This window comes from Pyxicephalus adspersus, chromosome 11, assembly GCF_032062135.1.
Source record: "Pyxicephalus adspersus chromosome 11, UCB_Pads_2.0, whole genome shotgun sequence".
Lineage (NCBI taxonomy): Eukaryota > Metazoa > Chordata > Amphibia > Anura > Pyxicephalidae > Pyxicephalus > Pyxicephalus adspersus.
The window spans coordinates 45922460-45994548 of record NC_092868.1 but is presented as its reverse complement, the minus strand read 5'-3'; the positions used below and the strand labels follow the sequence as shown (position 1 = coordinate 45994548).

The window sequence follows — 72089 nt, the reverse complement described above, 5'->3', positions numbered from 1 at the left end:
AGGGGCCAGCCAGGCAATTTGAATTTTCATTTTTTCAGGCATTTGTGCTTTATGAGCTGTAGACATGGAGTCATGGTGGTGACCACTGATGCCTTGCACACATGCTGGAATTCAGACAAATGTGATATATGGAGTCCCTTGGATGTAGGGTATAAGTACCCAGGTTGTGCGAAAACTCAAAGTGTTAGTGACTACTCAATTCTCCATCATCAAAGGTGGGAAATGTCACAAACTCCAATGGGAAATCCGCCCCACAAACCCAACCATCGGAAGAAAAGAACCAATGCAAGATCAGATGATCTATTTTCAAAGATGGCAGCTTGGATTATTCAGAAGTCATGGCAAAGAGGTAATGGGTTGGTGCTAATGAAGATGAGATATCTGTAGGAGTATTGATGATGATGATGATGTGGTCTCTGTAATAGGAATGTTGCAGATAAGGATTATAATAATAATAGTAATCTCTGTAAAAGAGATGGTGATAGGGATGATGATGATGAAAGGTAGGATAATGATATTGATGGGGTCTTTTTAGTAGGGATGTAGTGATACTGGTGCTGAGGATGATCATGGGATACTTATACTAATATTGGTACGGATGATGGGCTCTGTGATTTGATGGGAATGATGATGATGAAATATGTAGAGAAGTAGTAGTGGTGCTGATGATGGGGGCTTCATAGTAGGGATGAGACTGATGATGGTGATGAGATATTTATGCTGTTTTTGGTGTTGATCCTGTGCTCTGTGTTGTTAAAATATGGTATCTGTAGTAGGAATGAAGACATGTATAGTGGTGCTGATTCTGTGCTCTCTGTATTGTGGTGATGATGAGGATGGTGAGATATGTACTGTATAGTAGTAGTGGTGTGGATGATGATGTGGTGTCTGTAGTGGAGATTACATTGATTATGATGATTTGTATAGCAGTGCTCTCTGTATTGTGATGATGATTTGTATGGCAGTATTGGTGCTATGTTGTGCTCTCTGTATTGTGTGATGATGGTGAGATATCTATAGTAGTAGTGGTGTGGATGATGAGGATGAGATATGTATAATATTGGTCCTGATGCTGTGCGCTCTCTATTGTGATAATGCTGATGAGGTCTGTGTATTAGGGATGAGGATATGTATATTAGTATTTGTGCTGTCTCTGTATTGTGGTATCTGTAGTAGGGATGATGATATGTATAGAGTGATCATAGTAGGATATGTACTGTATAGAAGTAGTGGAGTGGATGATGATGGTGTGGATGATAATGATGATTTGTATAGCAGTATTGGTGCTGATGCTGTGCCCTCTGTATTGTGACGATGTCTGTGTATTAGGGATGGGGGTGATGATAAGGATGATATGTATATTAGTATTTGTGCTGTCTCTGTATTGTGGTATCTGTAGTAGGGATGATGATATGTATAGAGTGATCATAGTAGGATATGTACTGTATAGAAGTAGTGGTGTGGATGATAATGATGATTTGTATAGCAGTATTGGTGCTGATGCTATGCCCTCTGTATTGTGATGATGTCTGTGTATTAGGGATGAGGATGATGGGGGTGATGATGGGGGTGATGATGAGGATGATGTTTGTGTAGTGCAGTCAGTGGTGCTGCTTCCAGCAATGCTGCGATCTCCCCCCATACTGACCCCCCCTTCTCGTGCGGTGGTCCAGCCCCCAGCTCTCCTCCAATCCGGGCGCTCCTTACATCTTGCCGGGACCGGTGAGGTCACGTGACGGGTGCCGGGGATGTGAGCGCGACAGGTGTCAGCCGGGGGACGGAGACGATGGCGGGGGACGAGTTGGCATCCAGGCTGAACCGGCGGCTGCGGATGGGAGACGCGGAGGACGCGGAGAGGGAGCAGCCCAGCATGAGGGTCTTCAATCCGTACACCGAGTTCAAGGAGTTCAGCAGGAAACAGATCAAGGACATGGAGGGGATGTTCAGACAGTGAGTGCCCCGAGACCGCCTGCTTCACCCTCCATCCCACAGCCATCCCGGGGCTCCATACTGCAGCAGGGAACGAGCCCTCCCCATCATCATCATCATCATCACACCACTGGTGGACCACTCCATCCCTGCACCCCATAATGCTGCCTCCACCTGTGTGTCCCCTGCACCCCATAATGCAGCCTCCACCTGTGTGTCCCCTGCACCCCATAATGCTGCCTGTGTCCCCTGCACCCCATAATGCTGCCTCCACCTGTGTGTCCCCTGCACCCCATAATGCAGCCTCCACCTGTGTGTCCCCTGCACCCCATAATGCAGCCTTCCCTTGTGTCCCCTGCACCCCATAATGCAGCCTTCCCTCGTGTCTCCTGCACCCCATAACAGAATGCGCTCTCATCGTCACCTGTCCATTCTGTGCATGTTCCCTCCATAATGTATCTCTTTATCATTCCATTCCTGCAACCATAATTCAGCCTGCATTGCCAGTCCATCCCCTGTGTGACCCCTGCACCCCATATCACAGTCTATGGTGTCTGTTCAATGCATCTCCCCTGTACCCTAAAATGTCCCCTGCAGTGCCTTGCAGTTCCATGTACCTAATGCCGCAACCTAGAGGGCCTGGACACCCAATGTTTGTTCCCTTTACACCATGCTTCTACCTGCCTCAAACCTTTCCATATAATTTCTTCTTTTTCACTACGCTGTTGCCAGTCCACTCCATATCTGCAACCCCTAGTATTACACTAAGCTAATACTGCAGTCCTATATAAGTCTTCCCTACCTTATTTTTTTCATGTGTAACCCTTTCCCTCTATACTGATTCCCAACACCAATACCCATTCTTTCCACCCCTGGACCCCATAATGAAGCCCAACACAAGCCTCCGCCATCCTCACATCAGTACATCTCCACTCCATGTTAGTACTTCATATTGCAGCATGACACAAGCATTCTCCATTATTACACCAGTGCTCAGCCAAACCATGTAGGACCCCTATATCATTTTTGTAGCCCAGCTCTGGCCCACCAGTCAGCTATTCAAGAACCAGTGCCAGTCTGATACATTCATCCCGAATCTTTCCTGCACTGATAACACTGCATCATATCAGTAGTTCTGCATTTCAGCTAAAGCGTTGCAACAGTTATGGTCTTTAACCTGTTACAGTGTAAAACCCCTGCCTTGATCACATTATTTGCCCACTACTGAGACCCAACTAACGATGGAGCAACTTGTCCTTGGCCCATGAAGTTTGAAGGACCATCCATAGCCACTGCTTGTGCTTATACTGTACAGGACACAGGCTCCATTGTCTCATTGAATTATCTGCTGTCTTAGTTTCCAATTTCTAAAGGGTCAGGTCACCAAAGACTGATGTTTTATTGGTTGGTAGATGTTGGTGTTGGCAGAGGCAATACGTTTATGCCAACGGTTTCTTATCTCTCTCCAGTTCTTTATTGCTGAGATCCATACACTGAATTCCCAGCTCTGGAGATCTGTTGTGGCCAATGTTAGGGGGTTATATCCTCCCAGCCTAATTTTTTAAAATCATTATTTTACTATAGTAAATGGGAGGAATTGGGTAGGGATCTCTACTCCTAGGTGCCGAGAAACAAAGTCACAGATTATGGCTAGGACAACTTATGGTTGGAGAACATATAGGAGGCCATGGACTGACCCAGCCCAGCAGGTATCTCCAAAGAATAAACACGCACACTTGGGTGGACTGACCCTTTAAAGTTTCTAAAACAAACACTTTACATGTTTATTATGGACTCTTAGCAGCCTTGTGGTGAATTCGGACCAACGGAATTTTGCACACATTTGCTATACCATTTCATGGTCCTGAAGCCCATCTCTTTTTATATCTTGTTTGTAGTAAATCTGTCATAAGACCAATATGAAGGCTGTCATTACCCCGTCTCAAAATGCTAGTGGACTGGTTGTCCTGCTGGCCAACTAGTCGTCGGCCTGGTTCGGGTATGTAGATCACTCCGATCTACATGTCCTCTGCGTACTTGTTCCTGGTCAGTGATGTAAAGTGTTGAGATTGCAGCCAGGCCCCGAGTAGATTTAAACGGAGACTTCAGGAATGGCAGCTGGTATTGTTTTTGTCATATCTCCTATAAACCACATGGGTGCCCAACCAACCACACTGCTCCCAGCCTACAAACTTTGTTGTTGCACTAGCTACAACCCCCTGTCCTAACATTACGTAGCTGTGTCAGTCCTACTTTGCAGCATTAACCAACCCTATATTGCTGCATTGAAAGCAGCATTGGCATTTACTAGTTCTGCCCATGCTCACATTACATTGGCATCGACTGTCTTTACTATACTATACTATAAATTGCTGTAACCATCCTTTACCAAAGCCACCAATCCTCGCCAACCTCAAATTACCTTATTTCCAAACCTAACCCCTTTCATTGATCTCCTAGCCGTTATATTGCTCTTGCACCAATCTATTGCACCTTCCAGTGCTGCCCTTGTTCCTTTTTCTCAATGCTACACACCTAATGAATTATTCATAATGGTCAGCTATCCCATACACAATCTCTTCTCCATTGTATAACTAATTCTACATGGTCTTTTTCCTTTTCACCCATGCCTGCTCCAGCTTTGTTTTTAAGGACACCAATGCTCACGTTTTATCTGCATCCTCTTAACTTTAGCTATTAATCCATTCACAGCACCCTGCAGACTTCTCATCACTCGTCTTCTTGCTAGATGGGGATTGACATCTCCCATGACCAGTAGTTGCCATCCCATTCCATTAAGCAAAGACATTTTTTTTATGTAGGGAGGTCCTCCCACACACTAATGGAGTCTAATACTTAATTAAATGGTGATACTATGAATAGCATCCCCCTACTGTAGGGAACTGCAGGAGGCACATAAAGTCTATTAGCCTCCCCTTAGAAGTAATATGGATGTAATCTTCAAGTGTCAGTGAATGGGTTAATACCATTATGTTCTTAAAACCAGAGTGGGGGATGTGTGTAGAAAATGGCTATGCCACTCAACGCTATGCTGTAGCAGCTGCTGTCACAAGGTTGGACGGCTGCAGGAGTTCAATCAGTCATGTATAGCTATAGGCATATCTGGCAAAAAAATATTTGGCCAATGATGGTGAGACCCAAGGGATTCTTTGGACAGGGTTCTCCATAGCAATTCTGCATAATCTGTCAGCGTGATGCTACCATTCACCTTCAAGCAGCACTGTAGTAAACAGCTATATTTCTGCATTAAATGTCTTAGCCGCAACAAGGTTTTCATAATGCTTTCTGGCAGTGAATCAAATGCATTTCAGCAACAGGTCTCGTATTAAAGGACCCTGCCTACTGTCTATATGCGGCCGAGAGATATCCTCGATGACTGCCAGAAAAAAAAAACAGATACGTATCGTAAAACAATTTTTGATAATGTGTTATAGAACAAGAATCTTTTACTATTTCCTGACGTCTGCGGGCTATTTTCAGTCCATTTTGCAGAGTTTGTGATGTAAAATGGATCATTTTTTATTAGAGAAATCATTTTTGTAAGGAGTGCACAGGCAATAATTAAAATCGACATGGTTTGGTGTGTGGATGTTTGTAGATCATTTGTCATGTGTGTGGTGCTTGTCGTAGTACATGAGAGCTGCAGTAATGTATTACACGGACGTGTGCGGCTATGGAATGGGGTGATTGAGGAGGTATCAGGATGGGATCTGTTTGCAATGTAAATGTGTTCTTCTAGCTCATAGCTGAAATGTGCTGCCTGATAGTGTTAACATGAGAATAAATTGTACAAGTGTAGGCAGAGACTCTGCCTTAGGTCTTGTTATATATATAGGGCATTTTTTCAACAGCAAATTCATTTAATTTCCATCTTAAAGTAGAACAAAATTTTAGATTTGGCATTTAGACTTTGGGGGGCATTCCAGTAACACGTTAGGGTAAAATATCATTTAATTTGAATGAGATGATGAATAAGGTGGTAACATTTCCATATATTTTACTACACCAGCAGTCTTCAGTCGCCTTCGTTGTCCAATGCTTTGGAATATGGGTGAGCCCACAGTGTTCTCCTGTACAATGCAGGACTGCTGGTCCTGCATTGGCAGGGATGATATCAGAGAGCTGAAGTTGGTTGGGTAGAGAAAGGAAAAGCTTTCAGGAACCTGTGAGAGCAAGGCCAAGGAAAGTAGCAGATTTATTGTAATATTGCCTTCTTCATCATCCTCTAAATCAGGGGTGTCAAACTCTGGCGTGTGGGCCAAATCTGGCCCGCAACATCCTTTCTTTTGGCCCCCAAAGGAATCCTAAATATGAAGTGCAGCTGGCCCGTCGCTGCATTGAAGTAGCTCTGCTACTACAATTCCCGGCATCACTCGCGTCTATACACCAGCGGGCCCTCTGCCTATGCGTGGCCCCATATTGGACTGTTTTATAGACGCAAATAATGCCGGGAATTTTGGTAGCGGCGCTATTTCAATGAAGAGGAAGTTTTAGCGTCAGGCCACTAATAAGATCCAGCTCGGCATTGGCCACATCTGGCATTTCCAGCACTCCCCCTCAGCTGTACTTTTCTTTGCTACTCCAAGGCATGGACTTGAATGGTTGGATTTTCATAGAAGAATATTGTTATTATAATTGTTAGCCTGTGGGAAAAGGTTACCATTGAAATTTAACTCAGAAGGCTACAAATAGAGAAAGACGCATAAGATTTTTTCTTAAATAAAATTAAAAAAATTCCTATGCCTCTTTCTCTATTATAAGCTTGTTCTAGATTGAATGTGAAGCAAAACCTCTTTGTTTCCATATGAATAGGTTTTATATCTAAAGAGAAGGAAAACCTTTTCAATAAATTTCAAGGTTGGCCCCAAGTTTTTAATTTTGTATTTGAGTTTGACACCCCTGGGGTAAATGGTTTTAGTTCCCCTGATTTTGGCTTTCACATATCCAAAAAATTGGACAGATTTTTATTATATGTTATGTATAAGGCTTGATATATGTCACATATATTGGATTTGTGTTGGTTTAGGCAAACAATGTCAGTTCTCTTCCATAACGGCTTGCTCTGTGTATTCAGGATCTCTTCTATTAGTTCCCATATCCAGCAGCTGAGTGCATTCAAGCAAAATGCTAATTATACATAATGTTGACCTCGTTTGCATGGATCAAGGCTGAACTTTACTGCACTCCCTACCCCCCTTTTCCCCTTGGAGGGGTAAAGGCCAAATCCTTCTGCTCTGTTACACAATGAAGTAACTGCTTTAGTGAAAAACTGGCAGGACATCTTAGAAAAAAATCTGTGCTGTTGTATATCTGCATGCTCCCCTCCCTTGCATTATACAGGCCAGGGGTACTGTGCAAGCGCAATACTAAAAAAAAAAACAAAAGATAAAAAAAACGCTATTGGATCATAGAACCTTTTTTTCTTTTCTTGCCTCAGGCATACTTAGCTTCTCAGATGAGTGTGCAATGTAAAGAAAATTTGGGTTAGTTACATATTGCAATTCAACATTTCAATGAAAGCACTTTTTGGAGACAACCTTTTTTTTCAATGTTTGCCTAAAGAGCGTCTTTAAAGAAGAAATCTATTTAGTCCAATTTGTATAAAGTATAGTTTTTCAGATAACAGTAGTATATAATTGTAGATTAAAATACATCTGAGTTTAGGCCTATGCACCACAGCACCCAAGCTGAGAGTTTAGGAACAGTTCTGTGAGCCAGATAAGAAATGAAATGCTTTGTTGTACAAGGCTATGTACATGTTACAATAATGTCGCTGGAAACAATGTTTCCTGATCTTTTCCAGCACTACAATGAAGGAGCACTGTGCACACAATTCTGTTCAGTTCCCTAAAGAAGGGGGTACAAGCGGGAGGCACCCTGTTACATTCTTTTCTTTTCATTTTAGGAAATGACAGTGGTCATTGCCACTTTGTTGCTTGGGATGGGGGTCATTGCCTAACCTCTAATATTTAAAAGAAAAAATAAAGTCATGTAAAAGTGTGAGGATACCTGTTCACCTTTCTGCACCCTGTGTCTGTGACATGTAGCTTCTCCTGAAAGCAGCACCATAAAGAATGAAAGTACCAGTACCACTCATTGTCGCCAGCGTCAAATGTACAAGTGACCGAGCTGCTGGCAAGCTGCACCAGAGCTGTGCAGGGTCACTTAATACCAAAGCAGGTCTGATCCTGCCTTCATTGCTTTCCCTGCTCATACAACATTAAAGGATGTGTGAGCTTGTTGAGGTATTCAACCCTCTAGAATACCTCTAGAAAGCAGTAAGGCATCAGTGCCATCCATGTGGGCTCATTTACATGTGTGCATGTGCATTACATGTGCATCTAGGGCCGTGAGTGTACTCTCCTTGCTTTAAGGCCCACCATTTATAGGCATGCATGGCAGGAACATGCATGATAATGTGCAGCACATTCTAACATGCATTGTGCTATATAGTGCTATCCATTCTTAACAGCATCACAATGCACCTTCTGCTGAAAATAGTGCGGGTCCCATTTTGGACCACCATGGTGTGTCGGGCAGCCTATTCAAATAAACTGGCCGTCTTAAAGCACCACATGGCCCCAGTACATGAGAACACTAAGGGTTCCTGCCGATTATATAAGTGAATGGGCTCCTTGTAAGAACATTTGTGAAATGAGGATAATCTGACCAAAAAGCACTGCTGATGTCAGCTGCTGAACCAGTTGTGGCAGCGAGAACATTTAGCTCTAGATAATCAGAATAATTATAGAGTGCAGATATTCATCAGTGCAGTTACAAATAGAATAGCTGTTTGGATTCTGTATGCTGGGTGATGATAAATGTAAAGATAGCACAAAAATAAACCAAACCCGGTCATCATTCATTTTTTATTTCCTTAATGCACTTCAGCGTGTGTTATCTTCTCAGGAAGCCGGTAAGATTATTACTGCCTGCATCCTAGTGCTGCCAGCGAGTGGAAAATGGAGTGGTTTGTGTGGTTTATTTACAAGGACTATAAATTACAGGGGGCAGAAATGTTTCTTGGGGGTCATTCTCACCTATGCAATTTAGGGCACATTACACGTACTGTACATAAAATAGCTGTTGTTTTATACAATGTTATGCATTGTGTGTTTACTGATACATCAGCATGCATTATAGGACCATGACAAGTGATAAAAGTGCATAACTTGATAATAAATGTAAAAAACACCTAAATCACAAATGGAAAAGTATGAATGCAACCTAAGGGATTGTGGTCCATCAAAACTTATCTCACAAATGTAAATTTGTCTTCCACAAAGTCTTGCTGCAAACCTGAAGGTCTTTTGTTTTAACACTGTTTTATGCGCAGTCTGCAGAATACAATATATATATATATATATAAGAGATGCTGAAAAATATTCCCTAGTCATGTATTGTCTCCTGATCTTGGCCATGTCTTTTGCTTTATATACTATAAGTTGATTGTTGTTTGACTATTTGCCTTAACAAATAGTTGAATTCAATAAAATGACATGGCCATGGGATTATAGTTATTCGCTCCAAATCAGGGATTTTATAGAATATTCTTACTTCCATTTGCTTTCCATTTTACTTTCCATCATGTGCATGACTGGCTCCGAAGATTTCAACAAGGGGCTGAGAGGCCTCCTTCATGGCCAATATTTCGCTGGATCAGAGATTGGTGAGCCTAAAGGCCGTTCAGATCCATGGTGAGCTATAGTGTGCTGCTGTGAGCTCCCAATGGTTGTGAAACATTTTTTGCACATGGCAGATTGGGGCACGGTTTTTCAAAGAAGAAATATGTTTTTGTTTGTTGGAAGATTTGCACCATGCACATCTGGTTACCTGCAGTGTGTTTTCCTCCTCCCAGCAGCAATTTGCTGCGTACAAAGGTGCAGCCAACCATGTGGTTTTCCATCCTGCATATAAAATGGCCATAAGAATGGTTGGAGAGGGTTGATGCTTGGGGCTGGGCCAACGGGAGCTTAGGTATAAGTCTAAGTACACTTTAGGAAAAAAAAATGATACTTTCCTTTGGATATACTGTACAAATGGCGGGTTCACTTTAACATTGGTAATTTACCCACATGAGAATTCTACATTTTTTGCAGACTTTTCCATCCATTTATGCTTTTCAACTGTTGCGATTTCAGCATTGCTTTTAATGAATCAGCCAACGCATAGGTTTGCACAGTGAGATGAGTTAGTAAAGAACAAAGTAAAAAATAATCCATGCATGCAGCAACCAAACATAGCGGCTTTTCATTAACACATGCTTTTACTATAATAGTATATTAACTTGGTCTTTAATATATGTTTTTCTAAAAGAATAATGTAATAACTTGAATCTATAATAAATATAAAAATATATACTTTTTGGCTTTTTATGGCTCAACAATTATGGGACAGCTCCTCTCCTTATTGTATGCCAGGTTATACTTATAAAAGTACTCCTAATTCTTGAATATCTAGCACTTTCCTCATATAGTTCTTTTAACCCTGCATATATTATGAGTGACTCTGTTTAACAAAATTCATCCCATATAAAACAATACAGAACATTTATTTACAGTCTCACTGCAGTGGTAAGAACATCAGATGTGTTTGGTTCCAGGTACGATGCCGGTAAGGACGGCTTTATAGACCTGATGGAGCTGAAGCTGATGATGGAGAAGCTTGGAGCACCGCAAACCCACCTGGGCCTTAAGGACATGATTAAAGAAGTGGATGAAGACTTTGATGGAAAACTGAGCTTCAGGGAGGTGAGTCAGAAGCCTTGATTCATCGTATTTATTAGACAAGAATAAAGAGCAGGTTTTACTACTTAAATGTCACATCACGAATCACTGGGATTATTAATGTTGAGGAACGTTGCTGTGAATCAAACCTCCTGGGAGATATGTTTTATGGAAGGCTGATGACATCAATTCCACCATCTAACTTGTAGATCAACCATAACATAAAAACTACTGACAAATGAATGGAACAACATTGATTATCTCAATATAATTACACCTGCCACCTGCTGGGATATATTACGCAGGAGTTAAGAGTCATTTTTTAAAAGTATTGTGTTGGAAGAATCTGAATTTATCTGAATGACAAAATTGTGACGGCAGAGCAAATAACACATCTTCCTGTATATGGGGTTGCATTGACATTGACTAGTCAAAGTGACCCTGTCCACCATCATACGCTCCTAAAATTTCATGAAAAAAAAGAAAAAGGTGGCCTGATGAACCACTTTTTCTTTAAGATTATGTGGAAAGGCACCAGCACATTCCTTGATGAAAGATGTTCTATAAGAAAAAGGAAGGCTGTGTAACTTACAGATCTGCTGCTAATGTAATTTTGTCATCAAAGGACACCTTCAGAGGTCATGCTTTGATGGGTCAAAACTTCTTTGGTGGCACAGAGGGGACCTACACAATAATAATATTATTATACAGTATTTATATAGCGTCAACATATTACATATATATTACATACATTAGCTCTTTACAAAGTCTGTAGTCATGTCACTAGCTCTCCCTGGAAGGGGGTCATAATCTAACGCCCCTATCATAGTCATATGTTTTTAATACAGTGTAAGGCAAATTTGAGGGGAAACCAACCTATTAACCTAACTGCATGGTTTGGGGATGTGGGAGGAAACCGGAGTACACAGAAAACCCACGAAATATAGGGAGAACCTCAAACTCCATGCAGATTGTGCCCTGGCCGAGATTTGAACCTGGAAACTAGCACTGCAAAGGAATGAAAATGAATTTTAAAGAGTCCCCCAAAAGGGATATTTTAGTTATAGGTGAGTCAGCTTTGGCTTTTTTTTTATCTCCTGGATACTCCCAACGGTGATATCTAAGAGTCATAACTCCCAAATCTGTTCCTGTTTTGAATGTTTCTGTTCATTTTTGGAAGTTCCAGCACTTATTGGTATGTTTACTATATTTTTTTTTACAAAACTAGCATGCAGGAAGAAGTATTGGACCCTCATAATCAGAGTGAAGAGAGTTCAGAGTGAATATGCTGACCTGGAAACACATCCATATCCCTGAATGTATGTGTAAATCAGCATGGAATCTTTTCCTCATTAGTGAAAACAGGACCACACATTAGGATCTCTTAATGAGTACAACAACCTTGCACTTTATGGTATAAAGAAGAGGAGAGTTATTTTAGGATTCTAAGGATTCTCCTCTTTTTTACAGTTTTTAGTTGAGCACAATTGACAAGTGACTTCTTTTCAGTCTCACTATGACATAATGAGCACTTCAAACAACCGTATGAGAATGAATACACACAGATTCCATCTGGATTTATATATATCATAGTGCAGATGGAATGTTGACTAATCTCGAGCTAATGAAACATTCCCAGCTTTCTTCAGGGTTGTTTCTGTGTGCTTTGAATCAATGAACTATTTGTTCCTAGTGTAATCTTGTAATACATACAGCATTTTGTGTAGGTTTAACAGGTAAGATTGATATCCCAGGCAGAATTCAGTGTGATGTGTGTACTCCTGTGTTTAAAGGTGACTGTAAGTCTTAATTGAAGAAAAATCTGCAATGGGCCTGATTTATTAAAACTCTACAAGACTGTAGAAAATAGACCAGCGGGCGCCAACAGGTGGTCTGCAAGAAACTTTTGGTGGTCTGCAGCTCTGGCCGGTGCACCCCCAGTTGGGTCAAGAGAAGGACCCCGCTGGAGTGGCGAACCGGCCAAGGGTGCGGACCATGTCCCCCATATGGATCACAGGCTGTGATCTCTCGACACAACCCACCCACTCTCCCATCGTAGGCTTTCTGTGATGAGAGAGTGGGTGGGTTCTGGCTTCATGACCCCTTTGAGTGACTCCCCGTGAATGCGCGCTCTAGAGTCTGTGCATTTAGTGGTACATAGGTCTGAAAAGTTTGGCAACCACTGAGATAGACTATCATGGGAGAACCTGGCTGATCGTTTAAACCTGAAATGAATTGATTAAAATGATTTGCTATTTGGCAAATGGTTTCACTCCTCGACCAAATCCATTCTAGGTTTGCTTGATGACCCAGGTTCTCGAATGATAGTCTATATCAGAGTTTCTCAACCTCCTTAACATGGGGGAACCCCTTGAAATAACTTTCAGGTCCTTAGAGAACTTCTTTTATAATTACAATATCCAGAGCTCACAGTATATTAGTGTGGTGGTCAATTGGAAGAATGCCTTTCACGGTGCTGACCATTAGGAAGGCTGCCATTCTTACAGATAGCCAAAAAGGTCATTGGAATTTGTTACACTGACCTGGTAGACACAAACTGATACTGTTCAAGGAACCCCTAGCTATTTCTGAGGGAACCCTGGTTGACAAACTCTGGTCTATATTCTCCAGTCTTGGAGAGCTTTAGTCAATAAGGCCCATGATTTAGTGCACTGTGTAGGTCTGGCCTAGTTGATGATGGGTGCTTCCAGTGTTAAAAGTTAATCAGAACTTTTTTTTAATACTTTTTTTGATGTCTTGACTTTACAAGTGCACCATAATATCTCCAATTTTAGCAGCATTTTGTAGAATTAAAAAAAAAAATGTTTGTTCCTTATTCAAATGGTCAACCCAAAGCAAGCATACATGACTTGATTTCCAATATGATTTACTTTTTTGTAGTTGACCAAAGTGTAAAGTAGTCACTGTATTTTCATGCGATCAATCTCTTATTTAAAAAAACATAGGTGTATGGTGCATGCTGCAAAGTCCGACAACTACTTATACAATCAATGGAAATTTTGCAACCAGACCAATTGAGAATCTTTTGATCCTATTCTTGACATTACTTATTTTTGGTTGATCACATTTAGAATCATTCTATGGCCAGTTCTATAATCTTATTGACTAGACTGCAGCTGAACATTGACCCGTATTTGGCCAGCCTAATATCCAGGTAGCTACTGGTTAAAAGCAAATTCAACCTCCAAATGTTTCCCAGGAAAGATTCACTTTCATTATGACAATAGCAAAATACGCTTTATCCTTTTCTACAGAAAGACTGACAAACCTATCATCTGCTTTTAAAGAATTCTATGTACTCCAATATCACAGGTATGCTTGAAGCACCAGGCCTCTAGCGTGACTAATAAAAGTGGATTCACAAGGTTGGAATTTGCTTCTGTTGCTTTGTGTCAGCAGAGGTTTGTGTACTCAGATGCTAGATGGTTCGTTATTCCGTTCCCCTGCCAGTAATTTGTGGAATTGTCTATTCAAGAGTCACAATGCTGTCATTGGTTGTCAGTGGGGAGATATAACATCGTCTTATTCAACTCACTGATACAGTTTTCTTTTTATCTGACTGAGTATTCTATGATCAATGGGACCCACTGATATAATAAAGATACTGAATAAAGGCAGCTTATAGATGTTGATATCAATGGTATGGACAGATTGCTATTTCAATGTATCCTGGTAAGGAAGAACAATATTCAAATGGACTATTATCAAAATCCAAGTACCATGTTATGTCATAATTAAATGAAGTGAAGAAGCAGCTTGAAGAGCTGCAAAACATCTTCAACATTGCAAGAACAAGTTAATGTGAATGTGACCAACTAGTAATAGTTATATAATTATCTAAACTTTATTTTGTGATTTACAAAAAAGTTGATTTCATGTAATAATAAAATGTCTTATGATATTCAAATCTTTGTGTAACAATTCACAGCAAGTGACTCCATTGTATCCTGTTTCAGATTTGCAGAGATTTTTGTCACTCACCTACTCATTGGACAATATTTTTACAGTGTATTGGTGCTGATTGGTAGTGATATGGTGTACCACGTGGGTGCAGAAAAGGTGATACAGGAATGTGAGGCTGCACCAGCACCGGCCTGGCTGTGCATCAAAACTAAAAAAACTTTTCTAATTATTTAGGAATAGGTTAAGGAGGAAACAATTGGACATTTTGCAGGTTGTAGTAATCATTGTATAGAAAAGAAATCATAATTTTAATTGCACAAGGCAAAAAAACCTTTTTGTTGCACCTGGAATGAAAATATTTGATGAACAAAATCGAATCAAATTGATGCAAAGTCTATGTGTAAGTGGCCAGACTTTATAAATCCGCTATGCCATTCCTCTGTATGCTGAATAGTGGCACAGACGTCTTATTATATAATGTCTGTACTTTGATGCTGTGTGTTTGATTAGTAGGACGCTCCTTCAGTATATCAGCAGGCAGCGAATATATTTTAATAAGTCTAACGCCTTTCTCTCCCTTCTCTTTGAAGTTTCTTTTAATTTTCCGCAAAGCCGCTGCAGGGGAGCTGGAGGAAGACAGCGGGTTGCATGCTCTAGCCCGACTTTCAGAAATTGATGTCTCCATTGAGGGCGTAAAAGGAGCCAAAAGCTTTTTTGAAGCAAAGGTAAGCAACATTTACATACAGAGTGCAGTACAGGCTCATCCGTAAAATGTATAGGCAAGAATTTCACTTAGTCCAGGAGCAAAAACCTATTTTGCAATATACTCCCTGATAATTAAAAAGGATATAAATCTATTTATTTATCATAAAGTACTATATAAATGTAACAGTGACATCTTCACAGATGTTGCAGAAAGCTACAGAGGGCAGACACCGGATCAGGTACCCTGGGCATGGAGAGAGAACAGCACTGACTGGTCTTTATTATGGGAATCTCCTGCACAGAGACACAAATTACACACAGAATTACTTCAGAGATCTGTAAGAATACACAAACCACCAATCTGTAAGCAAGAATGCACATACTAAAGTACGCATTAGGTAGATTTTAGCTTAAAAAGCACAGATTTCTATGTTAAAAAGAAATTGTGCCTAAGCCTTACCCTGAAAACAGTGTATCCTAATGTTCAAATCTTGCTATGTGATGATACATGGGCACTACTGATCCAAAAGCTTCATAGCTTTATATGAGCAGGGTGAGATTAAATGTCTGCCATGCATTATTTTCAATAGATTAGATCAGGATTTCTCAACCAGGGTTCCTCCAGAGGTTGTTAGGGCTTCCCTGAGCAATGAGCAATATGCCTCTCAGGTTATTTAACTGACACCAATGATCTTTTTGGCTATCTGTAAGGTTGACATTCTTCCCAATGGCCAGCAATGACTGAGGATTCTTCACACTAACCACCAGACTAATATACTGTGATCTGTGTATATAGTAATTATAGGAGGGGTTCCCCAAGGACCTGAAAGTTATTTCAAGGGTTCCCCATGTTAAAAAGGTTGAGAATTACTGAAATGCTTGATTTAAAATAAACATTCCAATCAAAGTATTATCAAATATTCATCAAACATTGGGCCTGATTTATTAAAGCTATCCAAGATCTAAGAAAATAGACTTTTATGCTGAAATGGTTCAGGACCAGGATTGTAAACATTTGCCAATGGAAAGCAAAATCCATTCCAGGTTTGCTGGATCACTCCAGTTCACCCATTAAAATGTATCTTCTCCAGTCTTGGAGAGCTTATTAATCTGACCAATTGAGTGGGAATGAAGATATCATTATCATGCACCCATTGGCCAGTATAAGACTCCCTACACTTTAATTATGAGTTTGAATTGAGTAAAAACGGCTTCATTTATTAAGGACACTTTTATGAATTAGGGTAATGAATTTGCAAATACGTCTACATTTGTTGTTTGGTTCTGTGCAGAGGCCAGGCCCAGCATACACTGCGGACCCGTCCCATTTTAATGAACTCACACCCTCCCTCTAAACCTGTGCATTTCTCATACACCCAGGTGCAGGCCATCAATCACGGCAGCCGATTCGAGCAAGAGATCAAAGCAGAGCAAGAGGAGAAGAAGCGGCAAGCGGAAGAAAAAGAACAGAGGAAAGCCGCTTTCAAGGAGCTACAGTCTGCCTTCAAGCCATAATACAGAGCTAAATATTTTCATAGCATGCACAGAGATCTATATATATAGAGCAGGGCCGCTCCGTCTTGAACTTCAACTGTTGCTGGACTACAGCTCCCAGCTCAACCGGCCAAGGGCTGACAAAAAAAACTGTAGTTCATCAATACACGAGGAGTTAAAATGAGACACACCTGCTTTAAGAAAATATCTGCAAAAAATATATATATATATATATATGAAAATCTCTAATTTATTGCTTATGGTTGGACGGACCAATAAAATGTATCATTTTATTAGTGATTTCCATCTTTTTTATTTTTTAACTCCGTTGCAGACTCAGTTATTTTTTTACATCATTATAACGCTGTTTTTTTGTGAATTGTGTAAATAATAAAAACCTACCAGCTCTATTATAAGGTGTATTTGGTATCTTGTGTTGTCTTTACAAAATCATGAACAAAATAGGTGTTCAGCCATTGCTGACCCCCTGGTGTGAATGCTAATTGTCTGAATTACATGCTGTTGCTTTGGCTTTACTGTTTTTTTGGTATTCTGACCTTGTAAAGAGATAAGGAATTCTAACTTTATTATTCTGCATGTATTCGATCCGGAGTGGTCTTCTGCAATACCTTTTTTTGACACAAGATGTCCTCAGTCCTCTAAGTTGAATGACTTCATGCAGCACCCAACTGTGAATACTGAGGAAAGACGGTGAGTGCGGGGCATAAAAACCTGCAACTCCTTTAAATGACTTCCTACATTCACAATGTGTTAATGAACATTGTGACACCGTTAATGCCATTCTCTACATCATACCAGCCACTTCTGGGTCTTGCATTGTACTTGACAAGTTTGAAGGCCCCCTACAATGTTACGAAGGAGTAAAGAAGACCGGATCACCGGTATTATTCACTATTACACTTCCCATAGACCTGAGAACCATATGGGAACTGAAACTTCTTTCTGGTTCCCGGCTTCCTACAGATTTCCTTCCATCATGAGTATTAGGCACTGACAGAATAAGCATACCGGTAAAGATTTTATGTGACTCCAAAAATACTAAAGTTGGATTAGCAGAACAATCAAACAGCTAGATTTTTTAGCAGAAACATGTCAGTGGTAGCCATCTTTACTCTCAGCATAGCATGCACAAAAAATCTAGTCATAGGAAATAATATGAAATATGTTATCCATCTCTCCCACAGCGACACTCTTCTCCACTTCTTGTGGGTGGGCATGCAATGTACAAGATGATTCCAAAGAATTCCAAAAATTGCATGGTGATTCAAAAGAGTGGACCATACAGTGCAAATATCAGTATATAAATTATTATTATCAATATATAACACAGCAGGCAAATAAATGATTACTGTGAAGTCACAGGAACAGTTTTCATGGGGATAAATAGAAAGTGTGAGCTCCATGTAGACTGCAATGAAGATGATATATTGGCTATTGGCCACTAGGTGGAGACAGTGCACACTTTTGTTACATAGCTTTGTATGGAGATGTTCTACATAGCAGTGAGAGGTGGGAACTACATATGCAGAATATGGGATATAAAGAAATCTTTTTTTATTATTATCACAATCCTGCAAAGCAAAAAATAGTTACAACTCTTCTAATTTTATTAAAGAAACCACCATTCAACACTTCCAGATTTGTTGTTATGGCAGTAATTGATTGCGATAAGAGAGTGTGTGAGGGAATGTCTGATTCCCTGTTTTGTAAATTAAGCCCAAAGAGTATAAAAGTAATTGGAGAAAAAATTATATTATAAAAATATGATTTTTTTCTAGAAATGTAACAATAGAGATGAACTAAATATGTAAAAAGTGTTCTATACTTTAAAGTTAAGTCAAAACTTTTTCCATTTAGTTTTAGATACATTGGGGGGTGACCCCCTGTCACTTATTGTCACTTTGCAATCTATGTACCCATTGTGGAATTTCATCACTCTGTTTGTACTATTGGTAATCATTTTATGCCAGAATTTTGGTGTTATCCCCAGGTGATACAAGAACCTGGGACAAATCTTCTACCCGGGGCAAAAGTTCCTGGGACAACTAAGGTGAATATTTCCTCACTTTGGGATATTTCCTCTTTGTCCATACGACCAATTTAAAATGTAAACTCCAAACCTCAACTTCAAAGAATGTTCAAGCAACTTTAAAGAATGTTTGCCCCACTACAAATAGAATTAGCTCCAACTACAAATAATTTTTATCCAACTTTAAAGAATGTTTGCCCCAATGGCAAAGAAAGTTCATCAAACTATAAAGGACATTTGCCCAGCTTTAAAGAATGTTACCCCAATTTAAAGAATGTTCACCCAACTTCAAGGAACATTCAACTAAAATGAAACAATGTTTGCCCCAACTGCAAAGAATATGTACCTCAGCTGCCAAGAATGTTCACCCAGCTGCAAAGAATGTTCACCCAATTGAAAGAATGTTCATCTGACTGCATTGAACTTTTGCCCAACTTTAAAAAATGTTCTTCCAACTGCAAAAAGTGTTCACCCAATAAAAGAATGTTCAACCAACTGCAAAGAACATTCACCCAACCCTAAAGAATGATCACCAATCTGCAAACAACTTTCACCCAACCCTAAAGAACGATCACCAATCTGCAAACAACTTTCACCCAAATTTAAAGAATAATTACGCACCTTCAAAGAACATTTGTCCAACTATATAAAGACTTTAAAGCACCCTTGGGAACCTAAAACTGGACTTGTTATTTAAGAACATTTGACAGGTACACCAGTACATCACCCAGTATAATAATAATCAATGCCTCTTAGGTTGGTGCTTTGCATGAATTGCTTATAATAATAATAATTATTATTATTATTATTATTATTAATAAACAGGATTTATATAGCACCAACATATTACGCAGCGCTGTACATTAAATAGGGGTTGCAAATGACAGACAGATACAGACAGTGACACAGGAGGAGGAGAGGACCCTGCCCCTAAGAGCTTACAATCTAACAATATACCCCTAAATGTCATCTGTTTAGGGTTTATACCATAAAATAAACACAAAAAAATCAAACATAAAAATAAAAAAACTGAAAAACAAGAGAAATCTAAAATAAATGAAACAAACTAATGTGCATGGCACCTTGAACTTATCTGTACAGTTGGAAATCCTGGTGGGTGTGTTTGGCATAGCTTCATTAGTTTTTGTTAATAGAATGTTTGTGCATTATTCAGAGCTGGCAGTGCATGGAATGTGTCAGTGACAGCTACAAATCACATCTGAAATGATGAATTCAACAGCCAGTAATTTCAGCCTTCTGCCACTAGATGGCGCACGTGATCACATTCCCTAACAACCAAACTGCGCGTCCTTAGCAACGGCGAGCCATGCTGATCAGGGTGTGATCCTGAGATTCATTTGGAGCATTTGGATGGCGAATGTGAACCCCCTATCCAACCCCAAAGGGGTGAAGCTGCTGTGTGAGCTGTGTCACAGCCCGGCTTTTATCCAGTGCCCTGATTGCAAGGTCACTTATTACTGGTATGTACAGGAAGCCAGGAATCATCTGATTGCAGCCGGATTCCATACAATCATAATATTATTATTCTGTATTTATATAGCGCCAACATATTACGCAGCGCTGTACAGGTGTTGCAAATGACAGACCAACTATGACACGGGAGGAGGGGAGGACTCTGGCCCAAAAGGCTTACAATCTATTATTATCATTTTTAATATTAATACATTTTATTTATAAACAGGATTTATATAGCGCCAACATATTACGCAGCACTGTACATTAAATAGGGGTTGCAAATGACAGACAGATACAGACAATGACACAGGAGGAGAGGACCCTGCCCCGAAGAGCTTACAATCTATCTGCAATAGACTTGCTAAATCCAGGTTGTATGGCTGTCCCTGATGTGCTGATGATTGGAAAATAGTAGATGCTTATCTGCCATTCCAATCCTTTGGTTTCAGTATTTTCTGAACAAGTATGCAGATCAGTAGCACATGATTGGTGTTATTATTATTATTATTATTATTATTATTAATAATAAACTGTATTTCTATAGCGCCAACATATTACGCAGCGCTGTACATTAAATAGGGGTTGCAAATGACAGAAGAATATAGACAGTGACACATAATAAGGTGAAAATAGCTCCTAGAGATTTACATCATGATGGCATATGAACTTTATTTTATAACTTGTAGGTGTAGGTCATTTTGGGCCAATACATCTTTTTTTGTAGATTAGTCTAGATTTGGTATTTCAATGGTTTCGTTGTAGATGCCAGACAGCTAGATCAGTGCTTCTTATTCAGGGCTCCTCCAGGGATTGCTAGGGGTTCTTTGAGCAATTCCCATCTCTCAGGTCAGATTAACTGACCCCAATTATTTGAAGGGTGACATTCTTCCCACTGCCCAGCAATGTAAGAGACATTTATCCCACTGACCCCCACACTAATGTACTGTGAGCTGTTGATATAGAAATTATAGGAGGGGTTCCCTAAGACCTGAAAGTTATTTCCCCCATGTTATAAATGTCCAGGAAACACTACACCAAGACAGACATCACCAATGTTAAATATCTCCTGATTTGTGTTTTTGCTACTGTTTTTTCAATCATACTACAAAATATTTGTTTGGTTTGTGCTGCTGCAAATTTTCATATTTCTGTGGACAGATGGAACTCGTTAATATCTTAGTGCAATCAGGATGGGGGTTGGATTCCAGATGCCTGACAATCCCCCCTTTGTAAAGGGATGTCAGTTTAAAATGGTATGGGTCAATTCAGATTGGCAGTGTCAAACCATTTGTCTGACAGCTTCAGGCTGCACTGCGAACTTCTGCTGTGTGGCTGAGAGAGGCAAAGTGCACCGCCAGCAACAAGATTTGCATGCGGCTGTGGCAATGGTGCAGATATTTTATAAACAACATCATAATCTGCAACAGCCACAAGCAGCTATTTCCCAAACTTCTTCCATTTGGGGCATGCATGGAGTTTGCAGGCTCTCTCTGTGTTTGTGTGGATTTACTCTTGTTTCCTCCCACATTCTAAAAACATTGTTAGGTTAATTGGCTTCTCCCCAAATTGACATTAGACTGTATTAAAGGCATATGACTATGGCAGGGACATTAGATTGTGAGCCGCTTTGAGGGACAGCTAGTCACATGACTATAGACTTTGTACAGCACTGTGTAATATGATGGCGCTATATAAATACTGTGTAATAATAATACTAATAAAAATCTGGAAACTTGATGAATTACCATCAATGGGAAAATTTGGAACCCTTCTTTCCTTTATTGGCCTCAGTCAACTTGGATCATAAAAGAAAACTAAACCCTAAAATGAAAAATGATGACAGGTGCATCCTTTATTGCAGAAGGGACTGGGGATGTCTCTTCTGCAATTAAATAAAATAACCTTACCTGCCTGATTTTTTAAATACACTCACCTGTCACCGTTATCTGGTGGGTGCTACCATCTTCATCAAGTCTATCTTGGGGATACAGAGATTTCTGGCATTATATGCTGAACTGTATATTTTAAGCAAACCCAAATCCAGTCCCCATTTAAAAAATGTTGTGGTGGTTTGTTGTTTGGTGTTCTCATTAGAGTTACTACAGAAGCCAATGTTCCACAATATCATGGGAAGACCACCAAATATTTCAATGAATCAATTTCCAAATCTCTGAATCTTGCTTATAGTTGTACAGAATTACGAAGAGTACTATATGAGTTATGAAGTTGTAAGAAGAGTATCAAGCTAGAAGTGTAAATGGACTGTAACCAAAATCTAGAGCCTTGTCAAAAGATACCTTGTGGCATCCAATTTGCTTGGCAAGGCATAAATATATTTTCTAATAACTACAAATTGGAGTCCCTGCCTTTATGTATGCAGTACAATGTTATACTTTTTAGGTTAGCAAGTGGTACCATATTTGGCCCTTGGAGGAGTCTTCCTAAAAAAATTGGACAATCCCTAGATCAGAGGTAAAAGGTCTTGGTGGAGAGCTTCCCAAACATGATTTAGGTCTCAAAGCAGAGGCAAGAGTCTTTTAAGGGTTCTCACCAGCCCCTTTTAGATGGGTGCACTTTTCAGTAACCACCCGGCTGTTTTTGGGTGGGTATGGAAGAGCTGGGTCACAATTCAGGGGCTGCCACCCACCTACAATTTCTTCCAGCTTAAAAACATTCTGACTTGCACGCATACTTAGTATATTTCAGATTTAAACATGCAATCTTTATTCTGTTTTTGGCTGACCAGTGATGTGGACCACCAACGAGCAGACTGGACTAGTATTCATGAAAAGATATGCCAGCTTCTTATTCCTGTGCGGGCAGCAGTCCCATTCCTGGCCTCAGCAGAAGAGAGGGCCCATTCTGCAGAGCAGTTATTACAGAGGAAGGTAATGTCTGTTATCTAATCTATGTATGTGTATGATTCTACATATATTGGTAGGGTATTTCCATTTATACTATAGAGTATATATGAGAATTGAATTTGTCTTCCCTTTACAGAAACATTTGATTGACCTGACCACAAAGGAAGCTCAGAGACTTTTATATGAAGGGCGCCATGTAGATGTAATACCAGCAGCCACCCATGCTCTGTCCTTCAGTATAGATGTGTACGGGCTGACGTCAGTGGAGCTGGTGCCAATATACCTCATACTGGCAGAAGCCAACATTGGTAAGTGGGAGCCAAATGGCTTGTTAAGAACGATGATGTTTTTAAAGAAAGCCTTTATTCTATTAAAATGCCTAAATTCCAGTCCAGCCTATTATTTTCTATTCTCCATGTAGGCTTATATAAAAAGCCAGATATGCACCATAGCATAGTGTGGCCCATTGGGTCGTTATAGGTTGGTACTTCCACACGGTATAGGTTGTACTTCTTGGAGGAGATCATCTGCTGATCTAGGTTTGTAGTGGGGGCCTTGGATAGGAGTGGAAGGACATGGAATGCCAGTTGGCATTATTTCAAATCATTTCATGTATGACACAGATTCTAGTGGTCTTTCTGAAGAACCATTAATCTACAGCCACTGGCAACCATTGAAGCTATAATTTCACACTTCATTATTTTATGCTTTAGTCATTTAAATTTGCAGTTTCTACCCTCATCCCAGGTCGGAAAGTTTCAGATGTCTAATATCTCCTGTATATTCTAGGGCCTTCTTCCTGTACCCAACCAGCATAACCACCATCATATGATTCAATGAAGAAATATCAAACTACAAAACACTGCTTTTATAAAGTGTAAACTTTTCAGAAACAAATTTTGTAGAGGAAATTCTTTTTTTTTTTGCAGCTTACAGCTCATCGAGTTAGTTTTTTTATGCATAGCTCATGACAATATGGCAGACTTCCTCAATCTTTGTACTCAAGTAAACTTAGCTGGTTTTGGCTCACAGGGAACCCCTAATAAACTTAATTCATCAAGGAATAATGTACACCCCACCATACACTGGTGATCAGAGTTGGTAGTCAGATCATTAGTGATCATGCAACTGGCTATGCTAAATGGCATTGGAACCGAAACTATGCAGGCACTATAATAATTAGGTCAATCAGCCACAGCTTAAGGAACCTCTACTAACCTCTGGAGGAACCCTGGCCTAAAATGACTGTTAAAAAGGAAGGGTAGGACTATGGATCAACTGGTAAACCACTAATAATAACCTTCCATTTTGCTCTGTTTAATTTTGTAGGTCTGGGGAATCTGACACAGGCAGAAGAGTACCTGTCTCATGCTTACTGGACCGTGCTAAAAACTGCAGACTGCAGTAACCTCATCCGATCCAAACTGCACCGGAATCTCGGTCTCCTGTACTCTGCCAAGGGGGAGTTTGAGGAATCCCTAAGCCACTTGTCTAATGACGTAAGTTTAATTCATACGTTAACAAAGCCACACACATTTAAAGATCAACCCCAAGCAGCAGTTTCATTATTCCTAGAATGGATCATTAACCAGCTATAAATATTCCCTTTTTTGTCTCAAAGTACCCCAAGAGTTCCATGTATCCTCTACAAAAGAATGACTGCTGTATTGTACATAAATATTCAAATGCTTTACTTCAATACAAGTATGCAGCGCTTCTTTTGGGGGGACAAGGTGCACCTCTGTACTGGACCCCGATCAAAAGAGCTTGAATTTTGCAATGCTAGAATTTTTACACATGGGGAGGAGGGTCAGAAAATTTCTTATTGCAGCCCTACATGCAAGATCATAGACTGTCGTCAGTATTCAACAATGTAGCACCAGCATAACTTAGTCAAGACATTATGCTAACAAAGGCAGTCAGTGACTGGAAAACCACCAGCAATTCTGGGATACAGAAAGTAATTTAGGGTAAATTATTAAAGTGTAATGGTGGTTAATGTGGCAACCTAGTAAGGTCAGTTGCTGATTTCATCCATTGTGTCCTTACTTCAGCAAACATAGCATTGTACCCTTGAGAAAGCTGGCAGACATTGCTTTTTGCATTTGTTTTCAATTTAAAACATGACCTTCCTAGTAATACAATCATATATATAATATTCATAATGATTCATAATTAGTTTATCCTGTTTATTAGTTTCCCATGCAATATGTTAATTTATTTATTGCTGTGCTGCATCGTGAGAGTTAGGCTTAACTCTCACAATGCAGCACAGCAATAATCAAATTAACATATTGCACGGGAAACTAATCTACAGAAATAACTAAATATGTCACTAGTATCAATTTGTCAGAATCAGAATCACTAGAGAATACAGCTTTGTATGTTCTGCTCCCTTGCTGATTTCAGGAGTCAGGTGCCATTTCTTGCTGTAGTGGAGATGCCTGCAAGCAGGTGAGTGTTTTCATCCTTTGATCCTCCAAAGTGATCCTGCAGCTGGCAAGTTCTTAGCAGCGACAGGATTACCAGTGTGGGGCTTTAGGGTCAAATGTAAACAATTCTAAAATAAACCTTTAATAAAGTTAATAGAGGACAATCTGTATTAACTTAGAATACAGTTGATCTCCTGTGCTGGAAAATTTCTTTGTGTGACACTGTGGATTCAAGCCTAGAGCCCTGTGGATGTCCGGGGGTTCAGGTACAACTTTCATACTAATGGTATAAACCAAGAGATGGGTCAAAGCCATCACTTTACCAAGGAAGATGTACTTGTAAGAGGTTGGTATCTGATGGGGGTATGCTAGTACATACAATGCAGAATGGCTTCTCTGTGCTTACTATAATCCTTATTAACATTTAATAAAAGGCTAATTTTAAACTAGCAAGTCAGACTGCCCAATTAAGCATTTAATTGGCAGCTAATTTGCTCATATGGACTACGCCTTTAGCTGTATACAAAAGGAAGATTCATGCTACCTAAAATGATCGTCTGCTATTGTCCTGTACAACCATCTCCCAAAGTAATGTAGAGTTCCGTACTGTTGGCAGTGCCAGCATTTGGCAGGGTTCAGCTGGGCAACCATCTTCAAGGCCCCAGGAGCTCCTCCTTACCTACCCACAAACTGTAATGTAAATGTGCTGGACCAAAGGGACCAATATGATATAAACAATTATATACAGCTTAATTTAGGCATTTGTGAAACATTTCTTTAAAATTAATTTGTAATATTATCTTATGATAATTGCTTGCTCTTTTGTATTTTCACGTGTATGCTGTGTATATGGATTTGTCAGTGTTCCCCCCATTGGCTGTGTATATGTCAAGCCTTGCAGGTAAACACTTTTGGTTTTAAAGAAGCCTGACTATAATAACCTAATCATGAGTATGTGTACTTTATCCATCTCAGATTTACTTTGCAAGCACAGTCTCGGGCCCCAGCGACATCAGCACTGCAGGAGGATACTTTCATATGGCCAATGTCTTCTTTCGGCAGAATAAAATGGATATTGCTGATTCTCTGTACTCGGAGGTGAGTCAACATCACATGTTTCAAGGTTATACATATTTTAATATATTTCATTTATTTTCTTGGTGCTACGTTAAAAACTGAATGATGTTGCAACATCGACCCTAAAAATTCAGTAGGTGATGTCATTACACAAAGTTTAATTAATGTCACAGCCACTGATTTCACAACGTGGTGATATATGTTGCCACCCATTCGCTGATGCTGCAACAATTTAGTTTAGAAAGAGATTGCTATCAAACTCAGGAAGTGATATCATGACTCCAGAATTAGAGTGCACCTATCATTCCTATAAAGATGTTAGTCAGCCAGCTACATCTAGCTTAAAGCATATCCAAATCTGTAAAATATACTTCTCCCATTTGCTCTCTTTAGGTCTGGTCTGCATGGTCAATATACAATTGAAAGTGTTTTGGTATATCTTTTAAAAAAGTGCTCTTCAAAAAATACTGATACTGTCTCAATTCCAATGAGCTGGTAACTTCTAGTTTGTATCTGTGGACTGCAGAACCCTCCCTCATTTATTATGGAAAAGAGGAGAAGGAGAGGTGTTTTGTTGTCCCAGAACACTTCCTATCCTAAGGTGGCAATGCTGCTCTTTATTAGATACAGTAAGTCATGGTGAATAAGCATTGTCTCTTTAGGACAGGAATTTTGTTACATATAGGATCACCAAGTGAGATTAAAAGAAAAAAAAGCCACTACATGTAAGGAGAGTGAAGCCAAAGTTCTTCCCACCCTGGTATGTGCACCTATGGCCAAAATCCTGGCAAGATAGAATTAGGATTTCCTTAAGCTACCCATACACATACAATTGTTTAGTCTACTTTAATCACTTTCCATACTCTGCAAATTGCACATATGATTGCAAGTAATTGCCAGAAACAAAGCTATGTAACCCACAAGTTTAATCGACCACCAATTGTAGCTGGGCAATACAGCTTCAATACAACTTAAAATAATTTCCACCTGATAATAAGCAAACTTTCAACCAGGGTAACCAGAACATTTGTATACTTTGTTTGACTTGTGATTTCAACAAAAAAGAAATAAAAAATGTGGCTGCTCCATCAAGCAGCAAACTTTAACATGTTCATATACAGTCCTGCTGCCGATAAGGTAACACCACCAGCCCCATTGTTCCAGACAAGCAATGCTACCAGATACTTGGACTTTGCTTTGTTCCAATGTATTAGATAATACAAACAAGGAGTCACCAGCGCTATGCCATGTTCGGTAAGTTCTTCCTTCGGGGAATTTCAGAGGAGCATAACAGCAACTTGATGCATTTTCTTCAAAGAAAATTTATAGTCATATAAATATCACAAACTGCTGATGACTGAGTATTATCCAGGGGTGTAGTCGTAAAAAAAGAAGAGGAAGAGTAATAGTGAAATCGATGTATGGCGAGCACACATGGGCATCCTTGTAAATGTAAACGCCCTGAAAAAAGTGAGGGTACGGTGTGTCAACCCCACTACACCCCTGGTATTATCCAAGGCCAACTTTGATTTTTGGGTTTGGAAATTGTTTTTTCCAGCCTCTCCACCTCGAGACTTGGTGGTGGGACAGCTTTGATATTTGATGTTGTTAGAAGGATATTTAGGATATCCAATTTACTAGGATAGAAGGGGGTAGATGTAAAATTTGTGCACCATTTACCAACAAAATGGTTTTCAAACAGATTGCTGTATAAAACTGCGATTTCTGTCCACCTAAACCCTTCCCCAAACCACCTAACCTAACTCGGCAAATCCCACCTTTCTGGAACCTCTGGCTAAATGGGCAATAGATAGATTGAATGGTATTCTTTATTGTTGTACTATATAAAAACATTGGTGTCCTGGTTTGATTATATTTTAGGTAATGGATATATGGCACACTCACTTGAACAGATTGGTTGACATTCAGATAAAGTCCTCAATGAGAAGTGGTCCTGTTTGGTTTGATGACAGTGATCAAGAAGGTTTAGGTAAGACTTATCCCGCCATAAAACAGCAATATAAATGGAGCACTTCAAAAGTGGTTGTGTAGGTGATCACAAGGAGCTCATGAAAGCGTTCACAGTTTGCAATCTTTCTGAACAGTTTTGCTATCTTGGACCCTGTAAGGTACCAATATGCTCGGGTAAATTAGAAACTAGACGCTGTGACTAGATGTTATGTGATTTTACCTCCAATAGGATGTGGCAAGTGCCCATATGTAGGGGTGAACAACAATTCCATCTATGGGGGAGCCTTTTCTCCCACTTGTGCTTCACCTTTTCAGAAGGTATTTTAAACATAAATAACTTGCGAAGGCTTTTTATACTTACCTAACTTGGCAGACGATGGCCCTTGGACAAGTGATGACCAGTGGATGGGCCGATTCTTTTTTGGGAAAGTCATCATGCTTGGGGAGACTGTTTTTATTGACAGTGGTCTGCGCGCCATTAAATCCAAAATGTCATAGTTATCACTAAAATTTGAGCAAAAAAAGAAAGAGATAGGCTTAGACGTGATAGGAATAGTTACCCTCTGATGAAAAAACACTTACTTCTGTTTAGTTAAATCTGATTTGGTCAACTTTGCCGTAGATGAAAACCAGGAAGCAGAAGCTCTTCAGATCCTCAGTGCTATCTATGATATCAGAGAACAGGCTGCAAAGAAAGAGCCAGCCAAGATGACCAAGGTTCTGCACGCCCTGGCTATGCTGCACTATCTCAGAATGGATTTTAAGGCAGTAAGTCTTTTAATATCTAAGCCAATGGATTGTTTTTACATATAACATTCACCAAAATGTTTAAGTGTAAATAAACCCAATAACAAAATCATATATAATTTTTAACATGTTAAAAGTCTTTTTTTATAATTGTAATTTTTATTAATATTAGTTGTACCTAACCCATTAAAGTCCTTGTTACGGCACTTACTTATGTAGCATGAAAATACTCTGTTTGCCTTTAGTGTTGTCATTAAGTCAAATGGACCTCTGATAAAGACTACAAGTGGCAGTATCAACACATATTATGCATTCATGGCCCATCAAGAAACTGATCCTGATAAATGCCATGCAGCCATCAGTGGAGTGCGTGTAGACAGTAATTGGCTGTAATTAAATTCCAGAAGACTGGGATGCACATAAGGATGAAAAAGCTGAATGCTAAAATACTAAATGCTAACTAAATGCCATTGTTAAATTTTCTTAAGGTACATCTAGTGTACTTGGGTTAGAGGTGGAGTTACCACCTTTTATTCTATTGTAGGAGAAGGAAGGAGAAGGCAGACTGTGGGTGAAAAAAAGTTGGTATGGTATATCTAAAATGGACATGGCTGAAAAGCTGCGGCTTAACTAGTGTGGCTTATTTAAGAACATAAGGCAATTGTAATACAGAATCAAGTTTTCATAATTATCATTAGTATAAACAAATCTGGGGTATTTTAGTCTGGAAATATTTTTGCGCTGACATTATGTGCAGATCAACAGGAAACATCTTCAGTCTGCAATAAAATACATTGTAACAATATTGTTACAGTGTATTTATGAATGAAGTCTGCAAACAGTTCTTCCAGACTATATATACACAGGATAAGTGTAGGGCCATCTCTTGAACTGGCAGCTGGTACCTTCAATTACAATGGTGTAGAAGGGAGGGCATACCAGATGGCTATATAACAGTGCCCAATCTGGGCACAGAGCAGAGCAAATATGGAGCTGAATCTGGTTTGCCTTACCCTGTTAGGCAACTGCTTCCATGGCATCAAAGGGCCAGCTACCTCTACTCTAGGTTCCCATTTGCTTCTAACCCAGGTATTTGCACCTAAAATAGATTTTTTTTAAGCTGGCTATATATGAGCTGATGGTTGGCCAAGGAGAATTGCAATAAACCTAATTTTCTTGCAGTCACTCCACTTATAGGCAGATTGCACCTAGTTAGATAAGGGTACTATAGTGGAAATAATGCTCAATCCAATGTAGCTAAAACTAATTTATAAATATATTTTAATCCTAGGCACAAGAATGGGGCAGAAAACTCCTTCAACTTACCCAACAGCTGCCAAAGGAGGATAAATCAGACAGCCTAATGGTGTTCATAGAAAGCATTGAAAGAAAAATGTCTGCAAAACAGAATCGTTTCTCATAATGTCCTTATCTTTCAAATTGCGGACTCTGTATAAAATCTGCTGTATGCAACAGGCATCAGATGGGCTTATTTTATTACAATTGCAAGAACCATGCACGTTACAGTGTCTGAAATGTGTCTGAAATCATTTTTTATCTAATATAATATAATTTTTCATAAGGCAAAACTTTTTGGATAGAGTAGGGAGTGGTTAAAACCCTCATTAGAATTTTATTTCTTGCCATCTGTGTTTTATTTCAACCCAAAGAAGAAAGAAACTCCACTTAGACTGTTGTCACTAGAACAGGTGTCCTCATTGCAAAATCTCCCCACCAGCTCTGATGACAGCTCCAATTCTTGGATTTAGCAGTTGCAATCCCTGTGATCATAAGGATTCATACAGAGGGTAACTCTTTTCAGATACAATAAATACTCACAGGGGTTCCAGACCCTCACCTCTCTTGCTAATAATGGTTTTCATTTTCTAATGGCCATGGCAAGTGTACATTGTAGACATAAAAACAATGAGTTGAGATAATTCTACAGCATTTACGAAAACTGGTTTCATATGGACTGGCTGAAATAAAACGGCATAGTGGACCCAAAAATCCAGTCTGACATGGGCAATTGCCCGATACGGAAACTTAATTGGTTCTTTTGGCCTACTTACCATACCCATGTTATTTTATCCTGTGTTCCCAATCAGTAATACTCACCCACCATGTGTATGTAAAATAGAATCAGATCTCCCTTTCCTTCTCCCATATAACAACAGAAAAGCAAACATTACTCTTATTGACTGTAACATATGATGAAATAATTAGAAAGCAGTAAATATTTTCCAATTTTCATTTTTCCCCTTGCACAGAAGAACAAAAAAGTGTTTCTGTTGAGCGATAGGCTGGGATAGTAAAATGAGTGATATAGTCAGGAACAGGTCTTAGCAACGTCATACCATGTTTTTGCTTGTGAGTCACCCTAAAGTCGACAGTTGACAAACCAAGTCAGACTTTTTTTGTTTCCCTGATGCAAATTTCCCCTCTTTTCCTCCCTGGTGAAATGTTTTCCCCAAGTAAGTGGAAGGCTCTCCAATTATGCCCCAGATAGAAATAATTACCTTTCTCTATTCTATCCAATAGAAAATATAAATAAAGTTTTTTTGGTAAAGATACACTGTAAGAACACATTGGGCCTGATTTATCAAAGCTCCCCAAGTCTGGAGAAGGCAGCCACTCATGGGTTCATCGGAACCTGGGTGATCCAGAAAACCTAAAATGGATTTCTTAAAAATCATCTGCTACTTGGCAAATATTTTCAATCCCGGACCAGATCCATTCCAGGTTTGTTAAATAACCCAGGTTTTCCCATGATAATCTATCTTCTCAAGTCTTGGAGAGCTTTAATAAATCAGACTCAATATTAAATGTGGCTCAATATATTTTTAACAAGCCTGGAGTTTAGTTTTAATTTCTTTTTTATCTAAAGTCAAAAAAAATAATAACAATAAAATAAAACAACATTGTATCTTGGACCAGCAAGTTTATTAAGAAATTATTTTTTTCCATCATATTTAGCGCAAAACAGTCATTTTGGTGTTCCATTGCTATTGTGAATTTAAAGAATAGTAAAATGCAGGTATAGAGATTGAGTCCACTGGGTGACTCCCCCCTGCAAACAAAAAAATAATATGATACATTAACCGGCTTTTAATAAATAATTTTTACTTAACATTGTTTTTTTTCTTTTTACATTTATTTACATGTGTGAACATTTATTGACACATTAATAGGCATTGTGAGATACAAGCAATTAGCACGCTTACATTTTACATTATAGCTTACAATTCAATATTTATATACCTAATCTATTTGTACACGTTGGATTGCTCATGCCTCATGATACATACAGTGCACTCACAATGCTCGAATGGTACATTTCTGGTGAAGTAAGGCTTGAAGTAGTGATTTTTTAATTTCTAAGATTATTTTCACTTGTGCATAACATTTTCACAGTGTCTGCCATTCAGAATTCTGTTGTTTTCAGCAGTACAGGTTTTAGTCACAAATAATTTGCGGCAACACAGCCGGACATAGGGAGTGACCATAGAAAATTGGACATTAGGATTAAAACATGACTCCTTGTTGTTGGCTGTACTTCTGTGGTGTACTGTGTAGACACTTATTAGTGAAATAACCTTTTTTTAAACATTCTAAACTAGGTATAACATGCTTCATTTTCATGCTAAATCCAGCACAAAGCAGTACAGCCATCTAAAGCTATTCAGAAAAATTCTCTAAGTTCCTCGTGGGCAGGCCTTCCAAGACAAGGTTCTAAGACGTCCCATGTGATAAAAGAGACCAATCCCAGTGATTAAAAAAAACCTTGTTCACGTTAACTGTAACCAATGAGCATTTTGCTTTGTGAACGCTATCTCAGCACTGTAGAAGCTTGTTATTCAATGGGGCACCCAAGCAAACATCCTTCTATGATGGCTTCCTCCCTCATGGAGGGTGATGTAACATTTGTCAAACACAGTTTGTACTGCCACGCAGCCTTTGATTTTCTGTAGGTAGGTAAAGATTGCAGTATACATTGCAGCTTGCTAATAGCACTTCACTTTGCAGAAACGGCAAAAGTGTTGGCATTGCTAATTGGCCACCCCATTCCTCTGCAAGATTCCAGGGTGCTGAGATGGCTTTTGAAAAGCAGAGTTTAGACCAATGAGGGAGCATGAGTTTGTTGTTATAAACATCAGAGGGTAGTAGAAATACCTAGTGCCTACTGTATATCATAATACTTCTTGGGTCCTGCCATATGTTGGTGTCCTGTGCAACTGCATAGTTCCCATGTAGCCAAGGCCAGCTACACTCGTGTATTTAAATGGGTTTGTGTGTGAAATCATTCTTTGTACAACTCTCAGCAGTTTCATACATAGAAAACCCATAAAACATTAAAACGCTTGTCCCATCTAATCCAACAAGCACTAAATGCCCATATTTTGGCAAAATGTAACCACATTGGCTCAGCTTTTGATGCTTGTCCTATCCAATCCAACTGCTGCCAAAAGCCCACATTTGGGCAAAATAACCACATTGGCCAATCACTGTCCACACTCAATTAAACAGTTTTCATCCAGTTAGGCTCCCAGACCAACATAACTATGGTTGGTGTATGGCCATTTTATTACATAAATAGAGGATATGTCTATAAAATGGGGTTTTAAGCCATTTTGGACACACTAAATGTAATGGCTTGATTTATTAAAGCTCTCCAAGACTGGGGAGGTGGATCCTTTTGCTGGATCACTCAGGATCTCCCATGATAATCTATGGTCTCCAATCTTGAGGAGCTTTATTAAATCAGACCCAATGCTGGCAATGCCTTATATACACATTAGGCAATCCATTCAGTACTGATATCCATAAATTCTATAAATCTTTCAGCTAATTCTAGGACAAAATTCAATACTAAAATTCTGATTTGTATCATAAAAAATAGAGAAATATTGAAGCTGTTGTTGCAGCCAGATATCATGCTTCATTTTCCTAGGTAATAAAACATAAAACTTGATGAATAGCCTTTGGCTGTTTTTCACTCCCTTTACAAGGACCCACCTTCACTTCAGTAGGGTACATAGGGTAGTCTTTGTACATTTCCTGTAAGATTTTTTGTTAGCACAGTGACTTACATTTATGAAGCACTGTAAATCTGTTTTATAAGACATCATAATACAATACTTCAAAGACCTAAAATGACTCATTAGCCAATACTTCATCTTCTGTTAAGTACTATATGCTGTCATGCTCATAAAACCATACACAATACCCTTTGTGAGAAAGTGCTGGCACTCTGCAGGCAGCCATTGTTGCATGTCAGTTATGAACGTACCACGATAAGGTCAGTAAACCTAAAACATCGTAGGGGTCTATTTAGTATCATTGCAGAGAACGCTAACCAGAAATCAGCATTTGTTGGTACAGGTGCTATCAACCGATTGGGTGAAATCCCTCTTTGTTTTTACTGCTGTTATTAAATAAATGCCTAATAAATAAATGCTAATCATACTTAAACTAATACGCCAAAAATCTAGTTTGTAAAATGTGTATTCACTACATTCAAATAATTACTTTTATTGCCCTCTTATGGCTAAGAAAAGGCTTAAAGAAAATGTCAGGGCAAAAAGAAAAGGAACAAATGCAGTATGTCTTCTCCAAACATGCACATTGTGTACTCAGCTTTTAGTTTTGCCCTGCCTAGTTGTCTGCTAAACTAAAAAACAACCTAATTCTTATCTTCATACCAATGAATGAATTGTTTTGTGGTCCCACATATAAGCCGGAAGGGATAATGGTGGACAGCCCTGGCTGGATCAGGACTTTTGCACTGAATGGACCAAAGGTAGCAAACAAGAGAAGCTCATGCTTAGTGCCTGCATACATGTAGCTTGCAATTCTATAGATATCAAGCAGCAGCCATGTTTGCATATTCTGTAGGCCATTCTTCATGCTCAGTTGTGCTGCAAAGTGATTATGTCTTGCTGATCCTGCAAGTGTACCAGAATCCTCAACTTCAATGCCACTACCACCCAGAGGTGAGATATAGGCTTATGATATGAAATAGGAAACTCAAGATCAGTTTTCATTTTCACTCAAAATATTACTATGATTTGGTAATGTTGATATGTGCCCTAGTGATTTATGGTAACAATGATATGTGGCCTACTGATTTATCTGAATTTCAGAATTAGGTTCAATAGCTGTGATGGAATCAGTAAATCTCATCCAACATCACCTAAAACTTCGGCATTGGATCATTTGATTTCCGCTTTAGTTGCCAATCACTGTTTGTATTGCTTCTTGCCTAGACTTTTGATTGCTTGACCAATGTTGTAGAAGCCTGGAGCAAAATTTCTCCAAAAATCTGTTGGTATTTATTCATTCCTGCAGGACTTGACAAAACATGTTCTGAATTCAAATTAAACCAGCACCAGGTGGCTACATTTTGTAAACTTTCATATATATATTTTAGCCATTTATATGTTCAGATAAATCAGAACCATTGTGATTTTACAAACCTTAATAGATCTATTAGACTGTTGTAACATTATTGGATCCACTAGACGACCACAACACTATTGGATCCACCAGAATGCCATAACACTATTGGATCTACCAAACTGCTGTAGGATCATTGGATCTACTGGTTTGCTGTAATACTTTTGTATCCAATTATATATTAAAACCCTATTGAATCCCCCAGACCAGTGGTCGCCAACCGGTGGTCCGCGGCTCTGGCCGATCTGCCTGGTCAAAGCCGCGGACCATGTCCCCGGGTCTGGGGGATTTTTCTTCCCCTTTGAGTGACACATGGCTCCCCACGCATGCACGGTCCCGAGTCCGTGGGGCCACTGCACTAGACTACCATAATACTATTGGACCTACTGGACTGATGCAGTGCTCTTGCATCCACTAGACTGCCACAGCAATATTGGATCCACTAGACTGCCGTGACACTAATAGGTCCACTAGACTGCCATATTGTGATAGGCTGTACCAGACTGTCGCAATACTATTGGATCTACTGGATGGCTATAACACTTATAAATTAACTAGATGACTGTAACACTAATAGATCCGCTGGACTGCCATAAGACTACTGCATTTACTAGACTGCCATAATACGATTGGATGTACCAGACAAGCACAACACTATTGAATCCACTAGACTTCTGTAACACTATTGGGAATTCATTGAATGTTTGAATTGAATTGTAACACTTCTAGATACAAAAGACAACTTAGCCACTGTATCCTCACAATTCCTTCAGAGTCCTGTCTTCCAGTTCCACTCAGGCTTCCTAAGCTCTGAACAATAGGGACCATTGTAACTCATGAAATATGTTGGATATTCTATGTTATGTCATCTAAAGGCTAAAAAAATTTATATCTCTGGACCTATAGATTCATAGACTTTTTAGATTATTCCCCTTAAGACCCGCTTTGCATATGAGAGCTGCTTAGCTGGAGCAATAATCAGCACGTATTAAGCCATTTCCCTTGCACTGCACAACAACGATTTATCTGTTCAAATAGTCGGAAATTGGGTAATGTATTTTTACATGGGAACATTATAACAGTTGCAGCTACCACTATGCCTGCTGCCCCCTTAGCTGAATCACGCCCCCTGGTGGTATGCATGTTCCAGCAGTGGCTGGGCATGTCTGGGCAAGTCAGTGAGATGACGTCAGAAATTGGTATATAAGGCAAAATGGACCAAGGGCTTATCTCTAATGCAAAACCATCTTATTTGATAGTACAGCTAGGCCATAGTGAGTCTGTTTTGAGCTAAAGATGAATAGGCGCCGCTGAGTTAATAAATCGGACAATTTTTAATACATTTGTGGCAAATATACCCCCCTGTGATCAACACAAAATTCTAACCAAAAAGGTGAAATTTGCTTACAAGTATTACTTTGGATGTGATATTGGAGATCAGGATAAAAGCTGGGCACCTCATATCTGCTGTTCGGTGTGTTACGTTGGCCTAACACAATGATTGAATTGGAAAAGGTAAAAAATGCCTTTTGCTGTGCCTATGGTGTGAGCCAAAAGACCATTACTCTGACTGCTACTTCTGTATGAATAAAATTGGTGAGTTTTTGAAGAAGACTAAGTCAAAAATCGTCTGTCCTGATTGTGAATCTGCTCTGAAGCCAGTGCCACATGATGCAGAGAATCCAGTGCCAGTCCCTCCTGTCTATTGTTACTGACAGTGACAGCTCAGATTGGGAACAGGAGGAGGATGTCGATGTTAATGAATGTTATGAACCCCAATTTGAACAGGGTAAGCCACATTTTGTAAGCCAATCAGATTTAGATGATCTAGTAAGAACCTGTCTTTGCCAAAAGTGAAGTCTGAACTGTTAGCCTCCAGATTAAAGGAGTGGAATTTGCAACAAAAAGGAACAACAACTTCACATTTTCGTGATTGTCACACAAAGTTCGCAGGTAATTACATGCTGGAAAACTACATTTGCTTCTGTACCGATGTGAGTGGTGATAGAGTTAGGTTGCGAATACATAACAGAGCAGTGGAGATTGTTCATAGACTCGACCAAAGCAAGTTTGAAAGCTGTATTGCTGCATAAAGGTAAAAAACTTTCTGTTCCTCTTGCTCATGCCGAGGGAATGAAAGAGACATACGAATCCATGGAGGTCATTTTGAAATTGATTAACTATTCAGAACACAAGTGGAACGTTTGTGGTGACTTGAAGGCAGTGGAACTCCTTCTTAGCCTGAAATTGGGATATACAAAATATTTGTGCATTCTGTGCTGTGGAACAGTAGTGGTGACAGCAACCATTACAATGTACAGTGCTACGTAATATGTTGGCGCTATATAAATCCTGTTTATTAATAATAATAATAATAATAATAATAATTTGAAAGAATGGCCACCCAGACCTGAACACACTGTTGGCCAGTAAAGCATAAATCACTCATTGATCCACAGAAAGTTTATCTCCCGCCACTTCATAATAAACTTGGATTAATGAAAAATGTTGTCGTTGCAATGGATCGTGATGGTAGGGGTTTTTGAGTATCTGAAGGATAAGTTTGGAAAAGTTATAACAGATGCCACATTCAGAGACAAACTCAACCCACTTGAACTTGCTGCTTGAGATTCATTTGTGCTAGTTGCAAAAAAAACCAGGGAGCTGAAAACCATGCTGAACTCATAACAACATGCTAACAGTATACTATCAACTTGGCTCCGGAATGTCACTTAAAATTAATTTCTTATATTCCCATCTGGACTTCTTTCCACAAAATTTTGGTGATGTGAGTGATAAACAAGGGGAAAGGTTCCACCAGGACATTTCTGTTATGGAAACAAGATATCAAGGCCGGTGCAACCCCAACAAGATGGGCGACTACTGCTAGTTTCTGGCGAGGGGACACAGCGGAGGGCCACAAACGCAAAAACAAGTGCCTTAAACACTTCTGAAGTGTACATGTGTGTTAAAAAGTGATAAGGTGATTTATGTGTAATATGTTGTAAATGCAACATATAACTACATTTTGTAATGTCATGGAACTATGAGGCAAAAGTTATGCATAGAGATTACATAGTAACTGCAGAATGAGAGAATGTAGCTAGCCGCATCTATATGCGTAATTAACTTAAGATCCTGACTTCCTAGGCAAAATCAGACTGCAGATTTGGATTCAGTGCACTTGCATTAGTATTGAACACATGGATTAGACCAAGTAGCGGACAATATTTATTTTTTTGTGATGCAGTGTAATGGACTTAGAACAACTAAAGAAACAGCTGTTTATACCCTTACCCTCCTTTATGTCCACATATGGTATAATTGCCCCATAGCTAAATTCTTTCAGCAAGACCTAGAAACATTAAGTCCAGGACTCCCTGTAATGCCCAAATAATCCAACAAAACTTTCATTTCTTCACCCCCTGCAAAGTTTCCCCTTAAGGACCATCACTTATCTTTGTTACTTCCCAAATCAAAACAATTTCTCTAAAAATCCCTTTCTGCATCAAAATACAAATCATTTAATAACAATTCACATGTATATTTATTTTCACTGGATCAATACCATTTTAATTAATTCCTTCAAATCCATGCACGTAAATAAGTGCTTCAAGTCAATAATTTCAGCATTAAAGCATTTGCATAGCTTTGAGCCAATAATTATGCCTAGATATAGTATATCCAATTTTTTCCTATTTCGGCAAAAGTAAAACTTAAGATTAATGTTCATCTAAACCATTTTTAAAACATTTTTGGATCGAATATGCATTTTTTATATTTATTGCTGATACGTGCATCCATGCTGCTACCCTGATGGACTTCACATTACAGATTACACTGCTTGTTGTCCAGTTCCTTTCTTGGCATTCAGTATTCAACCCTGGTGAAGGAGAGATGTCTATTGCCTTGAAACGCGTAGGATTAGCAACGAATACTACTAATTTTTTGTTACTTCTGATCAATATCTTTCTGGTCATCTTTTCCCATAGCGTCTTAGGTTTTTATTGCTTTCTGTGTCACTCTCATTTGTCCTGTAAATATGGTCACTAGGATTTAAATTAAGAAACAATTCAACATTTCTAGAACAGGAACAGTGGGGCAATATTCATATGCAGGGCTGGGTATGATATAGGGCAAACTGGGAAATTGCCAGGATTCCAAATGTGAAAACGGCAGGAGTATAAGGGGCTTGGATTCTATGCATTTGGGGCCCCCTCCTTATATTTGCCCAGGATCCCATTTCTTTAATTGATCATTGACAACTGTACAGGAAGGGGTTTCCTTACCTTGCTCTCTCATCTTGTTGTGTCTAAAATGGGAAGTAGGAAGAAATGTCTCTAATTCAATGCAAACAGGAAAAAAGTAATAGGGGTGTTAACAATTCCATACTCAAAGCTTTAGCTTTAAATTTTACTTTAAGCTTTCCTAAACTCAGCCCATTATTGGACAACATGCGTTCCCATTCTCCAAGCTCCGCCATATGCATTGATATTAGCAGTTAGGTACAAGCTCACAGGTTTTATCGATTGCCACATTTTATATTCCATTTGATCCTACTGAATGCTGAGCTATATGAAAATCCCAAGCGCCCCAACAAAAAATCCTAAAACTCTTTTGTTTGGTAAAAGACTTGTTTGCATTTGGCAAGCTCAACAATCAGTTATATTATGTTCCGTTATTTAATATGAATGCATTTTCTTGTAGCTGCCTATATGGTATTACTCAATTAAGACGGCACCAATATTCAGAACTTGAATCATATAACTGGATCATAAATGAACATCACAACTTGATAAGAGACTCCCTGTGTTTCCACTTCTAAAGACCCCCCCTATCCCCAGCTCCCTGTGCCTGAAATATATTAGAATGACAGTCCAATCTCAGTTTTGTAAGAAACGATAATGGGAAGTTGTTAAACCTACAGATTTTAGATGATTATGTCAGCAGCAATAAAAAATTACATTTCGTCAATATATATACAGGTTTGATATGTGACGTTTTTTGTTGGTGGGGCAGCAGAGCATTGCAGGTTTCAGGTTTTTGCATGCATTCCCTTCTTGCATGTCCATTCTTCACCATAGTCATGTGTTTGGGTGTGATATGCACTGCACATTTTAAAAAACATTTTCACAACTTATCCAAGTACACAATTGTGACATAATGCGTATTGCATTACTTCTCCTTCTTCTCCAATGAATCATACTTCTCTTTCAAAAAGAATAATTTAAATTTTCTAATTTAAAGGAAAAGTGCCACATGTTAATGTTTTGATGGCTCAACAGCATTCTTATGCAGGGATTAGTACAGCTCGCCGGTATTGGCCTCATAAACCCCAGAAATGTGGTCATATCTTCCCCTTCTCTTTTCTCCTTGCTATTTACAACACACACAGCACCAAGCTTTGTTTTGTGAATGGCTTGGAGGAGAGGTAGGTGGAAACATGATGGCAGTCCTGGAGTCTATGAGACTTGCAATGCTCACATCTGAGCAGCCTGGAAATACAACAGGTGCACTAATAATCCTGACATGCAGATTTTAAAGTTGTAGGACAAAGCCTGCATGATAGGGGGTTGCTTTTAAATAAAATAATGATTTCCCTGCTTTAACCTTGGTAGGGTGAAACTTTTTCCAAGTGTAATATTATCAAACTGCAGTAGTGAATGATTTCCACTGAAGCTGAAGAGCAGCCTAACCATCCATGAGATACCACCATGTCAGAACTTCCCCACAACACAAAACAACTGCACCAGCTGTAAAAAAAAAAAAGCAATTTTTATCCGTTCACATTTCAGTGGGCCTAATTTATTAAAGCTGGGTGATCAAGCAAACCTGGAATGCATCTGGTCCAGGATTCAAAACATTTGCTAGCAAATGACCTTTAAAGAAATCCATTCCAGGTTTGCTGGATCACCCAGCTTCACTGATGAAAGTATATCCTCTCCAGCCTTTGAGAGCTTTAATACATCAAGCCCAATGAGGGAGGTTGATGTTTTCACTAAGAAACTGCAAATTTTACCATCCACCTGGGCAAGCCCTTGGTTACTATTTTAGCTTGTCCAATGCTCAAGATAATCACCAAAGGACAATGATCAGATTTCACATTTACCTAGTTTATTAGAACAATGTTAAAGGATTAGGGGTCTGTGTCAATGGGATTTTGCATTATCTGTCAATGGGAATACTAATGCAGGTCCAAAGCTGGTCAACGGTAGATCAAATATACATGTCAGTGAACACTAAATCATCTCAGAAGCATCTTGAACTGACGTTAGACTGATGCTTTTGACGTAAGTTCAACATCCATCAATAATGGCCCCTACTCTGGTTGCTTGCTATTGATTTGTGAGTTTTGCTTCAATTCAACAGGAATTGTCTCTTATAGCCATAATTGTTATATCCATAACGGCAGCAATATCTTTTATCCAGAGTTCATAGCCCCAGCCTTGCAAAAAGATCTAACCCTTGCTGGATGGTGCAATAATGATTTAGCTTTACATTGAAGAGAAACAGAATAAAGAAACAGGATTCTACTATCCTATGCAAAGTTCCATACCTCTGTGCCAAGTTCCTATAGCAATCAGAGCTATTTCTAAGAATATGAATGTAGTATACTGAAGTTGAATTACTGTGTAGAATACTTTTAGAAATAAGCATACAGAATTCATAAAGTTATACCAATAAAAGAAGGCTCCACACCCGAATACTACATTTTCATGTAAGCTTCCGAGAGGGCTCCTGACTATGATTATATGACTTTATAGATACAATAAAAGTTATATTTTACTTTTCTAACAGTAATTACATTGGCTTTAAATACCTATGTATACAAGAGCAGTATTTGCTAATCCAAAAACACAGGTGCTTTTCCTGTATTGCTTAGTTGCATAGTCAGCTGTCTAGATAGATGGGCCTCAAAGGCTGGAACGTTGTTTTCCAGTGTTTAAATACTGGCATGGCTGTTCTGAAATTTTCAGCACCAAAACATTGTATAGAAGTGAATTTGCACTGTCTGTATGTAATTGGCATTGACACATTGGCACAGGTGATATGTTGTTGTTCATTTATCACATAGATTAATACTGTAAACCTAATCTAACCTAACTGTCAACCTAACCCCCAAGCATAACCTATAAAACCCCAACCATAACCCCCAACCTGGGGCAGCATGGTGGCATCAGAGGCACTAAGTCCCAGGTTCGTATCCTGGCCAGGACACTATCTGCATGGATTTTGTAGGTTCTCCCCGTGTTTGCGTGGGTTTCCTCCCGGCACTCCAGTTTCCTCCCACATCCCAAAAACATGCAGTTAGGTTAATTGGCTACCCCCCAAAATTGACCATAGACTGTAATAAAGACATATGACTATGGTAGGGGCATTAGATTGTGGGCCCCTTTGAGGAACAGCTAGTGTCTACGGACTTTGTACAGTGCTGCATAATATGATGGTGCTATATAAATACTGTGTAATAACAATATCCTACACTTTCAACAATAACTATCAACCAAACTCTCAATCTAATTCCAAAGTATGACTATTACCTTAACTATCTAGTAGTAGTCGGTCACTTTCAACTGCACTTGTTCTTGTAATGTTGAAGCTGACTTTGAGGAACTCCTACTAAAGATACCATTACTTGGATGAATGTGAACCATTATAAATAAATCAACTTAATTTAAGCCATAACTAATATCCCAACCCTCACCCAATACAGTAACCTTTTATCTGTACTTAATGAGATTTGAAGATTGACCTCCTTCTCAGAACTGATCTTAAGCAACTTGAATTCAGGACTCCTGACCTTCATACTTGTCCAGTTCATTCACTCAGAAAGCATTAAAATCCCTCAATCAGCATGACAGCCAGACGCCTAGAATTTTCAATATTAGGTCAGCAATGTCAGCCTTAATTAGGAAAGACGTTCTCTTAAATGAGCTTGACTTTGTAGCTTATGCCTTACCCTGAACCAAACGCCCCCCATTTACACCAAAATCCTTACAAAATGCCTGGCAGGTGGTTATTTATGAACATTTACGGTAAAAATATATTTTAAAGGGGTTTGTAGTGTGTATGGGGACAGAATCTACACCCATTCCCAGTCATCCCTACTCATTATAGATCATTCCAACTCATCCTCAGGGATAGATTATTATAATAATGAACACTTTAAGTGTGAATAGGTGAATATTCCGTCCACATGCACATTTTTGGTTGTAGTTTTATATTTATTTTCTGAAGCATTGACAATTTTTTTTGTGTGTTTAAAAGAAGAAGGGTTTTTGAACAAATCTCCGGTAAGACCACCAATAGATGAATGATGCATGCAGGAAATTTTCTAAGTGCCCTAGACCACAATCCCCAAGTGTGAACAGAGCAAACCGAAACAAGATTTCTAAGAATTCCCCTACACAGCTACTAAAAACCCGATGAACAGACCTCTAGCCTTCATTTACCACCCAACTAATCACACATGGCGATGAGAAAGTGATTTCATTGAAACTGATTTTGTAGCATTTTCTGACGCCACGCTGGCACGGAAGCCTCAATATTACTTATGAAGCTGCTTAAAAATGCTTGCAAAATGTCTTCTGTTTTTATGAATATTTCTAAAGAAAGTGTGGGCTTTTAGGTAGTTTCATTTATCATAATTATTGTCCTTTGTATATTTTGTTTTGTACATTTAAACATTTTATTTGTGTTCTGTTACTTTCTATGTTATTGTTTTACAATCTGCTTTTAGATTCCTGCAAGAAAAAAATGACATAAGCTATTAAATGGCCACTTTTGCCACAAGAATAGATCCAGGATACATTAAAGAAACTTTCGTACCTCTTAGGGACCCTAATCTCAGCCTTCCTATTGACTCCAAAACATTTTCAGCAAAATGGCAAAAGATTGCCAAAATCTCTGTATTTTCAGGAAAATGAGAACATCCCTAGTCCTAGAACTCTAACATCAAATAATATTAGAATGAAAATGAGTCTTAATAGCGGTGCTGATAATATCACGGATGCAAATGTTCACTGTGCCCATAACAAATGATATTGTATTATGTATGTCAAGGACAAATACTATTTGAAAAACCACCCATACAGAAATATCAGCATCACATGTGACAAAAAGGGAGCAAATAAAGTCATCTACAGATATAAGACAGCTTTGGGTGAGCTTACCTATCCATGCCTATAAAGAAGGGTGCAGACATGTAATATCTCAGGGAAGCTGTGCCAATTATCTATGATCTCTGTAAGCACCTTGCAGGGTATCTCTGGGGCAAAAACTATTCTTTTAATTTTGGACATAGTAACAATTGATTAAAACACTTTTCAAATTTTTATGGCTATCTTCTGGGGGTCCTTCCCAATAATTTGTCTGTACTGTTGACAACTGTAGCATTTTAGAATTCTTCTCTTTTTTGTTTTTTTCAGTGGCACCGGGACAAACACAGATGTTGAATTTACACAGCAGGGACACAAGAGAGATAAAGTTTTACTTAGGATTATATAACTTTTACTTACCAATGAAAGGAAGAGTATTGTTTCTGTTTTGTTATTAGGTAACTAACAGGAATTGGATCTCTATTGACCATCATCAGACAGCAACAACAGTGACGACATGGCAGCTCTAATTACCAATGAGATGAGCGACATGGCACTCTTGCCAAGCTTACAACCATTCAGGAAGCAATGGGGCATTTGGCGTGGCAGCAGCTTTAAAATCTGCCACTTTCCCCAACCTTGGTGAGAATGATTTTCATATATATATATATATATATATATACATATATATATATATATATTACTCCTATCCTCCTGCTCTACAATTAAGCCAAAGAAAAAGAAGAAGGAAATGAGTGGAGTGACACAATAAAGTTTTTGTATTTGAGGGATTAGCGGTGTGCAGTTTTACTGCTTTCATTTGCATCCACACCATTCCTTTGTTTGACAATGATAAGGATTGCAATACACAGAGAAGCCAACCCAAAGCATTACTGGCATAGCCCAATAAATCGCCCATTGTCTACAAGTGCATCCTCTCTGAAATGACAGGCAGATACATGGCTTTTACCAGTTGCATTATACCCCTTGTTATATGCAGGAGCGCGAATGTTTGAGCTGGACCCCCTAGACATCCACCATTTACACGGCTTTTACCAGTTGCATTATACCCCATGTTATATGAATGTTTGAGCTGGACCCCCTGTATATCCACCAGGCTCTAGGCTTTTGCATCCTTGACTCTGCAGTAAATGAGCCCCACCAAGTAGACCAATGATAGTATACCTTGTATTATGATTCAGTTCCATACATATCAATGTATTTGAATGGCCTGTAATTATACTACTGGTACTGTTCAGACGTTTACATGAACACTGGGATTTGATTGGTTGCTGTGTTGTTTCATTGAAAACAATAGGAGCTATTCTTTTTTATACTGCCCTATCAAACAAATCCCTAGGTGCTCTAATGGTGCAAAGAAAATAAATTAGATCTCATCAGTAATACTGATGGGACACAAGGAAGCAGCAATATAATTATTACATATTTTCATCTCCATGGTGGCTTGAAACATACATCTCATCATTCCTCTACAAGCCCCCTATTGAGCCTAGCTGGCTACCGTGATTGATGATTGCATTCAATTACATTGAAAATGAAGAGGTAGGTAGTTTACTCTGTGACGCCATCACAGACGCTATCTGTCAGTGCAGATTTGCATGGCTTTGGCACATGGTTTGAATCCCTGATTTCTTTGACATCGCAGACATCATGGCTACAGCTGGATCCTCCGCTGCTAGTAGACGAGTTTGGTTGTATGTCGCTATTCTCCGAAGGGCCGGATGCGGTGGAGAGCCCAGGCACCTCTTTGGATGGCCGGCTGGGGAGAAGAGATATTGCATAATCTGCAATAATGACACCAAGATCTATATGGCAAGCCTGGTCGAATTCAGTAAAACCGACGTTTGCATTAGCCTCGCAGACCACAAAGGAGCCGTTGTCTTTCAGGAGAAGGTCGATGCCACATATATCCATTCCCAGGATGCTAGATACTTGCATAGCTAACATTTTTCCCTGTTCACTGAGAGTGAAGGTGGCACCCACACCGCCTGTTGAAAGAAAAAAAAAAATCAGTTACTTTTTTGCTATTTTTCTCCAAAAAATGTAAAATAACGAAGCCAATGAGGACAAATCCTGAACAATTCAATGCAACTTTTGCAACCCTATGGAGCCATTTAAAGTCCAACAACCCCCCCCCCCCCCTCACAAAACTACATTTGTTTATTGTCTTCAAAACATTTTGCCCAAATAGTTCCAGCACCACCCTCCTTTTTTATTCCTTCTTCAAACTCACCCAAAAACTAAAGTATCATAGGAATGTTGTATAGTAGGGAGTCATGTGAAAGAAGGCTGCAGGGCAACTGCAGGGGTTTATATAAGGGAAAGTAACTTCACTGCATATGATATGCTTCCTGGACAGTGTTCATTGATGGGTTTCTCTTCTTAATTGAACTGGTTCTGTAATTATTTATTAACCAAAGCCTTATTGTAGAGAAATAAACACTTGTAATAAGGGGAATCCCATGATATGAAATACAGAGCTGAGTCAGCCCCGGATGAGTCAGACACTGATAAAAATAAATCTGCCTTCCTTGCTTTATGATAATCAAACGATATTTTGCATTTCACAGAAGAGGATAAGATCTTCATTTCCTTATTCTGAAGAACTGAAGATTTTACCAGCTCTACTAGTCACTACACACAGGCATATATATACCTTGAAATTATATAATTAAACAGTTACAGTTTTTAAAAATGACTCTCAGGAATTACAGGCATTCCTTAAGGTGTTGTCAAGTGTTCTGTATGTATTGTACCAACTATGTTCAGTATTAAAATATTTCTTAATTCTTAATAATTCTAGACCTCACATTTACTTGCAAAAGTAATTTTAAAATTTATTTATTATTCATATTGGGCAGAGCAAAACTAGACACAGTGGTACCTTGGTATAAGTCTGCTTTGGAATAAGTCCAACTTGGTATAAGTCCTGTTTGGTTAGAAAAATTTTGCTTGGTATACAACCTTTGTGCTAGAACTTGTATGGGTCAAAATGAGTCATAACACGCGCTCTACCCTTATTTACCTCTCTCGAGACAAAGCCATGACTGCCCACGGGCGTCAGTACACCAGTTGCCACCATTCACTGAACAACCCACGCTATAACTCTCTGTGAATTACATAACATCTCCTCCTCCTCCCTTCTCAGCACCATCCTAGTATACACTTCACTCTTCTCAGTAAGGTAAAGGGAGGTAAATTTTCATTTATTTCATCTAATTGCTTTTGTATTTATGTACTTTAGTATTACGCAGTGTTTAAATTATTTTATACAGCCCCATCAATGTATAAGATGCCAATAACAATAGGATTTTTTTTCATGGGACCGGATTAATCATTTTCCTTTTATTTCCTATGGGAAAAATTTGTTGGGTACAAGTCCTGTTTGGTATAAGTCCAAGGATCTGGAACAGATCTTTCAGCTCCCCTTGTACTTATCTGCTATCTTTTTAGTGTCCCATGCCAACATCATCAACAAGGAAGTTTTTGTACCCAACTAATGGAATTCCTGGAACCAGCGGCCATTAGCTTTAAAGGCCCAAGGCCACTTAAAGTGGCCATACTTTTGGTTTCTAATAGCTGTGCATTTTTTCTACCAAAATATATGATAAATAGCACCATTATTTGTCCTCTGGGCCTCATTACTCCTCAGTTTTATATATATATATATACATATATATATATATATATATATATAATTAACTATTAAATGTTCTATTGCATTAAACTTTCATCCAAATTTTTTTTTGTAAGGATGAAATCTCTATTTATTTAAATGTAAAATGGAAAGAAGAGCTTAGCTTGACCTTTTCGGATTTGCAAAATTTAGCAGTTTAAGCTATTACAAAAAATATTATTTATTAGGGCATATATTGTATGCATACGTTCAGTTTATGTATTTGTATCCTTTGCAGTATCTCAGTGCTGGTGGTCTCCTGCACCGTTTTTGCAGACACGGGCTTTCAACATGCTTGGAATTTCTCAAGGATGGGTTTTCCTGATGGTGACAACAGTAGACCATGTGTACTGAAACCAGTAGGTCTCATCAGAAGCCCACTAGGCAGGGTGAGGATGCAGTAACAAAGACATAGCATTTTTTATCATTAATATTGTCTGGTCTTCTAACATTTGTAATCCTGTCAACATCCCCAATATACATTGAAGAATACAAGAACAAGAAAAAAAGGGGACTTTAATGGCAGTGGATTTATAAAAAGTTATCATATACCTTTTATTTCCTTCATTAGGAAACAACAGGTAAAAAATATACATGCCTCTTCCCTTATACCAAGTTTCAGAAAGAATTAATCAACATTGTTAGCATACATGCGCTAGATACATTGTACATATTACATATGATAAGCTCATCCAACGTATTTCGTAGACTGTGTCCGCTTCTTCAGGGATGTAATTGGTACATCTAGTAGGTGTATCAGCACAAAACTTGTTGCAGTATGCTTACTCTCTTGGTATGAAGGTAGGCAAAAGGCAGAATTAAAATCACAACACACAGAGAGATGGCAGTGTCCCATATATGTTCTCCACAACGATATTTAGTACTTCTCCAGATATTATTGGTAATACTCACTCCATTATGGAGTGATAATAAATAATTATCTCCAAAAACTAGATTTAATCATATGATTCCATCCAACGGACTTGCACTTAAATCGTAAGAAGAACCGCTATCCTCTGTGACACCAAATGTGTTGTTTCTTAATGAAGGAAATAAAAGGTATATGATAACTTTTTATAAATCCACTGCCGTTAAAGTCCCGTATTTTTCTTCTTCAAAGACATAGCATTGCTATCTGGAAGTTCCCAAGCAAGGACCCTTATAGCAGATCATTTTTTAAAAGCTCAGCATTTTAAAATATTGAAATTAAATTTTATTTATGGTAACACATTAAAACCTGTAAATGATTTTATGTTCACACTACTGTACTCCATTGATGTTCTGGGTTGTAATTTATTCTGAATGTCACACCAGCATACTAAGACGACCCATCTGCACAGCATGTGTGGTTCATGTGTGGTTTTTGTAGCAATAGGTGTATTGACAGTTCATTCAAAATGGCATAACCCACGTTAATGTTCTTGCATCACTGCACAAGCACGAACATCAACTAGTGCTTGGATATATTTCTATTTTAAATAAAAGCACCAAATTGCTCCCTCAATAATTTTCCTAGAGATAGAGGTGGTAAAAGTCCCCTGAACCCCAGTGACATTGGTCTCCACTTACCTAAGCAGCAGTTGCTCTGCATTCTGCCATCTGTAGAACAGCGGAGCATGGATCCGATCACTTGGTCACCAACAATTACCACACGTACATCTTTCCCATGTGATTCCTTTACATACTTCTGAAAGAGATATGGGGCATCATGGCGTACCAGGTGAGATATGTCCAGCAGATGATGTTTATCCCGAGCAAGAAACACTGCTTTACCTGCAGAAAAAACAAAATTGAATGTTATATGGACAAATAGGAATAGATGCAAGTTCTAGTATAACTAGTAAGGACATAAGTGGCATTTCAACACACAGGACAGATAGACAGGGAGACTCCTTTATTACAAGAATGCAATTCTTCCCAATGGACATGGTAGTTTTAAATGGTCAGAAATGCCATGATGAGGATAAAAGCCTCAAGGCTTGCACCTTCAAAAACTCAATTATCAATGGCAGCTTTCATAGTTTAGAAAGAGACGGGGAAGTTTGGTTCAACAGCTGACTGTTCAGGCCTCAGGTATGGAGGATCTGAGACGACAAGAAAATTGGGCACTGTGGGGCCCTACAAACTTCATATGGGCCAGACGACAATCTAATACAATGTTTCTAGGCTTTTTCACCATGGGGGAATACCTTGAAATAACTTTCAGGTATTCAGGGAAATACTTCTATATCTACAGCTACAGCTAATTTAGTGTGGTGGTCACTGGGAAGAATGCTTCTTACATTGTTGGCCAGTGGGAAGCCTGTCACCCCTACAGATATAGTAAGGGTGTTACTAGTCCTCCTTTTCAAGTAAGTATTGAGCTACCTCTATATGTGTTTACAATACACAAGAAATACAAGAGAAAGAAAGAGGTTTTTGGTTGAAAGATTAATTATGTATTAGTATAAAACCAAAGTAATACATAACTGTTGTACACACGTAATAGAAAATGTATATTCGGTCTGGTGACTCAAATTTTTTACCGACCAAGATATATTTCACTAGACAGTGGTGTTCCTAGCTATTAACTGTAAACCTCTTATGCGGTCCCAACGTGTTTCGCCTTTCTAGGCTTCCTCAGGGGAGCTTAAGCTTAAGATCTGTATATTGTGGGTAAAAAGTCAGGTAATCTGACCCGAAAGGCACAACCTGCTCCTTGCTCAATGAACCCCTAGCAACCTGTGGAAGAACCCTGAGGCTCCACAGAAACCTGGTTGAGAAACACTGCTCTAATGCACTTCCAATTACTATTTGAGCCTGACAGAGGCCATGACCACCCCCACAATCCCATGCAGTCTAGCTTCACATGTCTTGAACCCTGATATTGAATGCTCAAGTGCCATTTCTTTCATTTCATTTCTTTCATTTCATTCTTCCACTCACCATTCTGCTTTATTTTTTGCTAATCAACCTTTTAGTTTCAAATTTCCTTTGAGAATGATTTTTGTGCACCACTTTTGATAGAACTCTATCCAAGAAAGGGGGAGGCCTAAACTTCTAGGAAAATACTCAAAGGTCCCTACATCATGGGTATGTCACAGTATCTAAAAATGAGAAGGAAGCTACATTAGTCTTATTTTTCATTATCTCAGACCTAACTGCTCTCCACTTCCCATTTCACATACTATATAACTCCCAGGGGACCCGACTTGTTGACCTCTTTTCCAGTTTTGTAACAGCTGCTGTGCACTCTCAGTTATAATTTTATCAATGGAGAATTGTATTACTCTCTTCAGAGTCCATGTTTTTTCAGTTATTCTTATGTGCCAGTCACAGTGGAAGCAACCGTAACACGGGAGCTGAACGAAGAGATTATATCTCCTGTTATTGTATGGCTGGTGACTCATCGCTGTTGAAAATAACTTATTTGTCCATGACTCATCTCCATGGTATATCTTAAAATAACAACATCTATCATTACACATTATCAGAACTTGGAGCTCCCTTTACAATTTTTATTAACCTGGTTAACTGGTAAGATAAACTTCAAATAAAGAATTGTACACAAAGGGATATTACAAAACTCGGTGAGAAGCACTGGTAGAAAGGTGTGCTTGTCAAGCAGATAATTTTTCATTAAAATTCAACACTGGTCAATTGAATGACACTTAAAATGGCCGTGTTTGTCTTGTTTTGACTGCAACTCAAATAAACTTTAATTGCATCTACAGAGCCAGGCCAAAGGAAGAAAGGTGAACATTTTGGGTGCTTCAGCAGGAGGGGTGCAAAATGGCAGAAGCTGCAAGTTATTTTGCTAAAAGGTGCACATAGGCCTTTTGTCTTGGATACTAAAGGACCTTGTCATAGCACTGTATGAATGCAACGTTGCTCAAAAACAGTCTATGAACTGTTATCTGTGCTACTCATTGGATACAAAAATTTGCTCACAAGCATAGAAAAAGGCATAGTGACATGAGGGGACCTGTGGCAAGAAGGTGCCAGAGTCACTTTTATGTGCCAAGCTTTCCTGTGCTGTTCCACGTCTTTGGCAACGTTGGTGGGTACAGGCTGCTGTCCTCACATCTTCTCTTCCTTGCCTTCTCCATTGCCCAGAAGGCAGGAAAGAGAGGATTCGAGGATAATAGCTTCCAGCTGTTTCCAGCAGAGATGTAAAGTAGCGTAATAATTGTCAGGTGAGACACATTGGCTGCACCCTTGGCTTTCACAGGCGAATCCCCCATGTGCTGGGTTGGGGGAGGCTGAGGATCATTTAGAGTTCCCATACAAAGTTCTCCTGGGGGCCCTTTCATTTTTAGTTATGCTTTTTGTTGCAAACATATTTCAAATGAAGCAAAATAATGTTTATTTAGATTCCGGGGGACTGGGTCTGTAACCAGACGTATAATATGTGTATTTTGTATGTGTATATTCCAAAAAAATGATCTGCTTGCCATAAACCTTGATGAGTTATGTAGCTAGTATAGAAGCAAATATTTTTCAGCTAAGTAAATGCAACTAATGTAAGTACCTGAATTGTCTGAATGTCTTGAAATCAGCTCCCTGTGACTTAATTCAGACTGTGAACAGGAGGACCAGCACTAGCAGTCAATTGGTCTCTGCTGTAATAGACATGCATTAAAAATGAACATTCCAACAGATCGGATGGATGAACCTCCATGCTGTTCCAATATTGTCCAATTTGGTTGTATTTTTGTGAGCAGTCTTTGTTAATATTTCACTGAACTTTGAGCATCTGGGTATTGTGCAATGGGGTGCCAGATTAAAGGACTGTATAGACAAATGTATTTATCTTCTTCAGATTCCATATATTTACTTCATGTTTAAAAAGTATATATTTACACATGTTTAAAAATATTCTTAGACTTGTACTATATACTGGTCTCGAATATAAAGTTATTCTAAAATAAAAAAAAGGAAATACCTTGATGCCCTCGAGTGTTCTTCACAACCACGGGATACCCAAGGGGCTCTGCAGCAACTATCATTTTTGAAAATTCATCATGGCCACCTAAAATATTACAAAAACAAAATGTTAATACAAGAAAAAAACAGGAATATAAACATGTCCACCTTGGTACTTTTGTATCCCTTCCTATAAACCCTATAGTACTTATTTAATTGGAATTTACAAAGGAGGAATGGACAAGAACCTTATGTCATTTGTAGCCGGTTCAATTCCAGGTGCCATTTTTGTTGGCATGTCTTGGCCTGAAAGAACCCTTATGGGCAGTACCTGCAGGTTTCTTTTTTTTTTCTTTACATACTACCACTTATCCCTAATGCATCAAGATGCAAGAACACTTAAGAAGCACTTAAAGCCCATTTCTAGGCAAAGTGTTGCCCCCACCATTTACCTAACCCTGTAATCAATAGTCAAAACACAAAAAAACTAGACCAGTGGAGAAATTTGACTTCATCCTAAAAAATCCAATCAAGTTTCAGTTTTTTATTGCACAACCTTTATTGGGAATATGTAATCTGAAATCTCATTGGTTCCTCTGGGCAATAGTTAGAAGGTCCCATATGTGCAGTGAATTCATCCCAGCCGTGTGTTCTCATGAGAAAGATAAGGGTGGGCGACACAGAATAGCCCGAAGACAAAATCTGACAGATAAAGGAATATTAGGACCTTTTTGACCTTATTAGTCTCCTACTTCTCCTTTACTGTCCAATTCGAGTGGGGGTGAACCACCACTGTATCCTTTTTACAGTCCATACCAAGAATGTGGTATCATCTATCTGCTAAGGATGCACTGTTATGGTCATGCCTTCACATTACAGCTCCGTAAACTTCTATAGAGGTATGTCCCAAGGCAAGTGGACACAATGCCACAGTAGTCTATGGAGACTATAATGCATGGGTGAGACCAGGACAATGATAATTTGGTTATGAACAGTCTATATTGATGGCTATTCACTTGCATGTGTTGGAAAAAATATTATTCTCTCCCAAAGAAAGAATATACTTGTAGATAAATGACATTTGGGAGGGTAGCTCAATTACTGGGGTTTAGGAGCATCACTATTCTGAATTGGAACATCACCCAATGACCTGAACCTCATCAACGCAGGAATGGTGGTGTTGGACAACAAATGGAATACAAAGGAAGATACTTCCCTGGAGCATAGACTACAGGTAGGGTGACCTCAAGAAATACACTGTGAGAAATATATGGCAAGGGGGATATTAATAATTGTGTATTGTCTGACTGGACTATATGGTCAAAAAATGTAGACATTCCTTCAAATTCAGGTATTTACAATAATGGGTGCTGTTCATATTACAACATACAAATAAAATTTGGACAATTGTGCACTTTTAACTTTGCGAAGACAACTTGGAGTAGGCTGTTTTCTATTCCTGGATGACTTGGTGTACAAAGCTAGTTAGCTAAAAACATAGTTTTATGAGGATAGTGTTAAAGAACTTGTGTGGCCTAGGGTCTGCCCTCAACCCTTGGGGTGAATAAAAAATCTAATTATAAGGCCTAGTCTTCTCATAGTGTATGAGCCTATCCTGCCTCCTTTAATTTAGTTTTCTCCTGCATTGTGCAGAATGTGGCTGTCAAATTGACAGCTCAGACCTGTAAATTACACTGTAATCACCAAAGTCCCACTGCCAATGTTGTCATATTCATTGGTTGTCCCTGGGCCAAAAGAAACCCCGGTACTGAAATACATGACTATCATTTATGTCTGGAAACTATATGTAGATGTATATGCTCTTTCTGTCTGGGTTGCACATCAATATCTTCATCTTGCCAGAGGACCTTGTTCCATTACATGTAGGGATGAGGTTTCGGTTCCCCATTACCATGTGTCAATAGTGAAAATGTACTAAAAGCTGGTATAGGGAAAGAAGAAAAAAAACTGACAAATTACATAGGAAGAGTCAGTAAGAAAATGTACTTTGATGTTGAGCGCTTTTGACAACAAACCCTGTACTATGTTTTTCATTTTTATTGAGGGCTTTTGTGTCTATTTTGTTTCATGGTTGACTTAAGATCAGCAGTTACTGTAAGTTACTGTTTCTTGAGCGGTGGTATTTTAGGGGTTTTTATGATTTGTATTTTATGTGAATAAAGCATCTTTTAGGTTTGGAATGGAATGGAGTCATTACAGTTCACCTGTTCTTGAAGCTGCCTTTTATTCGCAGGATGGCTCTTATTTGAGATCCCCCTAAATGTTAGATCTCTAACATTTACCCGATCCATTATATATATAGCCAAAAAAAAAGTTAGTTCTAATATTCGTAAATCATACTGCCCTACTACTGGTTATGTTATTATTTTCAAATTGAAATGATTAGGATAAGTGCTTCTGCTATATGTTAGCCAAAAAATTGTAAAAGGAAAAGCCAAATATGACCTGCCAGTGCATTCAGTGGCTAAGACTGTTTTTGCGTATTTTGTACTATTATTATTAGGGTTTGTGTTTTTAATATTGCCCTCAAAGCTGCTTGAAAAAACCCTTTCCCCTCTGTATAGTATGCTTTTTTTATTGGTATATGATGCTTTATAGCTGGGCCCATCTTCCGATGTTTTTACCTATTAGCCTCTCCCCTCCCCACCATCCCCAAGAATGCGAAGGTTTTATCGCTGTTCATCGACGTTCAAACAGGAATTTGTCAACCTATAAAGATCTGCTCATCTCATGTTATTGAGATCAGACAATTCCTGGCAAATGATTCCTTTGTATAACCTATGCCTGAGCTAACATATACATTCATATTAAGCATGCATGTTGTATGGCAAAATAGAGGAGATGGAGCAAGCAATGACACAATAGCAGTTCTTTTAATAGGTAGAGATCAGTAAATCTTTCTGCAGTGATATATATATTGTTATTATCTGCCTTTTTTGTGAATACAAAATATACTTTAACACATACCAAAAAGTCCAAACCAGTGATACATATGAACATAATCCAGACCTGAGGAGGGAACCCACCATAAGAAAAGGTATCCGGCAGAGGAATTCCATGATTAGCTAACTCCTGAAACGTCCAGAATTTGTTTATGCAATTTAGAATAGCTTGAGGACGATTCACTAGACGGCAGCCCAATTTCTCAAGGTGTCGCAGAACTGTTATATCACTATCGGACTGGACTGTAGGAGTTGGGACCCGGACCAGTATCACCTGAGGGTAAGAGGTCACTGTCTTCTGATCAATCTGCAAGCCTGAAACAGAACAAAAGGACAGATGAAGGAAAATGTGACCCAATTAAAGAAATCAGAATGTAGTTTTCATGTGAATTTGTATTTAGATGTGAATATTGCTTGAGGAAATTATTAGGAGTAGCAATAATCTCCAAATTGTGCTCCTGCCTTGTACCATGCTTCTCTGAAGGTGAATAGAAGCAGCCATGTTTACACAGTTGAGCCATAAAACATTCTCATACATCCCTAGTTCCACAAAATACTGTATAAAGGGCATTGGTGGAGAAGTGAAAAGCCACAAGAATATCAGACGAGTCTTTGCTATGAAGAAGGAATAGACCTACTAATAGAAAAAAAATATTGTTTAAACCCAGAAATACTTTTTTACATTTTATTTTTTGAATAGAAGATATTTTTGTAAATTTTTACATCAAACCAAAAAGAAGAACATCTATAAAGTTTCTATGTATATTCTGCAATATTTTATTTTTATTTCTACATTTATGATTTTTTTTGCCTTTTTGTGTGTTTTTTTTGTCTCTATTGTATATATTCTCATATTTTCTTTTTGAAAATATTGAAAAGAAGAACAACTATGTAGGAAAAAGAGACAGAGGTATTTGGTTCCTAAAACAGACAACCCTTCCATAAAAAGGACAGAGCGATTTGGTTCCTAAGAGTAAAAGTTATTTCAAATGGATTTGGTTCCTAAGAGGGAAAGCCCTTGTTAAGGAGGGCAGAGGTATTCGTTCCTAAGAGATATGGTCCATCGAAAGTATGATAGTATGATACCTTTGTTCCTTTTTCAAGCAAGTTTTTCTCACACAGTCCTGATGCTAGGAGTTCTGAAGCCTTCTTCAATAGGCCAAAAATCACTCCACTCATGGTGATCAAATCTCTTAGAAACGGAGTCCTCTTCAATTTCAAACTCCACCATCGTTATCACCTAGTTCATCACCATAATCATGTTCTTCAAGAGAGGGTAGTGTAACGAAAACTGGCACTGGGATTTCATTTGAATGAGCCACTAAGCGTATAGCTGATGGTAGACTAGGATACTCTATGTTACATTTATTTTTCTTGTTATATCCTGAAGTTTTCACTATACAAAAGTAGGTTCATTAAGAGTATTCCCCTCTATTCACTAATAACTTTATATGTTGAGCCTCCTCATTAAGCAAATATATATAATGTATAAAAGGAGAAAAAGAATGAAGTTAACAGCTTAGGGATTGTATGAAATAATATATATGTGTATTTGTTACGTAGTATCAAAGAAAAATATTTACATAACGCAATCAGGTATTTTACCTTGGTCCTGTTAACACTTTACAGGACCTAGGTAATATATACTAGACACAGTACTTCTATGTCATCAAACAAATAAATGTGTAAAGAACCGCAAAAGTCCCGAACGTATAGAGTTTGTGTAAAAATTTGACGCGTTTTGCAACCATTAGGCTTCCTCAGGGATATCTTTTGTACGTACTTTACGGTCTAAATATGTATAGAAAATCAGTAAGTCAAATCAGGTAAGTACCTAAATTCAAGTGAATATATATATATATATATATATATACAGATGTTCATTAGGTTGTATATATTTGTATATATTTACATACATAGATGTAGGTATATAGCATTCAAAATATTTGTATGATATAAAAAGTAACAGATTATTTGTGTATACAAGAAAGGAATATAGTTACTTACGTACCCATGGGAGATCATAAAAGACACAAACATGCGTGATGATTAATGTGGCAAGGTAAAGGTTGAAAACCTTGCTCAAGTTAGTGCTAGATATGAATGGATTAAATAATCAATATAACAGTATAGTATAAAGTAGTTTTACAAAATATTTTTCATGTATTTATACAAATTGTATGAGGTATCTTACCTCCTTAAGCCTTAAAGAGGATTTCGGTATATTTCTATATTGATGTACATAAATGATTCGTAAAAGCTTTGGCACTCAACGAGGATTGGTGTTTCATTCATCCATCAGGATTCTAAGGATATATAGGAGAGGCACAGGCCTCTCTTTACAAAAGTAACAGTCCCTGAAATGATCTCCTGGCTCTCGCCAAACCATAGGTATACCAAATGGCATCTTATCACGTGTTACCTTTGTCCACATCCGTAAACGCTCAACACCCTGTTTGCACACCTTATGAAGGGCCCAAGACTTATCTTGATCACCAAGTTTAACATTGAAATATGCTAAATAGGCTTGCTCTACAAATGTGCTAATGTTCGTCCTTTGGCTAGGAATGGGGAAACTGCCACAGATATAACAAAATCAATCAGGGTTGTTTAGGCACTTACAACGAGAGCAGCAGTGCCAGACATGACCTGAAAGTAAGGAAATACGTGTGTAAGTAGAAAAATTAATTTTGCTTATTCACTACGTAGAGCAGTGCACAACCTCTGACCACACTGTCTTGCGTGTAAATGAATTGCCTATACAAACCCATGCTACAGTAATCGCATTATAAGTGGTAGAGAAAAAACCCGTTGTGATAGAAGAAAACTAACTGCACTTTCCGAATCAGCATACCTATTTTAGTGTAAATGAGCTTAAAAATTGAAGTCAACAAAAAATTTGTTCAAAATTGTTCCCAGTGTTACGGTATTAATATTAATCAACAGGATTTAAATAGCGCCAAAATATACTACAAAGTGCTGTACATTATTCAGTAAGTATCACACAATCGGAAGGGAGATATGGAATGGTGGGAAGTAGTGAGGGTTTTAGGAGACAGAAGAAGACTGGTAGGCAAGTTTTAAAAAATGTGTGTTGAGTGCTCTTTTAAATGAGCAGAAAGTAAGAGCAAGCTGAATAGGATGATAAAGACCATTCCAGAGAGTCGGGGCAACTCTAGAAAAGTCTTGGAGCCGTGCATGCCCATAATGGACAGTCCTTCCAAAAAACAACAGAGCTATTTGCAGGCTTGCGTCATCGTATGCTTCACTTCTGCATCCGGTGCCCAAGCAATTCTAAGAATTACCCTCATACTAAGGGGCTCCTGTGCAGTGTACACTGAGGAGCCACTTTACACACAAGCTCACATCCCTCCTGTAATCTTAATGCTTCCATCAGCTGTTTCCTTCTTGGTGCGCAGTCATCAACAACCACTATGGCTCTCATACTATAAATACCATCATAATAGGCATGCAGAGTGACTGCAGAGACAAGGTATAATCACGGATCCATTTCCACTCAGGAGTTTAATGTGCTGCATTTATATTGATGGCTGATGTCTTGTGAAATGTGCCAAGATGCAAAGGTTTAAATAACTGAAGAAGAGCTCTGCTGAGTACAAAGCTACTCTGATGTGCTGACTCATCCACTCTTTCTAGCGCCTTCAATAAAAGGGAAATGACAAACTAGGCTAGTGTGTCAAGTGTGAAAATTCCTATGACTGCTTGGGCACTGGATGCAGAAGTGGACCCAAAAAATGGGTATGGGTGTGCACAATAGCTCATTGCTGTCTTTCATTTTAAGGGACATTTGCTCTTTGGTAAGTAAATCCCTCTGACCCTCTTGACCCTTCAGTTATCTACCAATTAAACTTTTAGTCCTAAATAAATTATACATTAGATGAGCAAGAAAGCAAAATGCAAAGTCCCACAGTGTTTTCTTTAGAAAGCAACCACAGGTGGCGTAGAGAAGTTTACCAGCATGCAAAGAAGGGCCCTGATTTTTCTACCCTCCTAGTGTGTGATACTTCCCCCACCTCTTAGATTGTAAGCTCTTCGGGGCAGGGTCCACTTCCTCCTGTGTCACTGTCTGTATCTGTCATTTGCATCCCCTATTTAATGTACTGCACTGCGTAATATGTTGGCGCCATAAAAATACTGTTTATTAATAATAATAAATAATAATAATATTATTAAAAATAATATATTTCCCCACCTCCTAGATTGTAAGCTCTTCTTGGCATGGTACTCTCCTCCTCCTGTGTCACTGTCTGTCATTTGCAATCCCTATTTAATGTACAGCACAGCGTAGTATGTTGGCGCCATATAAATATTGTTTATTATTAGTAGTATTATTAATAATATTACATTTTAATTGTTTAAACACTTTGCAACATGATTGAATTTGGTGCACTGAAGGAAGTTACCACTATAGGCATCAATGGGCTTATCTAAATTTTGGAGTATCAAAGCTGACTATCCATAACCTAGTGTACAAAAAGCACTTTAAATAAAATGGCTTTAAATAAACTATGACTTTGAGTACTGTGGGTTTCTATTGCCAATGTGATAGCTATGGGGCTAATAACACTGGGGAATTCTGGGCCATAGTTCCCAACTGTCCTCATTTGGAGGAGCTGTCTCCATTTTGGGACCGAATCCCCCTGTTTGTCTTTCCGCCTTAGTTGTCCCACATAGTTTAATGTAAAAACCATTATACAAGAATAACTATTTAACAATTAAATGTTTTTTACTGCACTAGACAATCGAAATGGGTTGTGGTTAAAAAAGAACAAAAAAGAAAAAAAGTGTGTTTAAACTTAATATGAATCCTTTATGCTTGTGTAACTGTGGGCCTGGTGAGGTTTGGTGCCTTTGCTTACATGCTTAGTTCTAAGAGGTGTCTCTTTATCTCAGAAAGTTGGGAAGTTTGCTTGGCAACTACAATTGTTTGCAATGGTCAGAATAATTAGCGTGAACTATGGAGCCCTGGTGCTGAGCTACCATTACTGCTGACATTTGAACCTATTTATCTGATTGAGCCGTATTCAAAAATCAGATGACATGATCATTACTTTTAGAAATAATCCCCAGATCATCAAAAAACTGGCAATTTTAATATTTTGTGCACTTTTGCTGGTTGAGGAAATAGTGGAGATCAGTTTTGTTTCACCGCTGTTTTTGCAAACCACTCTACGAAAGTAACATATGTGATTGCAATGAAAGTGAATGAGTTGCATATTCTACTTCCAAATATCACAATCTGTTACTCCATTCAAGCCATTTTATTATACATATGATATAGATTAGAGTTTCTCAACCAGCCTTCATGTAACTCTAGGGTTCCTCCACAGGCTGCTAGGGGTTCCTTAAGCAATGAGCAGTTTGTGCCTCTCAGTTTAAATGACACCAATGATCTTTTTGTCTATCTGTAAGGGCGACATTCTTCCCAGTGGCCAGCAACATAAGAGGCATTCATCCCATTGACTACCATACTAATATACTGTGAGCTGTGAATATAGTAATCGGGGTTCTCTGAAGACCTGAAAGTTATTCAAGGGGTTCCCTATGTTAAAAAGGTCTGGAAATTAGCTAAACACTGGGGAACAAAACCTGTTCCTGCTTTTATGAATATGTTGTTCTAAAAGTAAAGATCAGAACAAAAGTGGCAAACTGCATATTAAATAGAAAAAGTCCTTAGAATCTGATGGATTATTTTACTGCTAATAGGAATTGATTCTGCTTATCTAAGGAAAATTAACTTTAGATATGTGATGTATATAACCAGGTATTATTAGTAAAGCAATATATTGGGTTGGTATTATGACTGTTTCAGGCACTTCAGGCTCTTTCTTTTCCAAATCTGCACTCTCAGCCGAGCTTTTCTCCTTGATGGCAATGGTTTCTGACACACAGACTTCCAGCATGTCTACCAGATCGGCAGCAAGATGGCAGCTTGTGACCTGCGGGCTATGGAATGTAGTGGGAACACACAGCTGGCTAGGAGTAGGTCTAGCACTGCAGCATACATAAGCAAGGCTGCAAATTCTCAGCACACAAGCTCAGGGCAAAGGCAAAATTCATGTTGACGTGTGAAAGTGACTGACCTCAGCTGCTTCAACACCCTTAGGGAAAATGCACATCAGCCATGTTGTCTTCTAAGGTACAGAGAACACACACTGGTATAGAACTCATTCACGGGTTTATACTACCAGAAGCCCAGAGAAACAAATATTCAAGATCATGGTGGCTCAGTGGTTAGCTCTCTGGCCTTTGCAGTGCTAGGTCCCAGGTTTGAATCTTGGCCAGGACATTATCTGCATGGAGTTTGCAGGTTCTCTATGTGTTTATAGAAGGTTTCCCCTCACGTTCCAAAAGCATGCAGGTAAGTTAGTTGCCTTCCCCCCAAAATTGACTTTACACTGTATTAAAGACATATGACTATAGTAGGGACATTAGATTGTGAGCCACTTTGAGGGAGAGTTAATGACACGACAGCGCTGTGTAATATGTTGGCACCATATAAACACTCTGTAATAATAATACTATATATCAGAAATTTCTTTATGTCAGCAGTCACCCTCCCCTTTCGTTTTTTCTAAACTTCTAAATAATATGGTCCAATATATAGTGGAAATAACCAGACTTAACAAAAGGGATCTAATGCTTGATATGGCGTTGTTCATTGTGGCAAGGTTCCATCAAGTGCCATTCCGTATACCACCATGAGAAGGACTTTCTAAGCACCCCCTTCACTAAGTGATAGTACATCAGGAGTGTACAACTTATTTAGGACGGGCACTCGGAGCCGTAGCTAAGAAAGGGAACGTAGGTGTTGTTTGTCAGTCACAGAAGGACACTCCGAATTGGTGGAGTGGTGGAGTGCCATTTCATGCTGGAGAATTCATGTTCAGCCATATGTAAAAGGAAGGAAATCTACAATTTTCTAGGTATGCAACTATATTACTGCATGCCGGACCTCACTCTTACAATAAAAAAGCTCAAACTGTTATTGAGTGATAAATGTGTCCAGGGATGTATGGGGCAGTCCGTTTCCAGTCTGGAGAATGGTTTAGGAGAACATAATTTCCAAGTGTAAGAACAAAACATGGAACTGTCACTTTCCAAATTGTACAACACTTGATTAGAATGTCAATTTACAGATTTTAAAACATTTTCACTTTTCTAGATACTAGAATATTTAATTGGATCCTCGTTTCAAAATTATAGAACAGTTCCCTAATATACACAAAATATCCACGTAGAACATACATGTACTCCGTACTTTACTACTCCTAACTTTATAACACTTCAAGAACTCTCCCTCTGCAAGGTTGTAAAACTGTTTATAGGTCTGTCTATGATGGTTTTCATTTATCGTGGTAGTAAGCCAACTGCAGCTAGTTTTGTTCTGTAATGTTAAAAATGATGAATATTATAGAATAAGTACAGTTGCAAATCACTAATACTTGCTAGTTAACAGACTGGTCCCATTTCAGGTTAAAGGACATTTCAAGGGACTGTCTCTTGTTAGATAACCATGTCAGATGGTGCTAGGATTGCTGTACAGGAGGAATGCAATAGATACATTATCTTGTAAACTTGTATTATGATAAGGGGTGATTGTGATAATCCCACCAATATACACATTCATGGTTCCTGTGAACAAGTACAAGTCCACGAGTTAAGGACATCCGACATACAGATGACTCCTAGATACGAACGGGGCTTCCCTGCTGGATTGTGTGCAGGATGGAGGCTTGATGGGGGGAGGGGGCGGTTTGCATGACTTGCAGAAGAAATCTTTTGCTAAACACAGCTGAGGTTGTGGGTGATCTTAAGGACTGAGCTCTTCCATAACTCTTTAATGAGCAAGACAAACTCTGCAGTTGTTTCTTTTTGCATATAAAAACTCAGCTTGCTCCAGAAGGTAATAAATGTCTAGGCAACATGAACTTTTTTTTTTTTGCTTTGTTTGTGATTAATTTACAGTGAGGATTTTATACAGTAAGTGACACCACACTGCCTAAAAATATGTTGAGACAAACATCTGTCCTAATTACATTTAATAAAATAATGTACCTGTTCCGACTTACATACAAATCCAACTTAGGAAAAAACCTACAGTCCCTATCTTGTATGTAACCCGGGGACTACCTGTATTTTGCTGTAGCCAAAACTGGAGTCTGTAGGTAATTCCATCAACAAGAGGGTACCAATTTTAAGTACTGAGAACCAGGCAAGAATGCAAAGACTGTGTAGGTGCCTTTGGACCTGGTCCTATTGGGTTTACACCCCTTTAAGGCCTGTTTTAGGGTTCAAGCAAACTGGGAATTTACTCAGGATCCTGAACTTCTCCAGCTCCCCCACTAAATAACAGGCAGGAACAAGGAGCTGGAATGCTGAGCCTTTGGGGCCACCACTTCATGGTTTACCAAGGCCCCTTTTTGTTTAAAACCATCCCTGACCTTGCCGTAAGCCTGGAGTCATCACAAGCCTTTCCACGAACATGGACATGACATTATGGTATAACCATGATGTAATCTCACCTGCAAGAATGCATTTTTTATTTAAACTCTCATCAGTCATGAATTATAGATAACTTGGCATACATCTCGAATCAATGCAAAGACACTGAACAAGCAGAATCATTAAAACTTAAAACATTGCAGCTTAAATGTATCTTTGAGCTGCAACTTGTCAGTCCGATGTGCGGGATGAGTGCACAACATACTGTAAACTAATCCACAGTGACATTAGGGATTTCCAGTGTATATGTATTAGAGGCAATATACTTTGTGGGGGTCATCTCAGTTAGTATTTTATTCTGTGTGGTATACTTAGCAGGAGGTGTGAAATGTCTGTAAACATAAACAGACCACATAGTATGTGACCTCTGCCTCAAATCTGTGTTGGCTCTTCTTGCAGATGTGAATTTACTGCAGCTAATATCCTGCCCTAAAACCCCAACCTCACTTATAATACCTTGTGCTGTATTTTTATTATTATTATTATGTCTTTTATACTTTTCATTTACAGATAAAATGCATGTTGGCTAATGCTATCAGAGTTCTTTCTGGTTGACTTGTTTACTTGCCAATAGGGGTTGGGTCCTTTACTTACTCACATTAGCAGTTTTGCACCAACTATCATTAGAGAAATAAAAGAGAGAGAGAGTTTTTGAATAAGCAAACATTCACCATTATTCTGATTTATAAAAGCTGTGTAAGAATGAAGAAGATAGATAAACCCGGAATAAATAAAACAAGAATGAATTTGGTTCGGGATTTTAAAAAGTTGCCAACTAATAGCAAATGCTTTTTAAAGAAATTCATTCTAGGTTTCCTGGAATACCCAGGTTCTGCCATGATGATTGTGTAGTGTTTCATGGTAGCTGAACTTTCCAACCCCTTCTTGAATCAAGGTCCACTTTCTATACCCCTCCTTTGAAGGACAACCCCAATGCTGGACAGCTGCTACTATAATGGTTTTCTGGCATTTCATAGATCCCTTCTAATGACTTTAAAAGACCACCTGCAACTACTATTAGATACTAAGCAGGTAACACCTGGTAAGATTTTCCATATGAACTAGCCCTTTCCTTCTGTGCCAACAAGCCAAAAATTACCTTCTTTACATTTATTACACAAATCAAGAAAGTCTTTGAATTGCCGACCATTGAACTAGTGCATGGCAGAGCAGCAGATTAGTAAATGTAAAAAATCAGAATAAATGAGGGAAGCAGATAGGGTAACCAGAAATGTCAGCAAGGCTGTAGTAGCTTCATCTCTGTAAAGCCCAACTCTATCCAAAATCTATTTAACGGTTTTGGATAGAGTGCACTGGATTAGCCACGTTTGTCCCCACCAAGGAGAATTCTCCTGTCATTCTCTTATCCATCAGCTGGACAGGAAATGGGCAGATTTGGTTCTCTTCCTGTTTAGTCTGAATCCAGTCAAATAGGCAGGAAGTGAGGAGCAATCCGGCAACAGTCTAATAACAAGGAACAACTATCCCATGTCCCATCCTACCCAAATGTCCTTAATTAATATTATTATTGTTAATATTATTATTATTATTAATAATAATAACCATAATTATAAACAGTAATTATGTAGTGCCAACATATTACGCAGCGCTGTACATTAACAAAAGGGTTGCAAATGACAGACAGTGACACAGGAGGAGGAGGAAAGGACCCTGCCCCGAAGAGCTTACAATCTAGGAGGTGGGGGAAGTAACACACAATAGGAGGGGGATATGGAATGGTGGGTGGGTAGTGAGGGTTTTGAGGGACAGAAGAAGACAGATAGGTGTGTTTGAAAAGATGAGTTTTAAGGGCTCTGTTAAATAAGCAGAAAGTAGGAAGAGGAAGACCATTCCAGAGAGTTGGGGCAGCTCTAGAAAAAAGTCTTGGAGCTGTGCGTGTGAGGAGGTTATGAGTGAGGAAGTCATTAGTAGGTCATTGGAGGAGCGGAGAGAGAGGCTAGGGGGTATTTTTCTATCAGGTCAGAAAGGTAAGTAGGACAATAACTGTGGAGGGATTTGAAGGCAAAGCACAGGAGCTGGAATTTTATTCTAAGGTGAAATGGAAGCCAATGAAGAAAACTACAAAGAGATGCAGCGGAAGAGGAGCGGAGGGAAGGATGGATGAGTCTGGCTGCAGAATTCATAATAGATTGTAGAGGAGAGAGTCGGGTTAGTGGAATCCCAGAGAGGAGGATGTTACAGTAGTCCAGACGAGAGATAATAGGAGCGTGTACAAGGTGTTTGGTGGTCTCAGGGGACAGGTAGGGGCGGATTTTGGAGATGTTGCATAGGTGAAAGTGACAGGACCTGGAAAAGTTCTGAATATGGGGGGTAAATGAGAGGGCAGAATCAAAGGTACGAATAACAATGTATTAACAGAAACATATCAGGAGGAAATATGGAATTTGAGGGGGGAATATGATGAGTTCTGTTTTATCTTTGTGAATTCAATATCCATGCCTCTCTTTTTTTCTATAGTTGTCCTTCTTTTTGATCTGATGTGTAGACCTCTATACAAATGGTTACCAACTGGAGGGGTGTATGGAGGCAGAAGAATAAAACTGCAATGCCATCTAAATGCCTTAAAAAAAAGCTTCTTCAGCTGAACTCATTTGTTTCAATTATAGTGGGCTTTGCAGTTATCAATCGTTCTTTCAGCAGTGAACTGCTCAGAAAACTTATGTTCAGTCCAAAAATATTATCGATTTAAGTTTTGCCTGGAGTTTGGATTTATTCACATAAAATATATATGCCAGTGTGGCAGTTCAGGCATGTGTAATAAAATATAATCTCCTAAAGCATTTCATTCAAATTCTAGTGTCGGTAGCAAGCTGAGATACGTACATGTATCACCATCCAATCTATCTATATTTTGAAGACATCATTCCTCTTAAAATTATAATGGTGTATTGTGTCATTTCTGGTGGTGGAATTAACGCCCAGAATTCCAAAGCTCACAGAGAAAAGAGTAAAATGTTTTTAAAAGCAGTGGGTGATAACATAGTAGAAATGGCTAGGATTCCACAACAGCAAATTTCCTCCTGTCACTGACACAATAGAAGATGAAACTGAATGATGTCAAACACAGCTGGGGAAATTGAAGCCTCACAATTCCTCTTTTGTAGACCGTATGACTACGGTCATATTCTCAATAGTTGATTTAATCAAAGACAGCCAAAGTTTCAGGTTTTTACAGCGTTAAAACCAGCTTAGGAAAATCCTGCACTAAAATGAGCAGTCAGGGACATGAACTGGGGTCAGGAAGCCCTTTTAGGACCCATTTTGTGTTTTTGCACCCATCAGGAAAAGAATATTTTCTTAATGCTATGGAGGAGGTGAAAGGTGACATAGCAAAGGAAACCTGTGTTTTTTTTACAACAAGCAACCAGTCACTTTAAAGGGGGCTAAAGTTTTAAAAAATGAACTGTATTTGCCCATAGAACCCTATAAATGTATGTTTTGCCATTTTAAGCATTATTAGTGATCCAAATGGCTAAATTTTACAGCCATATTGAACTGTAGATGTACGGATTTTCCCTTGCAACTGCATACAGTTCTCCTGCAATGTACACATGGTTGATACTTCCTCAGCCCAGCCAAACATAATAGAATTTATTTATAATCAGCTTCCTTCTCTGTTTAAATCAATAGGTAACCAAAAATTGCTGAAGCAGCTCAGAGGTAAGCGGAAGAAGTTTAGGAGCATATCAAATCTGCTTTGTTCTTTAATAAATGTGTTTGCACACTTGAGTCCTGCATTGCACTGCATCAAAAATATTTTAAGTTAATTAAGTACTGTAAAGGTAACCAGTGATTTGGAAATCCGACAAGATAACTTTAATTACAAATCTACCAGCAGTAGATGCCCTGAAATTGGAAAAATGCTTTATTATATTATATGTATAATTATTTATATATTTATTATAAATATAGAGTATGGGCTTCTTCCTCTATCCCCAGCTCTGGTGATAGAGCCACTTGGTCACCCAATCCTGCCATATAGGAGTTGGAAGAAAGTATTCAGATGTAACACAAAGCTTGCATAAGGCTAATTGTCCCTCACTTCCAGTATCCAAATGGACAAAGTTTGAATGTAATAATCAAGTGTAAGAAATGGCCACTACATTTAACACATTTTAATTTTCCTTGGATCATCATTTTGGATCATCTCCTTCTTGGGTACCTCTGCTATCTGAAAATTGCCTCTTTTTTTGGAAACTTACCAAGTGTTCAAATGGAGAAAAGGGGAATATGTGCAGCTAGTGAGCTCCAGCAATGAAGTCACTTCTCTTATTTAGTCTTTTTTTAAATAATATTCTCAAAGGTAGGTGTGGGGGGAAACCAGAGTACTCAAAGGAAACCCCATATGAACACAGAGAGAGAGAACCTTGGACCCAGTACTAGCGAGTCAAGCGTGCTAGCCACTGAGCCATTTACAGGACCCCAATCTGTTGTTTTTTTCTGCATGGGCAAGAAATGGTTTCCCATTAAAGAAGAACACTAGATTCACTGATCAGGCTTATGTCATGCCATGATATGCTTTACCCTTACCTCCACGTGCTTGATATGGAAATACTAAACACTGCAGTGCTGGACCACTCCTACGCTTGTGCTATATTCTGCATTTGTCCAATCCCTATAGACGTCTTTAGGGCTACATACTACTTCTTACTGGCTGTTGAGTGAAGCAGTGGGGGGAGGGTCTACCAAGATGGACCATGATCCCTGAACTGAAAAATGGCACATTGCAACACTCACAGAACTAGATACAGTGATGGCACTTCTACTTTAAAGGAAAAAGTGTATTTTTTTTATTTAAAAAAAATCTATTTTCATTATTATAAGCCATTATAAGTATAGAATTCAATTTAATTCTTCTATCACGGAGGCTTGTGAAGGTGACAAGTGCCATGCTGGGTCAGGGCCTAAAGAACCATAGATGGCACCCATTCAATGTTGGAGCTAGCAAACATGTGTTTGATGGCATATTTGGTCTCACTCATCCAGCTGCATTCTAGATAATAAAAAATAAACCATGTAAAATCCCAAATTCTGAGCTTTTCGTACTGAGAACCATGATATGAGCATAGATTGGTGCAATATTTACTTAAAAATAAATAAAATACCAACACTGAATGAACTGGTTCTGAAAAGCAAACATAAATTTCAGTACAAGAATCAATTTTATAACCCATGGCCTTCTTATATCACCCAGTTGCACGATATTCCAACCCTGTCCTACCAATACAGCCTTCACATATCTAAATGTCGGTGTTACACTCCCCATGATCGATTCACTGCAATGGAGAATAAGTAGAGAGCTTAGCTGCAGAAAGGTGACACTTTTTTATTGGCTGTGTGTTAAGGAATAGAGAACCAAAGTAAGAAGAAGAAATTTTACTACCAGAGCCCTGGAGAAATTTTAAGAATTCGTTGGTGCCCACCTAAGTTTGTTTTTAAACTTTGTATCTCTTGGATGCCAAAGCTGAAACACAGTGTTACATTGTCATCAATCACTTCTGCTAAATACCTGTCTTTGAGGTCTATTTATAAAACCGTCAATCTGATATTCATTGAAATATTTCTTGGTGGAGAATCAATGACTGCTACTAAAACACATCGAGCTGGAAGATTCTCCACCAGGAAATGTCTCAGTGAAAGTCAGATTTTATGCCTTATAAATAGACCACTTTGTGTCACTTCATCTGGACAGGTATATTGCAGCAAAGTCAAGGGATTTTGTTGAGACTTTGCAAACTTACCAAGAATTTATTGATAGAAAGATTGATGCATTTTATCACACAATGCAGAATGATATCAGTGATATTGTTCGGTGAGGAATGTGGATTTAGAGTATAGACTGCAAATAAAGACCATGCAATATCAGCTGGCATATGTTAAGTAATATTGTTCTTGAATATAATAAATCTAAACCATGCAAGGGATTTTTATGTCCTTGCAAACAATTCTTCTGCTTCATCTTCTGGAGGTCTTTTCCATGCACCCACTACACTATTAAATAATACTTTCTGCTGTTGATATTTACAGTTCCATCCATCTACCAGAGGTCATCTTGCATAGTTTATAATTAGGAAATAGGAAATAAGAGTAATAATCACCATTTTGGGGTGGCAATTACTTTCATCCACATAGAATAGATTGCTTGTATCACCTTTATTACTCCATAGTTTCTAATTAGCTCTATTTCCTAGTTTCCTATGGATTTGTCCCTGGAAAGGGAATTTACCTTTTTAAATATTAAATTAATGTTTGAATTTCTTACATCATTTAACCTTGTCTACTTTTTAAAGTATACCTAAGTTGCAAATACATCTTTAATTTAACCTAATATTTAAGGACGCGGTCACTTTTCACCTTGATGTTCTAAGAAAGAATTTTAAACAACATAAATATTTTTAAAGTGTTACTAAAAACTTGCATGTGAATGAGGGTTACAGGTGTTTTACTGCAGGGTGATAATGATACAGATGGGAAGTGAACTAATAACAAAAAATCAGGTCTTACCCAGCTTGCCATCAATGATAGTGAGGGCAATCTGATCCATTAAAATCAGACTGAAGTCCACCTCTTGGTCTTTACATCGCTGCCTCAATGCCTCCAGGATGCAGATCTGTGGGTAATCCTCCAGGATTGTTCTGTCTGTCAATAGCCAGAGCTGGGAGCACATGGTGGAAGCAGTTCTGCCTAAACAGGCAAGTGCAAAAAAAAAAAAAAAAAAAAAAAAAAAAAGACTGTGCACCAAAATACAGCAAGGTCAGTGATGCACCTTAGCAGGCCTGAGTGCAGCAGGCAGCTAACTGCTTGCACTGTAATAAAAAATCAGCTGCATTAAACCAGTATCCAGCAGCCATGCGCCATCAGAAGGGGACTGTAATCATCTACTCCCCTACATAATACAGCATCCAGTGGGCAAAGCTCTTGATGCAATCAATATGGGCGGACCCTGCAAAAATCCATGTCAGATCCCAATTATTTCAGCCTTTTTACCCCCACCCACCATCACAATA

The 72089-nt window shown here is 38.7% G+C and overlaps 3 protein-coding genes across 3 annotated transcripts; 2 read left to right on the top strand and 1 right to left on the bottom strand.

The window, feature by feature from the left end:
• The first annotated feature begins 1716 nt into the window (after window positions 1-1716).
• On the top strand, window positions 1717-17209 carry EFHD2 (EF-hand domain family member D2). Its single transcript, XM_072426417.1, has 4 exons — window positions 1717-1950; window positions 10553-10700; window positions 15191-15325; window positions 16686-17209. The coding sequence occupies exons 1-4, from the start codon at window positions 1787-1789 to the stop codon at window positions 16818-16820; spliced, it is 582 nt and encodes a 193-aa protein (XP_072282518.1). The 5' UTR covers window positions 1717-1786; the 3' UTR covers window positions 16821-17209.
• Window positions 17210-20173: 2964 nt separating this feature from the next.
• ZMYND12 (zinc finger MYND-type containing 12) lies at window positions 20174-30952 on the top strand. Its single transcript, XM_072425862.1, has 8 exons — window positions 20174-20330; window positions 23072-23213; window positions 23326-23497; window positions 24519-24688; window positions 26597-26719; window positions 28580-28688; window positions 29292-29437; window positions 30708-30952. Exons 1-8 carry the CDS (start codon window positions 20221-20223, stop codon window positions 30837-30839), a joined length of 1104 nt encoding a protein of 367 aa, XP_072281963.1. The 5' UTR covers window positions 20174-20220; the 3' UTR covers window positions 30840-30952.
• A 1385-nt stretch (window positions 30953-32337) lies between these two features.
• On the bottom strand, window positions 32338-71802 carry RIMKLA (ribosomal modification protein rimK like family member A). Its single transcript, XM_072425861.1, has 5 exons — window positions 71587-71802; window positions 56620-56850; window positions 53592-53678; window positions 50237-50440; window positions 32338-46979 (listed from the first exon to the last, which is right to left on the bottom strand). The coding sequence occupies exons 1-5, from the start codon at window positions 71747-71749 to the stop codon at window positions 46543-46545; spliced, it is 1122 nt and encodes a 373-aa protein (XP_072281962.1). The 5' UTR covers window positions 71750-71802; the 3' UTR covers window positions 32338-46542.
• Window positions 71803-72089: the final 287 nt, after the last annotated feature.

What these genes read in the sequence shown, in the direction of transcription:
- EFHD2 (XM_072426417.1), top strand. Translation starts at nt 1,787, where the DNA reads ATGGCGGGGGACGAGTTGGCATCCAGGCTGAACCGGCGGCTGCGGATG. An exon ending in ATGGAGGGGATGTTCAGACA is followed by an intron (nt 1,951 to 10,552) that starts GTGAGTGCCCCG and finishes GTTTGGTTCCAG; the next exon opens with GTACGATGCCGGTAAGGACG. An exon ending in AAAGCTTTTTTGAAGCAAAG is followed by an intron (nt 15,326 to 16,685) that starts GTAAGCAACATT and finishes TCATACACCCAG; the next exon opens with GTGCAGGCCATCAATCACGG.
- ZMYND12 (XM_072425862.1), top strand. Translation starts at nt 20,221, where the DNA reads ATGGCGAATGTGAACCCCCTATCCAACCCCAAAGGGGTGAAGCTGCTG. An exon ending in TGCAAGGTCACTTATTACTG is followed by an intron (nt 20,331 to 23,071) that starts GTATGTACAGGA and finishes TTGGCTGACCAG; the next exon opens with TGATGTGGACCACCAACGAG. An exon ending in CAGTGATCAAGAAGGTTTAG is followed by an intron (nt 28,689 to 29,291) that starts GTAAGACTTATC and finishes ACTTTGCCGTAG; the next exon opens with ATGAAAACCAGGAAGCAGAA.
- RIMKLA (XM_072425861.1), bottom strand. Translation starts at nt 71,749, where the DNA reads ATGTGCTCCCAGCTCTGGCTATTGACAGACAGAACAATCCTGGAGGAT. An exon ending in GCCGGATACCTTTTCTTATG is followed by an intron (nt 53,679 to 56,619) that starts GTGGGTTCCCTC and finishes GTAATATTTTAG; the next exon opens with GTGGCCATGATGAATTTTCA. An exon ending in GAACACTCGAGGGCATCAAG is followed by an intron (nt 50,441 to 53,591) that starts GTATTTCCTTTT and finishes TTTTTTCTGCAG; the next exon opens with GTAAAGCAGTGTTTCTTGCT.